Consider the following 72,089-nt stretch of genomic DNA (forward strand, 5'->3'; position numbering starts at 1 on the left):
TCAATTTTTTTCGTTTCGATTCCTTCTTTAAGTGGTGGCGTCATGTAAACAAAATCAAGAACAGCACATAGAACTATAGCTTGCAAGAAACCCATAATGTACATTTTAGTTTTTTTCAAGTTTCGTAAGTTTTTTTTTGAATCATGGATTCTGTTTCAATTTTTGCTCGCGTTTTTCATTTAAATAAAAACTGCTGTTAGTTGGTAATTACTTCTATGACATTTAATTATAACCGGGAAAGTTGTAGAAGTCAAAAATTTGATCTCTACCGCTAGTTTTTGAATTCCAAAAATCCAAATTTTTTGAAATAGCAAAAAATCAAACCCCTATCCACAAAATCAAACCCCTACGGAAGAATTGAAAAATTGCCCTAATTGTAAAGCTCGGTCGGAAATGTCTGAACACTTGTAAAGCTCGGAAATGTCTCAAAATGCAAAAAAAAACAATTCTAGAAGGTTCAAAGCAGTTTAGTAACACACTAGGATAATTACAATCTATACGTAACATACTCCGCCGTCTACCTGTTCTTGGGAGTCCATCTCTGGCGCCATCTCTGGAACCAGGCACGGCCAGGAAGAAAACCATATTAATCTGTTGCAAGGAATGTCCCGGACTTCCTGGAGCAGTAATAGTCCTGGAGCAGTAAGAGTCCAGTCTAGGAAGGTGCTAGTATTAGAGAAATTTTGCCAGGAACCAGAACTAGATTTTCATGTTGTTGAATCTTTTTGAAAGTTGCAAAAATTTTCGAACACTTGCGAAATCAAAATCACCAATGATAGCTCATATTCAAAAACCGAAATGTTAATTGACAATCATCTAGCAGTTAAACTGCATTTGTAGTTTCACCATTGAAAGTAAAAGTTGAGCCTTGCTCAGATTTATGATAACAAAACATAATTTTTCTATTGGCTAGATAGTTTCTACTTCAAAAAAGTGTGTTTGCTTTTTTGGGAGGATTTACTGTCGGTATTCGCACATTTCTTCCCCACACATTTCGCCCCTCAAATTTTACATTAAGAAAACGGCGGTTAATTAAATGAGCAATACGTTAGGGGCGAAACGTGCGCGGACAATTGTGTGAAATTATTCTCGCTATGTGAGCCGGTTACTTAACTAACACTCTACGGTCAAGGAGAAACAATAGAGAAATAACTACATGGCCAACAGTTTTGATTGAAGTTATCGGATAAAGCGATGACGACAATTCTTGCTTAGATATTCAGGAAAACTTTTATGGTACTGACGTGATTCCACTTTTATATCTAATCTAGTTTAGCTAATGCTCTGTCTTTTTATAATGTTTTAAGTTTCAGATTAATTCACTTTTACTCTTTTATCCTTTTATCCTTTTAACTGTTTAAAGTAGAGTTAGCTGTAACAAAGTAAAATTTTATCATGGCGCATTCAAACAACGAATCTAACGTGAGAGGAACACCTCCATTTTGACAGAACCATACGGTGGACCCACCTATCCCTTGGGAAGATTGGACTGATCTTTTGCACTTAGTAATTATTGCAAAAGAAAATGTAGATATCGAGAATCTACTAAATCCATCGGAAAGACACCATCCTCTTCCACTAACACTAGTCAATCCGACGGAAAGCGAATCGGATAACCAAAGAAAAACACTGATAGAGAGAAAAATTCATGAACAAAAACGATACGACGACGAGGAAACGACATCTATCAATCCGAAACAAAGAAAGTTAGTGGAATGAAAAAAGACAAAGTCGATTAGAAAAATCATTCAATCCTCTAACTAGCCCTAGAAAACAATGGAAAATAGAACTTCGGCTAGAAACTCACATAAGTAAAAATACTTCGAATTTCCTTCAAAGAGTTTAGGGAAAATTTAACAACTGCCTTCGTCAGGAAAACAAACGTCACATTTGATAGGCGCAAACTGTTAAAACGGAAGCAAAACGACAGAGATTCATTGGAACAATTTTGGGGAGCCTCAGCTGAAATGGCCAAAAAGTGTGACATATCCGCCGGAGAGGACTAATGCATAAGGAATTCCCAAACATCCAAGTGGACTCTGCTAGCCCGGTCAGTTTTCTCAAGAGAAACGTTCTGCGTCTCCAAGGACTTATATTGCGGGTTCAAGGACAATGCCATCAACATCACCGGCAAATTGATATTTCCGATTTTCTCAAATGGATGATTACACGAAGATTGATATTTTTTGTCATCAACATCACCGGCAAACTGATACTTCCGATTTTCTCAAATGAATGATCACACAAAGATTGTCATCCTCAAAATGACAACCTGCCCAAATGGGGGATAGACAACACACAGAAGTATTTCCCGCACTTCCAGTCGAACAAAATGTGTAAGTCAATAAACTTTATTTCCACCTCAGAAAAAGACAAGGAAATCGTTCAAAATCTCAAAGACCTTTAAAAGTTTATTTCTTCGGATTGGAAAAAAAATCAGATAAAAATTACCCATTCTCACGAGCCACTAAAGCCCATTCAATTAAAAGGTAAATTCGTTTATCTCCATTTACTCGATTCAGTTACAACCAAATTGAACCGGCTAAAAAACGAAGGAAATAATAATAGTGTGGAAAATTGCAACGAAGATCGTTTCAATAGCCCGATCGTCATTACTTGCAAAAACACAAATCGATCAAGTTGGCATTAGATTCAAAACTTATCAACAAGCAAATCTACAAAAATAAATATCAAATGCCAAACATTAACGATCTTGTAGATAACGTACCAGCTCAAATTTCAAATGATTCGCTTGGAGAGGTATGGTTCACAAACCTTGATTTAAAAAATGCCTGTAGTCAACTCGCCTTAGACATGTTTACTAGTTATTAGTGCAACTTTACTACTTTACTATAGTTGGCGGCAATACTATTGTCATTTGTCAGTTTTTAACTGGTTTTCATGGATCAGGCGATATGCCTAACAAATTTCAAAGAGTCATGAACCCAACATTAGAAACGACCACTTTTTCAAATTGTTACTTTCACGACCTTTTAATTGCATCCAAAGGAAGCTTTTTAGACCACAAAATCATGGTTTTTGAAATCTTATCAATTTTAGACAATTAAAATTTTGACATCAAGTAGCCAAAATGTAAATTCTTTTGAAAAAAAATCGAGGTGCTGGGATTTAAATTTTGAAGTTCAGGATTTTCCCCGTTGACCATCAAAACGAAGGCAATAAAGGACCTTAAGGAAATAAGATCGTTTTTCGGTTCCACGAATCAATATATCAATTTTGTTCCTAATTTAGCATCTCTGAAAAGCCCGCTCCGCCCCATGCTAAATAAGAAATCTATTTTTATGGGAATCATGATCATACAGAAGCTTTCGAGAAAATCAAACAAGAAACTGTTAATCAGACAGAAAATACGCACTCCGACGTAAACTGTAATACTAGAACAATAACCGATGAATCACAAATAGGAATTAGGGACATCCCTAGATCAACTCCATGGGAACGATCTGAAGACGTTTTTTTTGCCTCTCGGTTCTTAAATCCACACGAACCTAAATACTCTACTAACGAATTAGAACTTTTAGGAGTCATTTGGGCGGTGGAACATTATAAGAACTAACTCTATGGATCAGACTTTGAAGTAATTACAGATCATAAGGCCTTACTTTCCACCCTTTCAACAAACCACGGGAATAGAACATATCACAGAAGACTAACAAGATGGGTCGATAGGTTGCTACCTTTTCATTTACAATTAAGCACCTGGCAGGAAAAGATATGGGATTCACCGATTCAATTTCAAGAATTCGATCTGAAAACGCCTTCCCTCATCACATAATGACGAAGAATTTTTAGTCGCGAACATTGATAAAATTAAGAAAGCAATTTATCTTTCGGATAATTAAAGACAGTCAAGCAATGCTATTGGTTCAAGTATGGAATATTCCGATAACGCAAAATTACGTAATTGCCTCGTAGAATCATGTCTAAAACTTATTAACTCAACCTTTTCAATTCGCAACTCAAATCATAATCGAACAGAAATCTGTACCTCAAAATGTATAACTACTTTTTATTCAAAAAATAACCCTTTAAAATTTTCTACTTCTAACTCCGCGTTTTTTTAATTTTTATTTCCAAATTGGAGCATACTCAATTCCGCTTTAGATAAAAAAAATTGTAAATAGTGTAAGTATGGAAAATAACTTCCGATAATCAAGTTTCTCTAGAATTCCCATTTCTACATGAACAAGAAAAACGTGTAATTAAATACCGTGAAAACTTGAAGTTGCCCGATCGTCCTTAGGATTTAAATACTTTATTTAGTGCCAAAGTAGTCACTTTCTTAACCGAAGTTGACCCAATGTTGAGCCTCATCGTGAAAGCACTTCAAACAAAGCCGAGACGATAAATGCAATTTCTCCATATTTTCACCATTTCGTACCGGGCCTACACGAATCTGACGGGTGGTTACACATGGACGGTAAGTTAGTTATCTCCCGTACCCTGAGAAATGCTATGATGGAGACATTACAGGGTACACATCCCGGTCAGTTCGGAATGCAATACTTAACTCAATACATCTGGTGGCCTCATAATAACAGACAGATTTATTTCCATGGCATATATTATTCAGAATGTACAAAGACGGATAAGAATTTAAAAAGCGTAATTCCAAATTCTCAAACTAGTAAACTTCCCTCTCACTTGAACCCAACAAAGAACTCAACTTAGACTTCGCTGGCCCTTTAGATTCTCACTGGGGCATAAATAAATATATTTTACTTTTCATCGATCGATTTTAAAAACTTCCATTGGCAAAAACTACTACATTTGCATCTTCAAAAACAGTTAACAATTTTTTTCATGATTATATCTTCCTCAATGGCATACCCTACCCCATTAGAGTAGACCATGCATCCTGTTTTACAAGCCAGAATTTCAATTTTTTTTGTGACTCGAATAACCTTAAATTAACCTTTTGTACAGTAGGAGACCATCGCTCCAACGTATAAGTTGAAAAACTTGCACATACTGTAAAAATCAAACTGTTGGCAATGGTTCAAGAATTTCAAAAGTTTACACTACAAGATGCTATCTCAAACATGATCTGGAATCTTTGGTCCTCTTCTCAATCAAAATTCAAATGCTCTCGAATCGAAAACAATTTAATGGAAAACCAAATACTATTTGGAAACAACTGTCATCTGATAAACCTTCCAATGGAATTTTAGACAAAGGGAAATTGATACTTTGCAAGGAAAGAGCTAAGGACTGGAATGCGGACGACAGAATGGAGGATGGATATAAATACACTGTGATCCCTAAGAAGAATCAGACATCTCTGGAGAAGGGATATGAATCAGACAACCCATCTACCTCAAAACCTTCCCCGTCTAGACTGCCCCTTCAAAATCCATTTGAAGGTAAAATCATTTGGAAAACCAACCCGTTTTACAAAGAATTGAAACAAAAAATTCTAAATACATCTAGCACTACTGTAAAATTATCCGATTGAAAAATAATCAAACAATTAGACATCGCTCTTCCAAAATCAAATTCCTCTAAAATCCGATACTTTAAAGGCAACATATTGCTCCTATATTTTCCTAAACCCGATTTGGAATAAGGTCGGAGGCGTGCGAAACCAAACCAATTTAAAAAACAGGACAAGAAGACCAGAAAACAAGTAGAATTGGAAACCTCAGAAAACAGTACCAGGCCGAGGGTGTCGAAATTGTCAACGAGCTCTTCACGAAGACAGCCATCCCAATCTAAGAAGTCCACCACGGTTCCAAGTTTTTTAGCTTCTGACGAACCGATGTTTCTTCCCGCGGATACTTCCGATATTAGCGATTGGGAATGGATAGCAGGAGGCTTTCCTTGTAGAGACGTGATTAGGGACCGAATTATTTCCGATGGGCCTAAATCATATAAAACCCGATGTCATCACTGTTAAACCTCGTAGTCAGAAAGATAACGTAAAGGTTGAAAGTTTAGGCGACAACCCCAAGACAAGTTAACAACTTCACAATGCCCAACTAACATCATTCCGGCGGAACCAATTGACACCTCAGAAGGAACAGATCCAACGGACAAGACAATAGCAACACACGGTGAAGATTCTCCTGTAAGCTTTCCAATGAGGTTACCTCCAACCATCAGCCTTCTCTTAATTCCGATGTTAAAGATCAATTAGAAGAAACATCTGGCTCAGCCTCGAATCCGATTGTCCTAGATAACAACTGTAACAAACCTCAAACTTCATCCCACCACAAAACTCTTTTAGATGAGCTGACTATACCTTCGGACTCTTCATTTTTGGTCGTTTACTTTCCTCTTTGGACCGATGAGTCCCTAAAAATCGCTACCGACAACTATGATCGAAATACCGACTTAGACAGCAAACTATTTAGTACCCAGCTTGAAAACTTTATATACTGCTACAAAAACTGCTAAACTGCTTTTTCTTTTTTCGCTATACTCGGTGCTTTTCCTTTCATTAACTGTAACTACAACAAAAACTCATAATTTTCGCTAACCGATTGTTATTTTTTATATTTTCACGTTAACATTCCTTCGGATCAGTGTTCGTTATTCAACTTAATGCTCGACTATTCAAAAATCTAGCAGTAAATAATTTAAATTTTCGGAATTCATTTTTTTTAGCTAATGCATAATTTATTAGTCATTTTTTACAAGTACATCCGCCGGATGTCAGCTAGTTTTTTTTTTAAATTCAGTGCTGAATTGATTTTGTTTAACTGCATACATTATTATCAATTTATAATTCTAACATTAACTTAGTGCACGAATACGGTGCTTAAGTTTTCATTTTATCTCTTAAAGGGGAGAAAAGGATCAATTAGTTAGTTAATTAGTTAATTTTGCAATTTAAATTTTTCCTGCTTTGAGGAATGATGTGGCTCCTTTTTTTATATCGAACATAGTTTAGCTAACGACTTATCTAATTGATTTAACCAGTCATTTATGTTTGATCTTAACATTTTCATTCTCTCCGGCGGAGAGAATGCTCTGTCACTTTTTATTGTTTCAACTTTCAGATTAATTCACTTTTTATCCTTTCAATTTTACAATATTCAATCAGGTGCAATTTATGTTAAGAAAAACTTGGCTCAAACAGATAAAGTCGTCGAGCAAAAGTTATATCAAAACTACCGGGTAATTTGCTAAAAAAAACTATATCAAATGAATCTCTTATGTACCCAAAAAATTATATTTAAGAAAGGTAAAAACTTCTTAATTTTTTATACCAAAGTTATTGTCGATTGATAGCCAAAAAAATGTCTCCTTTCTACAAAATAAAAACAAGTTTGAAACATTTTGCGCAGGTTTTTGGAGATTATACTTCTTTAAATGTTAATGGGCTACACGAGAAGCTCACTGAGATTTAGTTTTGTCAGCAATTGAACCAATGGGTTTGTCGTATAACTTTGCTTGACAAAAAAGCCAAAACTGATCTGCTTTTTGGTTCAAATTTTGGACCAGAGTTTGCAATATGAGCTGCCATACAACTTACCATACTAATGATGCGTTAATTCTAAACAAGATTTGTCTTCTTCATTTTTTTTTCTAAAATCAACCAGTTTTTGAGAAAAATGGGTTTTAATTTTCAATTTTTCACTTCTTTGTCCGGAAAAAATAAATCTGCACTGTAACCAATCGCGCCATTTCTCAGACTGGGAAAAACGGTAAACTACAACAAGACTGCTCGTATTGAGACAAAGCCCTAAATATTCTGACTGCCTTTTAAAATCAGTGGAGCAGTAAAAACATGGAAACTTTAAATTTAATTAAATAAAATGATTTTTTTTCTACATTTGAGGTTTTTATAAAAATTTTTCCACAATGATCACACTTGAAAAATTTTTATCATTTAGGCTCAAAATTTTTGAAAAATATAAAAAAACTTATTATCATTAAAAAACTCAAAAAATCATTATTGAAAAATTGAAAATTGTCTGAAGAAGAAAAACCACCCTGAGCACAAATCTTGCGTTAGTTTTATAACGAAAATCGAAACAATACGATAGTTAGAAATAGAGTTTATTGTTCGATCATTGAAAATGGGGAGGAACTTTGTATTAGGGTGTGTTTTACTTTTTTTTGTTTTCCACCCAAAATCAGTCTACTTTTGTCTACTTCAATGAAAACTCCTAGGGGTTAAGATAGGTATCTATCATATTGAAAAATGTCTCAGTGTCGAGAAAAACTGGTCTGAACATCTTTAATTTTTCAGACTTAAATAGACAAACTTTAAAAGAGGAGGCTGACTTTTCAAATTTGATTCTGCTGAAAATTTCAACGAACTTTGCCGCTCTTTGTTGCATTTTTCAGCCGCAAACTACTCCAATTAAATTATTTTAAATAGGGAGCGTCTGTATTGAATTCCAACGTCGCCGAAAGATAATTATTTCGAGCCTTGAAAATGTGGAGGAACTTTGTATATAGGTGTAGTTTAGTTTTTTTTTGTTTTCCATGCAAAATCAGGTACCACAAAGAATCATCGGCGTGGGCCGAGTGATATATCATATTCAAGCCCTTTCAGTCCTGATTTGAACAAAATCTGAAAAGTCCCAAAAAATTTTCTAGTGTCGAGAAAAACCGGTTTGAAAATTTTGATTTAGTTGTCCTAGTTCGAGCAAGGAAAGCAAGCGAGCAGGCTTGCAACCGCTGAAACGCCTAATTCATGCAAGTAAAACTAGTTTTCGGAGTTTTTTAGCTTCTTTTTGGGTACCAGAAAATTCAAAAATTGTCTGCAGAAAATATTGATTTTTTTAGATTTTCTAATAATTTTTTATAAAAATCTTTGATCAATTTGCATATATTACTTGGATTATCAAAAAAAACTAATTTAAAAATGATAATTTTATGTCAGATCCCTTTATCACGAAGCAGTAAAAACTACAATCATTTGGAAAAAAATTATTTCTAAACCGTAGTTTTCTAAAGGCTATGGTTGGAATATTCTGTGCTACCTGCACAGTAACCCGGCTATCCTTGTTTGAAACGTGTGTTACTTCTAACTCAACGTAATAACACTGAAGTTGCTTACTCTAAAAAAGATCGCTATGAATACAATCAAGGTCACAGAAGATAGTTAAAATAGCATTTTCTTTTCTCTGGTAAAAACTCTTTGGTATTGGTAACTCAGTTCAAGACAAAATTTTATATCTCCAGATCAAATTGCACAGTGATGTGCTCTCGTGGTAACACTTGCATAAAAACGCGTGGAAACTAAGTGTTTTAATTGAAAACTCAAGGAGCTCCCGATTTCTTTTTCGCCTAAATTTAAAGTTTACCTAAAGTATTCTTTCAAGTGACAACACGCGCACTTTTTACAGAGTAGAAGTTCAAATTGATTTTTGTGTTTTTTCGGACTTCTGAAAGGTCTTAATAACCTGCATTCTGTTTACCTCGCGTGATTGTTATGAAAGTAGGCGTGATTACCAATTAGGTTATTCCAAATATACCCGAGAAGACAAAAAAAAACTTGTCATACTATTACATATTATACAAAAACTGCTTATCATACTATTTCAAACAACTTCATACATCAAAAAACTACCTTTAAAATAGCAAGTTAAAAATGTTTCTTACTAAGAAATACTATACTAAGCATTTTTGCCACATTCTGGAATTACATAACAAGAGTTTTGCCATACTTTTTAAAACAAAATTTTATGAACATAGCGAAAGCAATTTTTTGTTCTATAAATTTGAATGATAATCTTTTTTATTCCCTACTATGAAAATCTATGATAAGCATTTCTTGCATACTTTGAAATTATATGATAAGCATTTTTTCCATAAATGAAAGTACAAAAAACTTTTGTTTTGATTTTTTGTGTTGTATCCAAAACACTAACCAAGGAATTTTTGTCACAAGAAAACCCAGAATATAATTGGCAGTTACCACGCAGATAATCTCCATGTGGTGAATTTGACCAAGCAAATTAATTTTGAAATTTTCACATGGAATTAAACACCAAAAATTTAACTTTTTGTATGTGGCTAGATAGTTTTTGAAAATAAAGTTTGAAAGTTTTGGTGGTTGAGAAAAAGCCTGTTGTTTTTTTTACAAAATTGTTTTTACCTAAGCATATGAAACAAAAAACACTTTTTTGTGGTTATTTGGATTTTTTTTGGCAAAAAACTTATCCCGGATTGAGTTATGAACACAATAAGTCAAATTTTGCATGAGAAACCTTTTTTTTGTTAAAATATATAATAAAACACAAAAACAAGTTTCCAAGCAAAAATTTGCGTTTTTTCTTTAAAAAATGCATATCATAAAATTTTCATATGCAAAAACTATATGATAAGCATTTTTCTGACTAAAACCGAAATTATATCTTTGACAGTAACTTGATCTCAATCACTGAAAACCGTTACTAAACTAGTATTGCCCCAACAAATTTTCAAATGTTTTTTTTTTGAAATTTTTAATTATTCTCTTAGAAAATGCTTATCGTACAAATTCATAAATGAAAACTAAATGACAAGCTTTTTTTGAACAAAACTTAAATCAAAGTTTTACAATCAAATTGCTCTCTGTTATTGAAGCCTTCATTCAGGTAAAAAATTATTAAAACTTTTGGATGAAAAAGTGGTTATCATACAAGGTTCATGAATGAAAATTGTATGATAAGCATTTCGTTACAGAAATTTTTTTTTTTTAAAATCTCCCTAAAAACATGTTTCGGTGATTACACGAAACATATTTTTAGCAAGATTTTTGAACAAAAAATCTATAACAAAATGCCTATCATACAATTTTCATCCATGCAAATTGTATGATAAGCTTTTTTTCATCCAAATTGTTTCATCATTTTCTACCTGATCTAGAAGCTTCAAATGATCTAAAAGTGGTCAAATGAGTCTCTACATTACGCGGTCAAACTGTGTAATTTGTGAATTATAACGGGGGCTTCACAACAAACCTGGTCGAGGTGCTCATTTTATGTTTCGACTTTCAAAGTCGACCTATTGTCAGTGCTCTACCAAAAAATAAAAGTCGAGACAGGGGTTTGTGTCGAGCACCTAAACAATTCTCTGCATCCACTTGCATATCTCCCTGCTCCGATTTGGGGTGCTGCACCTTTTCGCACATGATTTTTCACATTCAGAGACCCATTGTTTTTGAGTCGCGCAATATCGCTCAGAAGGTTTTCAATCGCGCAAAGTGACCTCTGCCTAAATTTGCGGCTGATCATTTTGGGTCGCAAAATGTCGCCCCGAATTCGCGCCAAAATTATCAGTCGCTTTTCGATTTCTTTTGTGTTGCGCAAAGCCGCCCCATTTTTTGCGCCAAAATGCAACTTAGTTCTTTTGGGTCATCATAACGTCACTCTCAAGTTTTTCGTTGTTTCACAATGGTGACTTATCTTTTAAGGGCTAGGAAAATTCGCGCCGAAATCTTTTGATCGCGCAAAGTACCAACTTGTTTGTTTTGGGCCGTGCTAAGTAGGGGCAGATTTCGAGTTGAGGCGGTCGCAACTTGCTGATTTCTGGTCGCGATGTTCTTAAGTTCAACGCCCCCCTCCCCACCTCAGGAAATGGACCGATTGCTGACCGAAAGGCTCCCTTTTTGTACTATTTCGAGATTTCCATTTTATTTCTAAATAAATGCAAGGACGCTACATTCGCTCACTCCAAAAGTAAATCGAGGTCACAGAAGATCTGTTTCAAGAAAGTAATTAAATAAAAGCAATCACAACGCTCCCCTAGCTGTACAACTTTTTAAATGCTTCGTATCAATTACACTAATGACCTTATTTCCCTCTGCAGAAGAGCAAAGAACTAAAGACACATAAATGAATCACAACAAATTGGTTAGAATTTTGACACACTTTACACCAGGATGTTAAACGGAAAGAGCTTAATGCAATAAAAACTAAGAATAAAGTTTTATCCAACGGAGTTGACAGATAAAAGATTCTAAAATTTTGAACAAAAAAAAATGATTTAGGCGTGACAATTACTGGAAACTAACAATTGATAAACTTTCAGTTTTAAAAACTCAGCTATCATACTTTATAAATTTTAGTCAGTCAACTGTCAGTTGTTTACTCACTGCATGTGTGACTATCTTTTCAGAACAGTAAAAATTTAGTTTCAGTCACCATGGTGACTGAAAGTAAATTTTGAGAAACGAAAAGAGTTAAATAAGATCAGATTTTATGTTATGTAAAAATCAAAAAGCAATTCCAATTCAGGAGTTCAAGAAATAAAGTTGAATAAAATCCATTTCTTTTAATTAAATCAGACGGATAAATGAAAGCAGGAGGCATGCATGCGTCCTGCTTTCATTTATCCGTCTGATTTAGTTAAAAGAAATGGATTTTATTCAACTTTATTTCTTGAACTCCTGAATTGGAATTGCTTTTTGATTTTTACATAACATAAAATCTGATCTTATTTAACTCTTTTCATTTCTCAAACATCTCGGTGGAGCAGAAAAAGGAATATAGTGTTGTCTGTTTGGAATTAGTCAATTTTTCTCCTAGGAGGAGAAATTGTTGAATTTGTTATTTTATTGTTCCTAATCCATTACTTGAACTGGTCATTCCAATACCAACCATACCGACCTTCCTAGCAAACTCCATTAGAATAAGCAACTTTAGTGCTAATTCATTTGTTAGATGTAGCATACCTTTGAACTTAACTTTTTGATTTACCTTTCATTGATTTTAACTCAAATACAGATAGGTCAATAGCCTATTTTGTTAGGTATACTAAATTGACATTAACTAAATCTTGGCGCCTTCTTGACTAGCTGGTCCGTCCGTATTTGCGTTTCTCGATTTTCCCCGGTTGAGATAATTGGTAAGATAGCCAGCATTTAAATTAGTTTCTCGTTATCACTGTTTTATTTTTCTAATCAAAAAATTTTCTTTTCGTTAAAACAGTTAAATGAAAACTCGTAAAAATCAAAAAAAGTTTTAATTGAAGTATACTTGAATTTTCAATTAAAACCGTTGATTTTTACGAGTTTTCTTTCAACTGTTTCCTTACAACTGGAAACAGTTAAATGAAAACTCGTATAAACCAAAAAGTTTTAATTGAAGTATACTTGAATTTTCAGTTAAAACCTTTGGTTTTTACGAGTTTTCTTTCAACTGTTTCCTTTCAACTTGAAACAGTTAAATGAAAACTCGTAAAAACCAATAACGTTTTAATTGAAGTATACTTGAATTTTCAATTAAAACACTTGGTTTTTACGAGTTTTCTTTCAACTGTTTCAATGAAGAAAAGTTTTTGCTTAGAAAAATAAAACAATGACAAAAAACTAAACAAAAGAAACTATTCTTCTCGTTTCCCTTTTCCGAAACTTTGTCAAACAAAAACACGTAATTTTTCAAGTGAAAACACGTGCTCACTTTTCAGAGTGTAAGTGTCCAAATTACTATTCCTGTTTTTATCATGCTTCTGCAATGTCTTACTAGCCAGCGTTCTGTTTACCTTGCTTGATTGTTATGGAAGTTGGCGTGATGACCAATTAGGCTATTCCAAACATAGTTGGTCCGCAAATTTTATCTTGCAAATTACCTATCTTTACACCATAAAACTGATGCTTATGTGAAGCGGGAAAAAGGAAACAGGGTCATCACCTTACTCATAATGATGAGGAAATCTTCACTTAGTTTTCTTTTCATTTTAATCATTTTCATTGCCACTTTAACCGGTGTTAGTATATCAAACAAAAGAAGAGAAACACCATCTACTGAACGAGCTGAAGATATTAACAAAACAGCTGAGAAAAACAGTTACTCGGGAAAGCTAGTCGTTTGGCATTTCTACTTAACTGGTAGGCTCGGGTATTCTCTGCTAGTTGAATTTCGAAATGATTTTTTTTGATCGCACAATGAATTAAAATAGTGGAACCTGATCTAAACTACATTTTATGATTGGATAATTTAGATATTTTACCAATGTAAAGTATTTAATATTAACCAATCATGATCCATCTAACTAACAACCCACTTATTTGTAAGTGCTGAAGTTACTTGTAATTTCAGCACCAGAGAGATTTGAATTTAACTTAGAAATTAGTTGGACTCTCCCGAGCACTTCAGCAGCCGCAATAAACCAGTATACCCTAGATCTATTGAGCCTAGCAGAGACTAGTTAAACAACCTGAGACTAGATAGTATAAGAGTAAGATTAGGATCGGTATTAGACTAAGAAGTTGCACGAATCTATCCGGCCGAAAATAAGATAGCGTGACGAGCAGACGGTGTACCCTATCCGAAATTACTCTATGAGTTAAACAACTCGGTCCTAACTCATCTGGTGCGACCATAAGTCTCGAACAAGACCTTAATAGCTTAGAATTAACCAAAATAGATTAGAAATTAGACAAAAACATTTACAAAATGTTATACGACAATAATTTAATCGAAATGTCTCTACGACTCAATAGATCAGAGCCAATATTCCGAACCATAACAGAACTACCCGGAATTGGAAGAAGACCTCGAACCAGAGACGACATACGACAAAGTAGAAATTTGCCATATAGCTATATGATAGTTAGGCAAAAACCAGAACAAACTTTTATATTTAGAATACTACTGGCAATGAATTTAGATTTTCATTTGCAAACCTAAAATTTTGAAGTCAATCCTCAAAATCATTACAGGCGCTAAACAAAATTATTAATATACAATAACGATTGATAAAAAGATCTAAGATCGTTTTCCTAAAACTCTGCAGTAATATACAAAACATGTTTGAAAAATATTTATTGAAAAATAAAAAATAAAAATTAGTAGCATGACAATAAATGGTTAGTAATCATAAATCATCCTGTTGTTCCAGCTCCATCACCTAAAACATAACAGCAATCATAAACCCACTAATATCATCAAAACACTAAATCTTTCCTTTACACACATTAAAAATTTTATTAAAACTTAAATTCACTTAATTTTAAAACCAGATCATCAAGGCTTATCCTTGGATCTTAAATCATTTTCTACTTAATTAAATTTCAAATTTGATCATCAAGGCTTATCCTTGGATCAAACAGAACAACTTTGTTCTCCCCCACCCACTTAATTAGTGTCTAACGACCTCAAACGTCGATTCACTACCCAACCCTTTCTAAAGACCTAAGACTAATAGAAATTTTTAAACAAAACTAATCATTCAAATTAGGATAAATAGTGAAGAACTTCGGTTATTCATCCTTCACTTGACCCCCCCTCTTACCAGACCCAGGATAAATCTTAGACTTAGTAAGTTTAAAATAGTATCTAACGAACTACTCGCGTTCTAATTATACCTGAACCTTGTGGATCGATTTACTATTCTCCAACCCTTGAACACAATCACTACCCCTAAGTAAGATTAAGTAAGTTAACACCTTAACTTATACTAGCCACGAGAAAGTAAAAAATCATTCTTCGGAATCGATATACTTTTCTCTCCAACCCTGAACAAATAGACCCAGGTTAAGCTAACCAAAAAATCGTAAGAACTAACAGTTTAGGAAAATAGAAATCATTTAACAACCTTTTGCATCCGTCATCCTAAACCTTATGTCATTTAAAAACCTAGGAAATAAACAAACAATCGTTTTACACAATTGTGAAATAAATAACAAAAAATACGACCTTGTAATCACACCTCATACACAAACAGTTGGATACATTCGAACAAAACGACAAACACTAAAAAGAAAAATAATAACGAAACAAAGACAAATAACACGAAAAAGATTTTCAAAAAATCGAAACGCATTTTCAGAATCAGAAACCAACAGTTTAGACGAACTTTACAAACTAAAAGAATCAATAGATAAAAATTACCCACTTCACGATCAATTATATTTTTCTGACTCAGAAACAACTTCAAATTCATCAAAAAGAGGAAAAAGAAGAATAAAAAAGCAGTATAAACACAAACCAGTACATTTATACAATTGGAATCAACCAATTCGACACATTAATAATTACATATTAACAGTCATCGAACGAAAAAATGAGCTCAACGCACACCCCAGGTGAAGAAAGTCCAGATGATGATGAAATCTTTCCTTTTATAGTAGATGCAACCACTGATAGAGGACAGCATATATTTTGCAAAAATTTACTATTAAATTTATTTGAACCCGGAATTAGTCCATGTAAAACAGAGTTCCCAGATGTAAAAATCAAAAGACAAATCATAGACCACTACTTAAAAGATATATGCAACATAACACAACAGTATGGAATCTACTCCATAGAATTCACCTCACCAAACCATAATAATAGAAAATATACAATTCAAACAGACGATCTTGATTTAGAAATTTCAAAAGTTTTTTCAGAATATATAAAAAGCATCCAATATCATAACTCACAAAGAGCAAACTCCATATTCACCAATGAAGTTTTCGCAATAATATATAGTTATATTTCGATATTAGAAAACGAAATCCCAATAACAAATGTCTCACCGACAGAAACATCTAAACATTTAAGAGTACGACATGAAATCACACTACTCTCTAGTTATTTAAACATCATTAAAGAAAATTTCACGAAAGACGACGTTTCACAACATACAAAACACGATCTACAAAAAATTTTGGCATGGTTCATAATAGATTATTTCACACACAATATTGATTTAATTGCACAAGCAAGAAAAAATTTTAGACCCCAAAACTCGAACGATGATACCGCTATCACAGAACAATCAGATTATGTTTGGGACCCCGAATGGTCTCATCCCGCATTTATAAGCTTCCCACAAACAATCTCAAGTCAAGCAATAAGTACGATATCTTACATAAGAGATTATGTAAAAGTAATACCATTAACCATTGATGCGACACCATTAAACTATAATACATTTTTACCCGATACACAAAATAATAGTTTAAACTCTACAGTAATACACAATGAAAACCTCAATGGAACTAGGAATCTTACTCAACAAGATATCCAGACACCATCACACTTCATAAATGAAGAAATTGTGCACACAACAACTACACAACAAAGTATTTCACCAATACGCCCAAATTTAACAACACCAAGAAATACAAATCCTTCACAAACACAGGTAACCTTACAATCAACCGTTAAACCTTCGGTTGCCCCTAAATATTCACATATGGATTACCAAACATACAGACCCATGACAATACCATCAAAAACACGCAAAACATTCACTAGAAACAACTTTACAGACCATAATTATAATTATACACATCCATCAAAAACATATAACCAACCACAAAGAAATTTTAACCAATATACAAGATCTCGAAATTGGGATAACCCAATGACCCAACCTAATTCAATAAATTTCCAAACAAATCCTCCACAGGATCACAGTGAAAATTACCCATTTTTTCAACAAAATAAAAATAAAAAACAGACATCTTATCAAATGGATTATTTATCCTCAGATGATGATTTCTTACAACCAGATATATTTGCAACAAATACTCAAGAATATCGTAGACAAGGAATACAGAGAACGCGTACAAATCATAGAAATTTTTCTCCACAACCAATAGATGCACAACATCAACAACCAATTCAACAACAAAATCTAATTAATACACAATCTTTTCAACCAAACCAACAACAAAATCCAATGACTGCACACTCGTATCAAGCATCACAAATGCAAAATGAAATACCACTCCCATATTATCTCCAACAACATGAAATAACAAGAAACCAACTTTCGAATTTTTCTCAAATGCCAAATGCAGCAGAATCATTACAAATGACAATGAATCCATACCTTATGGGTGGATCATCAATAACATCAAACAAACCTTTAATGGTTTTCACAGGAACAGACCCTGAATATTCTGTAGAAGATTATTTAAATGCAGTAACAGCAAACCTGATTTTAAATATTGGACCTGAACCAATTAATACGCCACTACATCAAAATTGGATACATCGACGCACAGCGTTAATACAAACAACCTTAGATGGCGCAGCCCAAAAATGGTTTTCAGTACTACCTCTAGAAATAAAATCAAATTGGAAAAGATTTACACAAGAATTTTCAAAAATGTTTGACTCCGAAAGAAACAAACAACAACAAAGAGTTTTATGTAATGAAATTCGCAGATTACCAAACGAAACCATCAAGCAAATAGCAGTACGAATCAAAACACTAGTTCGAAAAGCATATTCATTAAATACACATGACTATAAAAACACAAAGATGACAGAAATCTTAATGATGACCTTAACACCACAATTAAGGAAAATAGCAATAAAAAAGAGAGCATCCCATCCTTCTTCAATTCGAGAACCCGATTTAGATTTTCGAAAACTAGTAGACAAATTAGAACAAGCAGAAATCACGATGAAACTAGAAGAAACGGAAAATCTGAAATTACAATACGTTAATAGAATTGAAACGACTCCCACTAATATTAATAATATACAGGAATCAGAGACAGACCTCGTTGAAAAAATCACTGAAATACTCAATATTTACGAAAAGAACCCGAACTTTAAAGGCAAACCATCTTTCAAAAAATGGTGTAATTATTGCCGACGATACGGACATAGTATTTCCGAATGTAGACAAAAACAGCAAGACAATCAAAATAAACCTCAAAAATATAAAGAACCAAATAAATCATTCTATCAATACATGAAAAAAGATCAAAATCTACCGAACAAAACAGTCCACAGCAACAACAGTTCAGGAAAACCACTCCCAAACAATACAAATTATACAAGAAATCAATCACCATATAACTCAAGTTATAGAGGAAGATCGCCAGAACGAAGAAATACACAAAATTCATCACAAAATCACTACAATAGACCAAATAGTAGAAGTAACTACTCCAGATCAAATTCAAATACACAACGATTTGTTTCTAGATCTAATTCCCAATCAAGAAATAACTACTATCCAAACAACCAATCACGAAATTCATCATACAATAGGAATAGAAACTACTCCTATAATCGAAATAGAAGTTATTCAAACAACCGAAACCAGAATTACCCGAACAATCGATCAAGGAATAACTCATATAATAGATCGAACTATAACAGACCAAACAACAATTATCAAAACAGATCGCGAAATAATTCACAAAATCGACACTCAAGTTATAATAATCGTTATAGAAATTATTCCCAATCACCACACCGGAATAATAATAACTATAATAATTCTAATAATCGCCACAGAAGTAGTACACCTAAACATCAAAGACAAATCAATCAAGTACAATCTAATCCAGAAACAACATCAGACCCTCCAGGTATTGATGACACAGTAACTGATACGTTACAACTCAATCAAATAAACTGTACATCATCAGATTCAGAAAGTGATACTGAAAACACTCTTTCTATCAATATGATAAAAGTCGAAAATGACTTTGAATCTGTCATATATGAACAACCCTTTCCATCACACATATATGAAAATCAATCAGAATTTCTTCAAAATTATTACACTACACCCATAAATTCCACACCAACGACACAAGAAACAAATGAGATTAACACTACAAATCAAACCAATAAAAATACCAAAACAAAATGCTTGAATACAAACCACATTTATCAAAATATACAAAAAGAACAACCCAAAGAAAAAATTTGGACAATACCATTTCTCTTAGAAAGCCCAAGAAATAAAGAATTTCAACCACCAGACCTTGAAATAGATTTTTTAATTGATTCAGGAGCAGAATCAAACATAATAAACATCCCCACATGGAATGAAATAAAAACCTTACACCCAAAGCTAACACCTCTTGAAACCTCCAGCAAACTAGCAACAGCACAAGGATCAACATTGATAAACTACGGAAAAATCCAATTATTTCTCCTCCCCACCAGAACAATGGAACAAAGCAAAATTTTAAATAAGCCATTTAAACAAATATTCCATATCACTGACATTAAATATAATATCATTGGAATACCATTTATTTCGAAGTATATACCAACAATTAACATACTAAATAGTAAAATATTAATCAAAGATAAATATACAAAAACAAAAGAAACATCCTTAACATTTTTTCAAAGATTAAATAAACAACCACCATTCTTTTCAAAATTCTACCCGATATTTAACCAACAAAGAAAACACCTAAAACCACTATCAGGAAATATCTATAATTTTTCAATCAAACAAGTTCACCAATATGATAAAGAACAAAACAAACAAAAATTTTATATGTCAGAATTTGAATTCAAACCTATTCACAAATTTTTCAAAATCACAATCTCATCCATAAAATATTTGAAAAATTCGAATTCCGATATCATCTCCTTACATGTCTATAACAACACACCTTACCAAGTAACATTACCTTTAGGACTTTTAGGATATTGTGAAACCAACGCTACAATATCACCAATACACGAAAAAGCCTATCGCGTAAATAATATACTCCAATTACTAGATATTTGCCAATCTACAATTCTTAATGAAGAATTATCTATAAATAATATAATAAGTAACGAAAACAGAAATACGGATTATTTCACAAAAACTCCATATTTCAAACCTACATTCAACATAAGTAACTACACAGAGGACCAACAAAAATTTTTAACAATGTTTAATTTCCAACATTCACAAATAACACAAGACGAATTCGAAAAATTAGCCAAACAACTAATTAAATATTCATCAGTCTATGCAACATCAAAATTCGATGTTGGAAAAATCAGTTCATCACTACATCTCCCGTTAAAACCAGACGCAGTTTTCAAAAAACAGAGAGCAAGTAAAGTACCAATTCACTTACATGATAAAGTGAACAGATTACTCGATATTTTAGAACAATACAACATTATATCACCAGTTAATAAAGAAGAACAACCAAAAGGCAACACATTTATCAACCCTGTTATCATTCTAGCTAAAGGAGAATCATTGAAAATCGTTCTCGATGCTAGATACCTCAATTCACTTATAGATGAATCAAAATGTAATTGGCCCATTGAACCAATACAAGTTATTTTAACAAAAATAAACGGCAAATACTTTACAACCGCCGATATGAATAGTGCATACAATCAAATGCCACTAGATGAACAATCACGACGTTTAACACAATTTGTTATCGGAAACCAACAATATGAATTCAACCGCTTATTCTATGGAATATCCATAGGACCAGCAGCATTTTCAGCTTTTATGAGCAAAATTTTTAGACCACTAATACTCAAGAAAAACGCAATCACCTATTTAGACGATGTTTTTATGCAATCACAAACAAAAGACGAAATGTTCAATGTTTTAGAAAAATATCACCAAATACTTCAGAACGAAAATCTGAAGGCCGCCCCCGATAAATCACACTTCTTTTTGACAAGAGTTAAATTCTTAGGACATAATATAGAAAGAAAAACAATCACTCCATTGAAATCACGCATTGACGCTATTCAAAAACTTCAACCACCAACAAATAAAAAGAAAATCCAAGAATTTCTTGGAATGTTAAACTTTTTAAGTAAATATGTTTATAAAATGCAATTATATCTACGACCATTTTATAACATCCTTAGACAACAAAATAATTTTGAATGGAACACAGAACATCAAACACGATTTGAAGAAATAAAGAAACTTTTAACTGAACAAATTTCAAACACAATTCCAGATTCAAATCAACCATTTTATGCAATGTGCGATGCTTCGAACTTTGGCATCGGTGCAGCACTATTACAATCACATAATGGTACAAATAAAATGAACCTCATATCAGCAAATTCTCGATTATTCACTCAAGCAGAGCTACGACTCTCAACTCTAATGAGAGAATGTACAGCCATAATATATACACTGACAGAATATGAATTTCTGATACTTGGATCAAAACATCCAACAGTTCTATTCACAGACCATAAACCAATCATCTTTCTCTTTACACAAAAATCTAACCCAAACCACCGAGTTTACAGATTTCAACTAATTCTAATGAAATTTCCAAACTTACATATAGTTTGGACTGCAGGAAAAAAACTTGCATTACCAGACACCTTAAGTCGAAATACACCACCTGAATTACTTACACGAAAAACAACAGTTGAAATACCCAAAAACATAAAATTCTACCTTGCAGAAAACGAAACATCACCCCGATTGGAATGCAAATATGCAGTAAAAACTGATATTGAACAATCACAAATAAATAGTTTACAACATTTCCCACTTTATTTAGATTGTCAAAATAATCATTATGAAGTTGATTTACTTGGAACATCAACTTTCAAACCAATCCCATATTCTCAATGGATAAAAAATAACACCCAACAAAAACGAACAAAACAACACCCGCCTAAAAAAGACCATTTTCCACTAATTGAAAAAGAAGATTTAACTGATAAAATAAATTTATCAGGACCACACACAAATGATTCAAAATACACAATAAATCAAGTTTTTGACCTTCACGACCCACTTGATACAATACCCTTATCTAAATTCGAAATTGAAAACATTTTTCTCCCTCCAACAGAAACAATTACAATTTCAACACTGAAACAATATCAAAATCTTGACCCGATAATTAGACAACTAAAATCATGGCACAAATATAAAACTAAACCTGTCAAGGCAGATTCAACCATTCTAGGAAACAAAACACTCCTCCGATATTTTCGAAAATTCAATAATACAACAATTAACGAAAACACAGACCTTCTAGAATACAAATTAAATGAATCTACAGTTCCATGTCTCCCTTTAAGTATGATTCTTATAGCTTTTAATATTTCACATACACAAAATATTAAAGGACACTCTGGATCAGAGAAAACATATTCAAATTTTATACAAAACTTTTATTTCCCAAATGCACCAATTTGGATAAAAGTACTATGCAATGACTGTATAGTATGTCAACTAAATAAACCTTACCCAAATCAAAAACAAATAGCACAAAAACAAGATTTTAAAGGACAAAGCTTGTACTTTAACCATCGTATCTCATTTGATACCAAAGGACCAATTTCACCCTCATCCGAAGGAAACTCCTACATTATGGTAATTGTTGACGCATTTACACATTATGTAGCACTTAACCCAGTACCACATTGTAACGCTTATTACGCTTACACAACACTCTATGAACACTGGATAGCAAAATTCGGACTACCAGAAATTTTAGTTACAGACAACGGTACAGAATTCATAAATAATGAAATTATCACACTATGTCATTTATATAACATTAAACACAAACCACGTACATCTCATGCACCTTGGACAAACGGCTTAGTCGAAGGTATGAACCGTTCATTACAAGAATATCTTAGATGTATCATCAACGGAAATGATACAAAATATACCGAATGGTCAGCAGATGTAAAATTATTTCCCTTAGCATATAATTCACAAATTACGACAACTTTAGGAATATCACCATACGAAATGGTTTTTAACCAAAAGCCACGCAAACCAATAATGTTTACAGCAAATTCTCATAAAAACGCACAAGGTTATTGTCAACCAAATAAAGACTCAACTTGTTATAACCTACCTTTACATACACACGATGAAGATCATTTTCATCACCCACAAATTCTTAAACTAGCCTCCGGTACACACACCGAATGGATTCTAAATAGAGATAAAAAACACAATGAAATTTATCAAAAAATAACAAAAAAGTTATTACAAAGACAAAACATTAATGAACAAATCAATTCACGTTTTACACCAGCCTCCGATTTAAAAATTGGAACATTTGTTTTAATACCTAATTTTAATACTCAAAAGGGAATTTCTAAAAAATTACAACCCCTTCGAAAAGGACCATACCAAATAATTGCAAGACCCACTGAGGTCACATATAAAATTACCGACTCAAACAAAAAAGAAATCGTTCAACATCGAAACAACCTATTACCTTATTACCCAAAAGAATACGCACTCCGCGAATTAACTCAATTATATTCTTTCACAGGATTAAAAATCATTCAAAATGAACCACATCTGAAAAACACAGAACAAAATGATAACCCCACCGAAAATCAAAACACAAAACCAATCGCCACCAAAAACAATACACAAAACCATAAAGAATCCCCAAAACAAAGAAAAAATAGAAAAATGACCGAACAAATAATACCCCAAGAACAAATCGACAAATCAGAAAATAGAAAAACAACAAGACTCCGAAATCAACCACGTAAAAACTATAAAATATTCATCCCCCAATCTAAAATTTTAAAGAAAGTGGAATTTCAAAAGTAATTTTAAAATTATACTTCACTATCTTGAAACCTTCAAAACATTTTTCATTTACATTTTTCAAAATAACATGCTGACAAGTACGTAATAATTCTAGTTCAAAATAAACCAATAGGATTCATCCAATCCGTCATTTTCTCTAACTCAAACTAAGACCAATTAGACGAATCATATAGAACTCCAGGCACATCTATAACTATAACTTTACGACCTCCAGGTCAAAAATAAGCAAACCACTCCAACTTGACAACTAAAATAAATATCACCATAATACCGTACCCCTCCCTTATCTAATAACCCAAAGATCAACAATATTTCCCCAACTCAGACCACGAATACCCCCAAAGCAAATTTGTTAACTTAGCCTAAAGTAACAAAATGAACATTTTAATTAGCCTAAAGTATAAAAATCTCACCATACCCCGGATCATTTGACAAACAAAAATAAAGAAAAAGACGACCTCCCAGTCACCATGAAAATTGCCCCCAACAATTTTTTACAAAACTCAACCCACTTGTCAAAAAACTAATAAATAATCCGACCACACTAGAAAATCGCCTCGAACAGAAAAAAAATATTCGACCAAGAGATCATTTCTTAAATGCTCTTCTCTCAATCAGTTACTCAAATACTCATAAATCTTAAACATTTTTTTACAATACTTGAAACCTTTATAATATTTCTTTTTGATATACTTGAATCTTTTCTAATAATCCTAATCATTTTTTGTAACATTTTTTTAATTTTCTACACTATACTCGAACTATTCCTCCAACTTTCCAAAACCCTTGATTATATCCACAGGTACGATTTATACAACTTGTCTAAATGATACGAACAATTTTCAGTAGAACCGATATTTTTTTATTGTTTGTAATTTTCATAACATTCTTATCATCCCTCATTTTGACAATATGTAAATGTATAAAGAAAGCAATCTTCACATTTGCCCTAGCAACAATCCTTCTAATTCTTTTTTTGGAAGAATACTATAATAAACATAAACCTTCCCACTAAAGTAACAATTCAAAAATCCATCAAAAATTGCTACCCAACAGTCACAGAATCAGTCTTCACCGACATCATCCCAAGATAACCAAACACCACCTTCAACTACTCAAAATCCTCAAACATCTACACGAATTTCTTTTCAAGACAATCCATATACTTTTGAAGAACGACATGCTCGTTTGTCAGAACCACTAGAACCAGTTCAACGACAAGCACCTTTAAGCGAACCAACATATAACCTATACCCAACACTACCACAAGAACTAAGTAGAATAAGAAATTCTAGTCAAAACCAAAATACAGTCGAAATAAATAGACAAATTATACATCCTCGACGAAACAGAAATCTTCAAACTCCCCGAGTTCATTTTGATATACCTCAATCCCCATCACAAAACACTCCAGAAAATCCCATTGGTATATTACCAGAAACCCCTACACTTCTTTCACAACGTAGCACCTCAAGCCTACCATCAGATTACTTAGGTTCAACACCAACATCTGAGCAAATACGTGAAAATCCTTTCAACCCCACAAACCAAACATCACGATTTCCATATTGGACTACACATTCATTTACACAAGGTGAACCAAATTTAGTCAATGACCCCATAGATATTTCTACGGATACAACAACATCCTCATCACTACCAGAAACATTATCACTACCATCAACACCATCAATAAGCCAGATTTCACCACCACCTTTTAACTTAAATTTTCCAAATAATCTCGACGCCAGATATCGAGAACAATCATCAATAAATATTCCTTTAAGATTAGATTGGAATACATTTACAGCACCTCCACCATTATTTGGACAACATCAAGAAAGTAACCGCCTTCATAACTGGGCACTTAATAGATTACAATATCGCCAAGATATTCACAACGATATCCGTGATCACAATATTCAAATACTCCAACAAAACAGTTTACAATTAAAATTTGAAATCACAGTTAAGTTAAATAATATTACCCAACATCCCTACCCATTAAATCCACCTAACATAACAGCTCAATCACTACCACCACCGTTTATAACTACTGAAGTAATATACAAATACGACAGATATACCAAAAACACAATTGGCTACATTACATTTTATAATCCGTACTCAGGATTATCATACACATGTATATTCTAAAATTATTAATTTTTCTCCAACTCCTTTTTCTAGTAATCTCAAATCAAAACATAAACCCTTCTCCTCGTACAGGACCACAAGATTTATTAGTAACACATTACGATTGTGAAGAAAATGAACAAAAAACACTACATAAATATGCAATAAATCAAGTATCACAATGTGAAACAGAACCACAAGCTATAGAAACCACAGATGTAATAGCAACACTCTATTCAAAAGCCCGAGCAACAACAGTTACAGGTTATAAATTCACAGCAACATTTTCCGAAAAGAAAGTACATTGTTCACAAGTCTCGAACGGAAACAAAAACCGACTTGACCATGAATCATTCTATCAAAGTAATATAGAACGTCTTTTACATCTCAATCCCGACGAATGTAAAAATGAATTACTTAGACTAAACATCACACAAAATAAAAACTCCCAAAGAAAGTTAGTTAATTTTCAAGTTTTTCCAGACTCTGTACATCAATCACAACTTGAAAGACACCAAGGACATATAAAACTAGACGAAAAATACCCGTATAACGGCGCACACGGACGATTAACCTATGACCTACACGATAAACATTGGATACCACACATTGGTATAAATAACCCATCAAACTGCAAAGCAGACACAAAAAATAAAGGATACCAAGAAATAATGTTTTTCGATTGGAAAATACAACTCGAAAAAATACAACTAACACGAGATTTATCAGATAATACAATGATCTATCAAGGAATCCGATTACCTTGTAAAAATGATCAAGGTTATTGCGACCCTACAACGAGAACACAAGCAACCATTGTTTGGTTCCCCGAAGATACATGTACAACATTTCAAGTAGCAAAAATACACGCTCGTATGATAAAATTTCACGAAAAATATTTTATACAATCAATTCCATATGAACAAGTCCATCCATCACGAAAACTAAGTTCTAATTTTAGAAACATAGACAATATAGAAAATAAATTGACACGTTTTCAAATATATCAAGAAACAGAACTTGCATGTAAATACAGGAATCCACTTCACAGAACACAATACTCTGAAATATTAGTTGAATACGAAAAAGGATTCGACATGACCACTGGAAAAGTAAAAATCGACCCATATGCCACAGGTCATCCTCTAAACGAAGGAACATCCTATATACCAGTTAATTTTGAAAAAAGCAACGGACAACCTGGTGGACATCTAAAACCCCATGACACCAGAAGCACACGCTTACAAGAATTATCACTAATGAATACTACATATTTCGGTAATATCCACTATGATATTCATTTAGATATGAAACTAGATTATACAATTAGCCGAATTTTTCAAGAAATGTCACTCTCCGAATTAGAAACACTACACCAACTATGCGAATTAGAACGAACACAAATATTACAATCACTTGCACTAGCAGTATTAAAAATACCCTATGCAGGATACTTATTATCTGGAAATAGATCAAATTTTTTAGACTATGAAGGAAACATCTTATGGTTTTATACTTGTACTAAAAAAATATCACCACTATACGTTTTTGAAGATAAAAGATGTTATAAAAGAATCCCTATCTTTTATAAGAATAAAGTACATTTCGTGGATACACTTTCACGAAGAACCTATTTCTGGGATACCGCAGTCCCATGTGGATCAGAAAACAGCCACAATGTAGTACAACTAAACCCTGATGAAAATAAATATTATCTTCTCACTCCATATCCCACATTAATGCAATCACTCAAAAAAATTTTCACCAGAAAGCATTCGCGCTATTGCTCGAAACCCAAATATAGACTTACAATCAATAGGAATCTATTCAAAATCAGATATTCAACATCATATTAGAACACAACAATTCCAAGAATTATTAACACAAATGGACACTATACAAAGACAATCAATAGACCAAAATTTACGCAAACTTGCAGAAACCGCAGGATTTGCCGATATCTACACGCAAGACTATAGCGGATATTTTAAAGACATTAAAGATTATATATATCTAAACGGTGAAAAATACCGTCCCCAAGATATATCACCAATTAACATTTTTAGCTTTGTTACACTCAAAAATGAGATCCTCGATTTTCTAGGATGGCCCTACTACATCTTAGAAAAATTGACTATTTTATACGCAATGTTTAACTTTATTGGATTTCTTTTCTCACTTTTAAAAGGAATCTACAACACACGTGCTATACACACACAAGTAAACAGACAAGCAAGCGTAGCACGCATACTCTTTGCAGGATTTTTTGGAATCTTTTCTACATCTATAAACAAAATTCTTTTAGACGCACAAATAAAAGAATATAACACAAAAATAGCAACACGACAAAATACATACGACGAAGAACATAACAATGTAGACATAACGCCAACGGCACCACAATTACCAGCCCTACCAAATAACCATCCACTATCCCTAGTCCCACGAAATTTTCGAAATTTAGCCATCACACATAATCCAAATTTTCGACTCACCACATCACAAAGTCCCATCCAACATATAATGACACACCAGTCACAAGATGATAATACTTATGAACAAATTATTGAACAACCCCATACCACCGCTTTTCAGTCTCAAAATAATCATTTTTTTAGCCCACGATGAGCCGCCAACTTGGATCACTACACCGATCAAATTCCCACCCAACCAATCTTACCTCTCCAATCCCAATAATACCACTTTTTGCTTTTCCGCCACCCGATTTTTCATCTAGTAATGTAACATCAGGCATGAATTCCGACACTAATACACACATCTCAGTTTTATATTCCATCTCACAACTCAATAACCCAAATATTGAAACCCCCGATGAATTTGCCGACTCAGAACCATCCCCATCCAATAATTTTCATAACTCTTCTAATTTTTCTCAACCCCCTTTTCAACCCATATTATCCAATAACCCTGACCCAATCACTCCCACACCCTCTTATGCTTCCCAAGTTACCCCAACCTACTCCTCATACCATTCTGACCAATCATCTCATTCTCCAGACACCCCCCGAATCTCCCCAGAGCTAGATAATTTTATTACCCTTCAACAACAACCCTACCACCTTAATACCCCAACCATAAACCAAATCTCCTCCACAATAAATTCATCCAACCCCCCTACCCCTACACCCTCTTCAAATTATACTGAATCATTAGCACCATCATCCACATCAACTGAATCTTCACTCAACACTAATAGAGCTTACCGCACTTTTAAAAGAAAGTTCCCCAACCATCCTTTCCCAGCAAAACCAGGAACAGCCCGTGAATACATCAACCACCCCAAGCATACTAACACAAAAGAATTTTTAGCCATCACCTTACCCTCATTCCCACAATACACCTTAAACACCCCCCACGACACTAACGAAACACGCAACTTTGTAGATGAATACGTTTTAATGCCCACTCTCTCTTGGACCTCATATTATCATTTTACTAACCCTCTTTGCTTACCTTTATCTAACACTCACATCGATATAGAGCGAAATACGGACATGCTATATCGACTCACTACACCACTAACCGCTAGACAATTTACTTACGTTGGATATAAAAAATCACTAAAAACACACACTGCACCTAGAGCTAACGAATATACACTCGAATACTATGATCACAACATCATCAGAGCTAACCAAGATCAATTCTTAGACGACGATCGCTTCGCTAATCCACAAATTACCGAGAAATTTTTCATCAAGACACCATATATATTTACACTAAACATCTTCGACCGAAAGTTTGATCACATTATTTCAGAAGCACTAACAGACACACAAGCATACGAAAGTTTTAAAGAACGCACTAAACAAACCCACACATATAGTTATTATCGCTTCATCCAAAATCACTTTGACCTACACACACCCTCTAGACAACCACACCATCGTTTTCAATTCCTTAATTCCAAATACACTTCACCATTTTTCCTAAATTTCACATATTGCATTAAAGATACTAACCTTCATGGTATTCTTCGCAATTATGATCCCATAACCCAAATGTACATCTTCTGTCCCATCACCAAGACCTTCAACGCCAAAGAATCCCGACCCTTCCTTATCCCGCACGAGTTTGTACAACCCATAGAAATCCCAATTTTAGAATTCATCCACAACACTAAATTCAATCACAAATTATATAATCTAATCCAAAACACACCTTATGAGTTTGCAGTTGGCACTGAAGAACTAACCACTATCAAGGCACTCCAATTGCTTTGGCCACTGCTTCAGACTAAAAATATCATCCGCATCTTAGCTAAACTACTAACAACTTCAGAACTAATTCACGACATCTTCCCCCACGGTTTTTTCCCCGACGACTAACAGGTAAGTATGAATTAAATGAATATAACTAACTAATTGAAATATTAAAAAACTCACCATACTTTATTCATGTTTTCTTTAGATTTTTAGCCTTCATCCGACGATCACCTACAAAAACCACAAAAGACAAATAAAAATCGCAAATTTCATCAAATAGATTTCAAAAATTCTATTAATCTCTTACACTTATAGATTTATAAATTTAATACCAATGCAATAAATTCATTTCTAAAATTTTCCCCACAAGCAGTAAATCTAATTATGATGAAAATTTGTAACTTAAAATTCCCCCATAACTAGCAGTAAATTTCCAAATCCTATGCAGTAAATTAATAAAATGCAAATGCAGTACTAACCTTTTGATATTCTCATTTATTCGCACAGAAATTCTATCCACACTCGCACAGCTCGCCCACGAAGAATTGTTTAAAATAATGAATTTCAATTTCAAGTTTTCACACTCAACAACTCTAACATATAATAACATGTTTCAAACTTTCCTTTAACCCGGTTGGAAAGGAATCATATACTAAACAAAACTAACCAACGCAGCTTACTAAATACCACAAATCATAGAATAACAGCATGACTAAGAAAAGGAAACCAACGGTACCCAAACCGGATTAACCCAGTTTAAAACTGGATAATTTATTCTTTTGAAGACTATTATAAAGTCTAAGAAAGAAATAATAAAACACAAAAAAGTCGAAAGACAAACCCATACCACGAACAATTTGCTTTTTGGAAAAAGGACATAACCAACAAGACATAAGAAAAACCACAACAAACCCAACATAAAACGTTGTCACATAACAGGACCCCTCACAAAAACCGCATGAAATCATACTCCCACTCCTGGCCTAACCCACCAGGAAGGACGTCCTGAGCATGCTCTATAGCCGGCCTAACCCACCGTGCTACATCCACGCTTTGTGACCACACCTCTATTTTTAATAAGAGCTACTCAAGTGTGAGTAACTCTTCAAAATAACCGAACTAAAACAAAAAGCTTTTGTGAAAACAACTAACTAAAATCATAATTAAAAAATATTAAACTAATAAATGTTTTATAAAATGTAAATTACATTATGCAATACATAGATCAGAATACAACACCAAGGACGAACATCTAAAGACAAAACGACCCCACTACACTCGAGAGAGAATGACCAACCACAATCGATATGCCACTCACAATCACAACTCAAAGGATTTAGAGTACGACTTGACTTCGCAGAAAAGGACTTCATTGAACTAGACCAATGACCACCTCGATGTTCAAGTATACGTACAGATCCGAGTAACCAGGCATCCCCTCCACGCACAATCTCCACGCCATTCCCAAACTAGATCAGACACAAAAGAAGTTCTCCACGCAGAACAGAAAAACCTGACATAGCCAACCATTCTGAAATCAGATTTGAGTTTGTTGCGAAGACTTAGTCGTTGTCACTAGAAGACACAACGTCTTATGTCTCTAACTCCAGCTTCCTGGAACTTCTTTAACAAAAAGGAAACAGAAGAAGTAAGATGTTCGCCAAACACCAACGTCCATCATCCATCCTTCGAATTGCAGAAGAACTATTCTAAAAAACTCTGTAAAACCCGGATGGGTGGAACCTGATCTAAACTACATTTTATGATTGGATAATTTAGATATTTTACCAATGTAAAGTATTTAATATTAACCAATCATGATCCATCTAACTAACAACCCACTTATTTGTAAGTGCTGAAGTTACTTGTAATTTCAGCACCAGAGAGATTTGAATTTAACTTAGAAATTAGTTGGACTCTCCCGAGCACTTCAGCAGCCGCAATAAACCAGTATACCCTAGATCTATTGAGCCTAGCAGAGACTAGTTAAACAACCTGAGACTAGATAGTATAAGAGTAAGATTAGGATCGGTATTAGACTAAGAAGTTGCACGAATCTATCCGGCCGAAAATAAGATAGCGTGACGAGCAGACGGTGTACCCTATCCGAAATTACTCTATGAGTTAAACAACTCGGTCATAACTCAATAGCCTCAATATCTCAATACTGCTGCAACGACCTTAGAAAGCATAAGAGCATGAGCATGAGTAGAATAACGCAAAATTAAGCTACTAGCTTATATTCTTTTTTTATTTTCTGGTGACTAAAAAGCAATTTTTTAGCCATGTTAATTTTCGCTGATTGTTGACTTCAACAAGTTTCTGTGACAAAAAAACATGGTTTAATAAGCTCTTTTTCTTTCCCTTCTCACTACAATTAAAATTATTTGGGGAAGGAGGAAAAAGAACCGTTTGATGCAATGTTGAAACAAACCTTTCCGACGATTTACTTAAAACACTGCCCGTAGTTTTTAATGCGGAATTTTTAAGAGCAGCCGAAGTTTTTTTCTCATATTTTCATACCCCCCTCCCCCGAGCACACGTTTTAAAGTTTCGATTTTCAGTGTAACTAAGTTCGTTTTTATTTGCGAAAGTATGAAGAAAAATGTGTTCAGAATATTTCATTCTAATTAATTAGAGTGAAATAATACTTAATGAGGATCAATTGAGCAATCTACCCTCCTCCCCCCCCCTACCCCCCCCCCCCATTCTCGAATGGGGATAGGGATGAGATAACTCAATAGGTACTTGAGACATGTTTATAACCAGGGGCGGATCTAGGATTTTCTCGAGGGGGGCGGATTTTCAAAAAAAATTCGAAAATTTTGACGACCTTTTTTTTTTAGGTCGACCAAATAGATTTTTTGAGCTCTCCCAAAGCACTGTGTTTGCCCCTATTTTGGCAAAACTTTCTGCGCCGCAGGCGAATTTTTGAAAAACAGTCAAAAAAGCCGTTTTTGGGCACTTTTTGAAAAATGTTGACAAAAAAAATCGCTTTTTTTTGGCGCGCGCTCCCCCTCAAAGTTAGTATACCTTGGCGCCAAAGGTGCCTTTAGAAAAATTTTAGGGTCGGTTGGCCAAAAATGGATTTCTGAAAAAAGTATCAAAGGGGGGACCCTTTGGGTCGGCAGGGGGTCGAATCCCTGAGGGGGGGGGGGGCGTCCGCATACCCCCCCCCCCGCCCCCCCCTAAATCCGCCCCTGTTTATAACCGCTTGAAAGTAGTTTGAATGATATGATATCATTTACTAGATTTTCCAGCGAACAATCATATCAAAGCTCAAAAATTACTTATAGATTGAAAAAAAGCAATAAAACTGGGGCACATGAAGCGACTTTTTTGTCCTAGATGAAAAAAAAACTAACGCGTAAAGAAATGAAGTGGCTGCGAAGAAACGTTTTTGATATTCAAATACAAGGCTAAAGCACTAGGTAAGTTCTTTCCTCGATGAAGAAATGGCCGCTCCAATGAAAATTTGCAAAAACTTTATTTTATGTCTATTTTTTATTTTTCGAAAACTTTCTCGCTACTCATGTAAAATAAACTTCAGTCGGTCAATTGATTGCGTGCTTCGAACACACAACCAGTTATTGCGTCTGCTGACGTCTTTTTCATGCGTTTTATTGTTGCTTGGGGGAGGGGGAAGATATCTCAATTGGCCTTTACGGGGGAGGGGCTGTAATTGTTACTCAAATGTGAGCGGGAGGGGGAATGAAAGAAGCGGGATAGGAGAGCAGGGGTGAAGCAAAATATTCGTCCCCCTTTTGACTCTATAATTACCTTCGTCCCCATCTTAACCAATTCCTTGCCTCCACTTGCCTATCTCCCTGCTCCGATTTGAGATGCTGCACACTTTCCCACATGAATTTGCACAATCAGTGACTCAATGTTTTTGAATTGCGCATTATCGCTCCGAAATTTTCCAATCAAGCAAATTGACCCCTGTCCAAAACTACGGCTGATCAATATGGGTCGCAAAATGTCGCCCGAAGTCGCGCCAAAACTATTATTCGCGTTTCATTTTTTTGTGTTGCGCAAAGCCTCCCCATTTTTTGCGGAAAAAAAGCAACTAATTTATTTTGGTTCGTGAACCAAGTTTTTTGCTCATTCAAAGTCGCAATTTATCTCTTATGGGCTAGCCAATTATGAGCCAAAATTACTCGATCGTGCAAAGTTTGTTTTTGCTTGTACTAAGTAGGGCCAGATTTTGAGTTAGCATGGTCGCAACTTGCCGATTTGTGGTCACTATGTTCTTGAGTCCATCGCCCCCGTCCCCACCTCAGAAATTTTGACAACCTGCTGACCCAAGGGCTCTCCCCCTTGTACTATTTCAGAGGAAGTGTAGATTGCTCAACTGATCCCTTTATGATAACACAACAAAACTGTAATTGTTATTCATTTGTGAGCGGGAGGGGGAATGCAAGAAGCGGGATAGGAGAGCAGGGGTGATGCAAATTACTTGTCACCCGCTTGTCTGTTTTATTTCTTTCGTACTCGCGTTAACCAATTGCCTGCCTCACTTGCCTATCTCCCTGCTCCCATTTGAGATGTTGCACATTTTCGCACATTAGTTTTTGACTTGCGCAATATCGCTCCGAATTTTTTCAATCGCGTAAAGTGACCCCTGTCTAAGTTTGCGGCTGATCAATTTAGGCCGTGAAATGTCGCCCCGAAGTCGCTTTAAAACTATCAGTGGCGTTTTAAGTTTTTTGTGTTTTGCAAAGCCTCCCCATTTTTTGCGCAAAAAATGCAACTAATTTCTTTTGGGTCCTAAACACGTCAATGCGACGTTTTTCGTTCATTCAAAGCAGCGGCTTATCTCTTATGGTGTAGGCAAAATTGCGCCCAACCTCTCGCGCACGCAAAGTTTGTTTTGGGCCGTGCTAAGTAGGGCCAGCGTTAAGACGGTCGCAACTTGCTGATTTCTGGTCGCGACGTTCTTGAGTTCATTGCCCCCTCTCCACTTAAGGAATTTGACCGCTTGCTGACCCAAGTGCTTCCCCTTTTGTACTTATTTGTAGGAAATGTAGATTGCTCAATTGATCCCTTTGTAACAACCTCCAAAAAGTGTAATTGTTATTCAATTGGAGCGGGAGGGGAAATGAAAGAAGCAATATCTCAAAAAAAAATTTCAATCGCACAAAGTGACGCCTGTCTAAACTTGCGGCCAATCAATTTGGGCCGTGAAATGTCGCCCCGAAGTCGCTTTAAAACTATCAGTGGCGTTTTAAGTTTTTTGTGTTTTGCAAAGCCTCCCCATTTTTTGCGCAAAAAATGCAACTAATTTCTTTTGGGTCCTGAACACGTCAATGCGAAGTTTTTAGTTCATTCAAAGCAGCGGCTTATCTCTTATGGTGTAGGCAAAATTGCGCCCAACCTCTCGCACACGCAAAGTTTGTTTTGGGCCGTGCTAAGTAGGGCCAGCGTTAAGACGGTCGCAACTTGCTGATTTCTGGTCGCGACGTTCTTGAGTTCATTGCCCCCTCTCCACTTAAGGAATTTGACCGCTTGCTGACCCAAGTGCTTCCCCTTTTGTACTTATTCGTAGGAAATGTAGATTGCTCAATTGATCCCTTTGTAACAACCTCCAAAAAGTGTAATTGTTATTCAATTGGAGCGGGAGGGGAAATGAAAGAAGCAATATCTCAAAACAAAAATTTCAATCGCACAAAGTGACGCCTGTCTAAACTTGCGGCCAATCAATTTGGGCCGTGAAATGTCGCCCCGAAGTCACGCCAAAACCATCAGTCGTTTTAAATTTTTTTTTGTTGCGCAAAGCCTTCCCAATTTTTTCGCAAAAAATGCAACTAATTCTTTTAAGGTAGTGATACTGTCACTCCCAAGTTTTTCATTCATTCAAAGTGATTTCTATTCGCGATGTTCTTGAGTTCATCGCCCCCCTCACCACCTCAGGATTTCGACCGCCGGCTGATCCAAGGGTTCCTCATTTTGTACTATTTCGAGATATCCATTTTAGCTGACCATGCTTAAAAATTTTCCATTCTTAAAAAGTTTTTTTTTAAATCCCCCCTCCAGAAAATACTAGATCCGCTCCTGGAGCAAGAATGAAGGAACAGTAAAACAATCAAGAGATGGGCCCAAAAAACAAGTCAAAGAAAAATCCCAAAAAATTGAAGCAACTATATTTTTTAGATTTTTTTTGAAGTTGACCTTACGCATATTTTAAAAAGATATCATCAAAAATTGAGAACTGGTACAAAAAAAAGATTAAAATTATTTACGTTTCCAGCAAAACAATAATGATAATTTATCTACAGGAAATAAAACTGCCCGTACCAGGGACTGGCAGTACATGATCGATCCAACATCGACTTGTTTTTTCTATTTTTTACTTGTACGGATGAACAAAGCAGCAAGTTTTTGTATTTTTTATGCTTACATATAAAACTATGAACCAATAACTGTAACCAATCATGATTTAGAACTAAGACATTAATATATAACTATAATCAGATCTCTTTAACTACCCCCTCCCCCGTTTACAAAGGGGGTGAGGAGATTCGTTACTTGGTACAAAAATTACATATGCTTAACCATTGAATTATTTCTTTCTAGGGGTTCTGATAAAATTTCGTTCTGATAAAAAAGCATCATTAGATAAATTCAAAAGCATCAGAATCTTAAATTTTAGCGTTTAATTTTGGATAACTCAATTTGTTTCCAAGTAGAAACATACCCGATTTTGGTTGAGCACGGTGGAAACATATTTGAAAAAAAAACAGGCCAAGAAAAAGCATTTATAGGCACTTTTTGGAAAATTTTGACTAAAAAATTGTGATTTTTCGGCGCGGGCTCCCCTCATTCCCCTCAAAATTAGTATATATTCGCGCCCAAGGCGCCATTAAAAATTTTTAGGGTCCATCACCAAATATGGATTTCTCAAAATAGTACAAAGGGGGACCCTTTGGGTCGGGAGGGGGTCGAATCCCTGAGGGAAGGAGCGTCCGCCCCCTCACCCCCTCCCCTAAATCCGCCACTGGTGTGAGGTATGAATACAATTTAATCCATTTATTTTTGCGGCAATTTTGTAGTATTTAAAGCCGATGAATATTTTTCGCGAGTCTCAAAAACAACCAAGAACTTGCAAATGCCAAATGAAACAAACGCCGGTAGTTTCTCCAATTCTATTGATGTTGCAGCAAAAGAAGTTGAAAATGTCGATGATATCCCCCCTTGCCAGAGAAAGGACCGATTTATAACTTTCAAAGGGCTCTTTTCCATTTACCTTAACTTTGATTCATAGAATAAAAATAAATAACTTTTTGAGCGATATCCATTAATTTTAATGCAGGGCGCTGGTTCTTTACGCTGAAAAACGCTTAGAAATTTGACCCCTTACCAAAAAAAACGAGATCCGCGCCAGCTTTTACCCTTCTTGGCTTTCTGCTTAGGACCTAATTGTTAGGTGATAAAGTGGCTGCATCTGCCTCTCGCTCGAATGGTCGTTGGGTCAAGGACCAACAATTTTGCTTGAGGGTGAGAGAACATGCCCATCCCAGAATAAATAACCAAAAATATTGCAGGACACGTCTACGGGGCCTTAAATCTGCCATTTTCAAATAAAGTTTAGCTCCCAAAAGCGCTATCTTTGTCGTGTCCCTTAGCAGCCATCTCTATATCCGTAAAGAGCTGAACAACTCGTATTTTGGTCCGATCTCTCTTGAATAAACCGTCTGAACTGAACTTAAATTAATTTTAAAACTTTTTGAGGCAAATTAAGTTAAAGTTTCTCATTGAACTTCTCCATAATACAAATGTTCTATTCAATAGCGCGATATTTTTGATTTCTAGGCAGAAATAGGGACAATGATGCAAAAAAGTAAAAAAAAAAACAGTTCGCTCAGTTTCAAAAATATTCGCACAGTTTATTTGAGTTCCCCCTTCTTACGATATTCCTAGATCCGCCGCTCGCTAAAATGTGTTCATTATCAAACAAAAATATAGTTTACTTTACATGAGTTGAGAAAAATTTCTCATTGTCAATTTTAACGAAATTCGTAAAATCACTTAAGCAATTCGCTGAAAAGAAACGGGTGTGTCAAATAAGTTTGATGAGCATTGCTCTCAGAATTCACTTGAAAAAGTTACATGCGCTTGAATCATTTGTTTATTTGCAAAATTATTCGCAAAATTATTTGTAGAGGAATTGACGACAAAGGTTGTAATGACACGGTATTGTTGTAATGTTTTGAGACGATTTAACCACAAGGTAGAGGACCAACATACGAGCTGCTCAAATCTTCGTGAGAACCGGTTAGATGCAATTTTTTGGTTATTTTTCTGGGCTGGGTAATGTTGCTTCACCCTCAAGTAACGAGCACGGATCATAGTGGGGCCTTGAACATAAGAACATTCGATTGAGAGCCTGAGACGTAACACTTTTACCGTCGCTCCACAAAATGACAAAATACTTTGGAAAAGAGCCTATTAATTTTCTAAGATATTAACGAACAAGGGGCTGGCCTTCAGCACAAACTTGACGATTCCCTCAAAGCTTTTGAATTGGCACTGAAACTGAACAGAACTCTGGTGGATTACGCGCCTAGACTTCTGGGTTGGGTGGCATTCGTCTTCTGAATGAGAAGCATCTATAACGGCAGTAAGATTGTAAGCATGTATCATTGATAAGCCTCATACAAAATATCGACAAACGGGTCATTAAGGGAAGTTTTTCAAAAAAATAACATAGGCTTTTCGTGCTTATAACGTAGTCCAGGATGAGTTTTCACCCAAAAAATCCAAAAATCACAAAGTGTTTTCTTGTAAACACGATTATTATTATTTTCGTTTCATTTGCCAAAATAAAAACAAATTTGTAAAAACAACTGGCCTTTTTTCGCGACCACCAAAGTTTTCAAACGAAAACCAAATTACGTTTTTGGTATACAATTCCATGTGAAAATGGAAATTCTCTTAAATGGCTAAAATCACCAAATGCAGTTCATCTGCGTGGTAACTGTCATTTACACTCTGGAATTTCTGATTACAAAAAATCTGTGGTTGTTGTTTCGGATGAAACACAAAATTTCAAAACAAAAATTTTTTATTTTTTCATTTATGGAAAAAATGCTTATCATATAATTTCATAGTATGCAAAAAATGCTTGTCATGCAATTTCATAGCATGGAAAAAATGCTTATCATGCTATTTCCATACAATTTTGGGGTAAAAAGACTGATGAAAAAGCTCAAACTTTAATTCCAGAGTATGGAAAAAAATGCTTGTTTCAAAATTTCATAGTATGGAAAAAATGTTTATTGTATGAAAGAGTATGATAAGCATTTTTTCATAAATGAAAATTGTATGGCAATCCATTTTTGCCAACCAAGGAACACTCAAACTTAATAACCTCCAAGGTCATATTTGGAGTGACCCCTTTTTGCTACAATTTTCTCAAAAAATTGGCTGCGGCTCTAAAATACTGTGTTTTTTAATAAAATATTGGCTCTAAAATATTGGGACTGAATTAGCTCTCTTTTTTGGCTGAAAAGAACTTGGAGCTTCAATTTGGCAAACTAAATTAACTTAGACAAAAACTTTAAGCAATTTTGAAACCACCTGCTCCCCTCGCTATACTCTCAGATTCGCACCAGAAAGTCTCCTTTTTGAGCCAAACGTTACTTTTGCCAACAGTTTGAACCAAACTATGACAATTTTAGCATTTCAGCAGTAATACAGTTTTTAACAAATTTATCGGACAGCATTTTAGGTTTTTTTTTTAAATCTGACCTTCAAACTTTACCTAAATTGAAATAAATTTTTGAAGTTTTGCGTTTGCCATTCTATCGGAGTTTTATGTGTTTTTTTCTCTGAAAAAATATCAAGGCAGATCGTTGTTGAATGACAAGTTTTTCAGATGGTGTCTTCAAATTAGCTAAAAATAGACTTCTAAGGAAAAAACGCAGTCCTGTGATATTGATCTTATTTGACATTTCAATACAATTTTGACAATTCAATTGCTATTTCAACACCCTTTCACTGTCTCAAGGTCAGATCTATGTCAGAAATTTGAAACGTGGTCCGATAATTTATTTTAAAACTACGCGCCACATTTCTGAAGAAAAAAAAACGTTCAATTACTTTTTAACTGTATGAGTGCTTGCGGTTATTTTTGTAATGAAAAAATATTCAAACAAAAAAGAATGCCACCCACCTGGAAGGAAGACACGCTGGTTCTCAGTTCAAACAGACATCATTTTTTCCTGGCTGGAGAGTTGGAGACTTTTTCGACTTTAACAGAATGACGTATACGATAACTAACAGCGATGTAAGTACTACTTTTGATGCGCAAAATGTTGCAACTTTTTTCTGTTCAATTGTTTTTTTCTTTAACCTTAGAATGTTGAGCGGTTTTTTTGTTCATTTTTTAAATGTTCCGAAAGGCTTTGGACATTTTTGAGCTGTTTGAGCATAATCACGTTAAAAAACAGTTCAAATTGCTCAAATCTTGAAGGTTTTTTGACTGTAAGCTCGGCCCCGACAGGCCGTTTTGTGATAACTTGGCTCACCTTACCGTAATTTTTATACAAATCGTTGGACAAAAATCAACTTGCATAGGTTTGGCGAAAGCTCATTATAAGTTATACTACCACCCCCTTTGGAACCAGTTCAAAACAAGTATTTATTATATACAATTATATTCTTGATAAGTATCACTGACATATGCTTAAATTTAACCTTAATCATGATCCATGACTAAAACTCACAAAATATTGTAAGGTTGAAACTATGTATAGTTTCAGCCAGAGAAGAATAATTTTAACTTAGCAAAGAGCTGCTCTTTATTGCTTCGAACCCCGCAACAATACCAGTATATACTAGATCTAGTGAGAATAAGAAATATACGAGTAAAATAAGAATCGGTATTAGACTAAGAAGTTGCACGAAACTATCCGGCCGAAAAAAATATAGCGTGACCAACAAACGGTATGCCCTATCCGAAACTATTCTATGAGAAAACCATCCCGGACTTAAATTCATCTGGTGCGCAAAACGAGTCTCAAACAGACCATAGCAAAAACCAAAATTAAGTCGACAAATTAGATCAAAAACACTCAACAAATTGATAAACCAAATCAACGATAACATTAGCTTATTTCCACGTCTCATTAAGTTTTATCGATTCAAACGAACAATAAGACTGACGCCAGGTCACAACCAGGACGACAGGACGAATTTCTACATCGTGAAACAAAAAAGCAGCCTACAACGACTATTCCTCTACAAGACTATTTATGCAGTACCTTTTTACTCAAAAAGCGAATTGCAAAATAGAGCAGTAAGATTCTTTCAAAGACGTATCTTTCACAACGAAAGATAGTGAGTTAGTAAGATGATTAATTTTATAGAAATATAAAGTTCTTTGCTTCTCGAGGACTTTTTCTGTTTTTGTTCTTCATCAACTAAAACAAACAAATTGATTTAAAACAAATAACCTTATTTGAAAATTAAATTTGGAATTATTTTTTAATTCATTACACCTTTAATTAAATTTCATATCAAGGCTTATCCTTGTTTAACTTATACCCTAAGTTAATTCATCTAAAATTTGATCATCAAGTTTTTCTTGGATCAATTAAAATGTTTTTTTTTACCCCCACCTCCTAAAACTAGTATCTAACATCCTCAAGTGTCGATTCAATTTCCTATGCTTATCTGCGACCCAGGATTAACTGAAGATTTTCCAAATACTAACTATTTCAATTAGGCTAAACATTGAAGAACTTCAGTTTTTGATTAATCATCGTTCACTTGAACTCTACCTTTTACTTGACCCAGGGTAAGAGTAAATCCTAGAACTAGTGAAAACTAAAATAGTATCTAACGATCTTTTTGAGTTCTGATTATATCTGAACCTTGTGGGTTAATTTACTATTCTCCAACCTTGATCACAAATCAATCTCCAACTAAGTAAGATTAAGTTACAACATTACACATGAGAACAACAAAATTCATTCTAAGGAATTATTATACTCTCTACCCAACCCGTCCTACCACAAAAAACTACCCCGAGGATTAGGATAACCTGACAAAAAAACTTACACTTTAAGAAATAGAAACTGACACTCAGTCATTCTTACACTTATGCGTCAATCACTCTTACACTTATTGTTAAGAGGAAGTTTAGAAGCAAACAAACAATCATTCTTCAAAATGATTTAATTACAGAAGCAAGATATCATCTCGTAAATACTCACACAATCAAAATGTAGGATATATCAGATCAAAAAGCAAAAAAAAAGTTATAATTTCAAAAACCAAAGCAGAAAAAAAAATAGTTTCCAGAACGCGATACGTTGTTTCGGAATCTGACCCAACAACAATACAAAAACTTGAAAACCTTAGAGACCTTTTACATGACAAAACAAACCAGCGATTAATCAAAAATATTTTTCCTAATCAGAATCCAAAACAGCATCATCCATAAAAGGCAAACGCGGAATAAAAAGTACTTGTATTCAAAACAATACATATACAATTGAAATCAACCGATAAGACATAATGAAGGTTACAACACCACACGAAAACAGATTCAAAACGACGATACTGTTGACGATGACACTATCCACCCATTTGTCATCAACCCCGAAATCGACTGGTCAAGAGGACGAGTATAATTTTGTCAAAACTCAATCGTAAGCTTGTTCCAAAAAATCCATGTGAACGAGAATTCCCAGAAGTAAAAACAAGACGAGAAATTCTAGTTCACCACCAACCAGGAATAAGTAATATAATCTCCCACTCTGGCATATTTACTATCGGAATTCGACCACAGTAATTATCAAATTAACCACCACATTGAATACGAACAGATCAAATAGAACTAAATTTCTTAAAAGTTTTCTCGGAATACTTTAAAATTGTTCAACATCAAAAATCTCAAAGAGCAAAATCAATTTTCACAAATGTTGTTTTTCCAACCTTTCTAGTTATGTTTCGATATGCTAAGAATCTCCACCACAATAATCTCGACCTGCAATGGTACGACGAGAAATTAATCTTTTCTCCTAATTTTTAGACTACATTCACAAAACAATCTAACTTTTAAATTTCACAAAAAATTTAAATCGATCTGCAAGGAATTCTACTATAGTTTTTTATAGATTTCATTGCTCAAGCCAGAAAAATTTTTGACTACAAACTGACAAAGAAACAATACTTGCAGACAAAACAGATTATGCATGTCACCAAGAATGGTGCCACATTTTTGTATATACTTAACGATATCGCAGTTCCAGCAATTGCAACTGTCTCAATACAGAACGATTAGTTACAAGCAGCCCCATTAACAACCAATACCACACTTTAAAATTACAACACAAAACTTAATGATAGAGTGCTCAAAAAAAATTAAATTGACACTAAACAATACTTGCAGATAAGAACTACACAAAAAAAAACTTAAACGAAACTACGAATCTATCTCAAAAAGAGGTTGAAACGCAAAAACATTTGCAAGCAAAAAAACTGTTGAAACAATACCCAAAACAACACAACAAAGTATTTCGGCTATACATCCCACGCTCACGAGACCATACAACAAAAGTAACACTCCGTTTTCACCAACAGCATTACAATCAACAGTTCAACCATCAGTTGCTCCAAAATATTCTCATATGGAAAATCAAACAAATAGACAAGTGCCAATGACTAAAAAACGTACATTCAACAAACTAAAATATACAAATGGAAACAATTTCGCAAACCATGATAATTTTTTTTTTCACCAATAAGAACATCAGCAATCCAATAGCGTGACCACTTGTTAAAACACAAAATCAAATAACCTAATTATACTCAAAAAATACCAAAAATCCATCAACTCAACCCATAAAATTTTCCGATAAGTGAAAACATCTGACAGATTGCAATGAGAACTACTCAATTTTTTCAAACAAATTAAAAAAAAACTCAAATAAAAAAAAGTTCAATAGAAATCAACCACAATATTCAGAAGATGAAGAACACCTTCACCAAAGTTAACAAAAGTACAATACCAATCACCGAAAAACAAATAGAACGACATAGATCAACCAGATAATTTTTTTTTTCAACCAGATAATTTTATAGCCTAATTCAGAAAGACCACGACAAATACAACAACAATACTCTACACAAAAAATATTTGTACAACCAGACAAAAACATAGTATCAAAATATCAAATGAATACTTAAGGTTACCAACCCGATTCAACGGGAAATGAAAATCCTGTTCTTTGTTTTTAACACAACTTGATATTACCAAAAAACAACTCAAAAATTTCACACAAATACCCAATACAGCAGATCTATCTGAATGAAGATGAATCCAAACCTCATGGGTGGATCATCCATAACATCAAACAAATCACCTGTGGTTTTCACAGGAACAGACACTGAAAATTCAGTAGAAGTTTTTCTAAACGCTGTCACAGTAAATCTAATATTAAATATAGGCCCAGAACCTATAAATACAATACTTCACAAAAATTGAATAATTTATAGACTGTACAGCACTGATACAAACCACACTCGACGGTGAAGCTCAAAAGTGGTTTCAGTTTTACCCATAAAAATTGAATCTGATCGGAAACGACTTACAAAATAATTTTCAAAATTGTTTGACTTCGAAAGAAACAAACAACATCAAAGAGTATGCAATGAAGTTGGCAGACTCGCAAATATAGAAACTCTGGTACAGAAAGCCTTCTCTCTAATTACATACCTATAAAAAATCAAAAAATTGACCGAAATTCTAAAGATGACCTTAACAACACAATTAAGAAAAACAGCATTAAAAAGAGAGCATCAGATTATTCATCAATTCGCGAACCAGACATATATTCACGCAAACTAGTTGACAAATTAGAACAAGCAGAAATCGCAATAAAACTAGAAGAAAGAGAAAAATTAAAATTACAATATGTCAATAAAATTCAGACAACTAAGTCACACATAAGTAACATCCAAGACTCCGATAAAAATTTAGCAGAAAAAATCACTTAAATCCAAAACATATACCAAAAAGAACCCAATTTTAAAACCACTCAATCAAAAAGTTGTGTAATTTTTGCCGCAGGTACGGACATTGTCTTGCCGAATGCAGACAAAAACAACAAGATAAATCAAACCGACCACAAGAACAGTAAGAACTAAAATTTCATTTACCAATACATGCAGAAAAACAAAACTTACCAAACAAAAACATGCAGAGTAATAACAGTTCAGGAAAGCCACTCCCACCTAGTTATACCAATACCAGACCACAATCACACAATCACCAAATTTCAACCAATTTTGGGGACAGTTTCCAGATAGACAAAACTCACGTTAATATTCATGAAATAGATATATTAGATCAAACAGTCGAAATAATCAAAATATTAACAATTTTTTAAGATATAACTCTAATAGAATTATTTATTCGAAATATCATAGAAATCGATCATATTCAAATAGCGGAAACCAATAATTTTCAAAGGATCGATCAAGAAACTCTTCAAAAAACCGTAATTGAAGTTATTCAATTAATCGCAAAAGAAAATATTCAAATAAGAGACACCGAACCATTCAAATAACAAACCAGATAATAGAAACTCTAGCAACATATCTCGAAAATTCCAATAATTCTAGACCTAGAGATAAAAGCTACCAAATAAAATCACGAAAATATGCTCAATTACCAAATCGTAATAGTTCACATTTTTCAGATAGACAGAACCATAAATAAAGAAATAGTACACCTAAATAACAACGACAAACATAAATCAAGTACAAACCGTGAACGAAATGACTTCAGATCCACCAGGATTAGATAAAATAGAAACATTGGAAATGCAACTAAATCATTTACACTGTGAAAGCACAGATGGTGAAAGTGAAACGGAAGCCCATTAGTTATTAATATAATAAGAATAGAACAAGAATAGGAAACTCCAATAATTTCTGACCATTATCAAAATGAAAATCCTTACTCCTATCTAAACAAATCTAGAATCGATCAAACAACCAAATGATTTACTTTCCACACATGGTTGACCAAATAAAAACAAATATGAACAATATATACCAAAATACAACACAAAAAAACACCCCCACATAGAGAAAAAACTTGGACAACTCAACTTCTTCTAGAAAAACCAAAAAATAAAACTTTTCAATCACCAGATCTTGAAATTCACGAGCAGAATCAAATATTATTAACGGTATTACTGGGAAGGAAATCTATTCAATACATCCTAAACTTTCACCTTTCGAAACTTCAGGCAAACTAGCCACGGCACAGGGCACAAGCTTAACGATCTAGTGCAAAGTTCAATTATCAATAATTTCAACAAGAACGATGAAACAAAACAAACTTTCAAGGAAACCCTTTAAGCAAATATTTCAATTTACAGACATTGAGCAAAACATAGTGGGAAAACTATGTGTAAATAAATTATTATCAGCATTTAATATTCTAAATTGTAAAGTACAAATCAAATAAAACTACACAAAAAAAATGAAATGTTTTAAAAAATTTCCAAAGACTTGAACTACAGCCCCAATTTTTTCAAAATTTTGCCCTACAACCAGCAACAAAAATATTTGAAGCCTAAAAATGGACCAGCATATGATTTTACAATCAACAAAGTCCATCATTATTTTAATCATGATCAAAACACACAACAGTTATACATGTCTGACCTTGAAGTCACATCAATTCATATGATTTAAGTTAACAATTTCCACCATTAAATATGCAAAAAACACAAATTTAGACGTAATTGAACTACAAATAAACAACAATTCATGATACAAAATTACACTTCTTTTAGAACTATTAGGATATTGCGAAACCAACACAACAATATACCTTACTTACGAAAAGCATATGGAGTAACAAAAGTTTTAAAATTGTTAGATATTTGTCTATATCCACTAGTGAACGAAGAATCATCTATTAACAATATCACAAGTGACTCAAAACGAAACGGAAACACTAACTATTTAACGAAAACCCTTTATTTCAAACCTGCATTCGAAAAACACAAATGAACAACAACAATTTTTCACAATGTTTAACTTCCAACACTAAAAAAAATCAACAACATTTTTAACAACTAGCAAGATTATTATTAAAACAACCCATGGTATATGCAACGTCAAAATGTGAGGTCAAAAAGGTTCATTCACTATTACATCTTCCAGTCAAACCAGACGCAATTTTCAAAAAACAACTCGCAAGTAAAGTTTCAATATTTTTGCAAGACTAAAAAAAACAGACTACTCTATGTTCTCGAATCGTATGAAATCCTTTCGCCAGTCAATAACGAATAACAGCATAAAGAAAATAGACTCATGAACCCAGTCATTTATCTCACAAAAGGCGAATATCCTAAGATTGTATTAGACGCACGATATCTTACTCTCTAATGAAAAACCAATTAGAAATTCGCCTATAGAATTATTACAAAACAAGTAACGCTCACTGAAATCAATAAACAATACTATAAGACAGCAAATAGGATTAGTGCATATATTCAAACGCCATTAGATGAACAATCACGCCGCTTAACACAATTTGTAATCGGAAAACATTATTATGAATTTATTAGACTATTCTTTGGCATCTCGATAGGACCAGCAGCTTTTTCTGCCTTCATGAGTAAACTTTTCAATCCAGTTATCTTAAATAAAAACGTTATCACATTTTTAGAGGGTGTTTTTGCACAATCACAAACAAAACAAGAAATGTTCAAAGCAGCCCCAGATAAATTTCATTTTTGTCTCAACCGTGTAAAATGTCTTGGACATATCGTTGTAAGAAAAACCCTTAAATTCAAGAATGGATGCAATTTTAAAATTTCAAACAACATCAAAAAAAAAGAAAATAGAAAGAATTCTTCGGAATGTTAAGTTTTTTCAGCAAAATGTTTATGAAACGCAATCAAATCTTAGATCAATTTTCAATATACTACAACAACAAAACCATTTTTTTAAATGAACCATGGAACATCAAAAAAGTTTTAATGATTTAAAAACACTTCTAACCGATCAAATATCAAACTCCATTACAGATCCAAACTAACCTTTACATTCAAGGTGCGACGCATCAAATTTTGGAATTGGCGCAGCACTTTTACGATCACATCAAGTCACCAACAAAAAAAATTTGATGTCAGCCAACTCAAAATTTTTTAAACAGGCAGAACTCAGACCTTCTACATTTATAAGACAATGTACAGCTATAATTTATTCATTAACAGTTATGAATTTTCAGTTCTTGGTTCGAAACATCCAAAAATTATATTTACGGATTATAAACCAATAATTATACTTTTTACTCAAAAGTTTTATCCTAGTCATAGAGAACCATATATTTCAACTAATTCAACCAAAATTTCCAAACCTACTTACGGTTTGGAAAGCAGGCAAAACCTTGTTTTACCAGACACACGTAGTAGAAATACACCACCAGAACTACTTACACCAAAAAACAACTGTAGAAATAACACAAAATTTAAAATTTTCCTCGGTAAAGGTAAAAAGTCACCACAAATAGAGGGTAAAAGTGAAGTAAAATTTGAATCTGATTGACATTAAATAAATCACCTAGAAATTTTTACAGTTTAGTTAGATTGCAAATACAATCATTATGAAGTTGAGTCATTAGGAAACAACACATTTAAACCTTCACCATATTCATCATGGTTAAAAAAAAATACACAATAAAAACACATATACAAACGCCACAACGAAATGAATCATTTTCATTAAAAAAAGAAGACCTAATAGATTCCATGAAATTAGCAGGACCCTTAAACACAAACAAAAAATATACCACAAGCAAGTTAACTGATTTAGAAGACCCAGTGAAAAAAATCCCTTTATCATGTCAAGAAATTCAAAATATCTTCCTGCTATGCACTGTCAACTTAACAATTGACCTTTTCAAGAAGTATCAAAATTTTGAATAGGCCATATTGATTCTTGGCATTAAAACAAAATTAAAGCCGCAAAAGCCGACATCACCATTTTGGGAAACAAAACACTACTACTTGATTTTTTCGCAAACTTAATAGCACCACAATAAACGAAAACACCACTATACTAGAATATCATTACACAGATACAAAAATACCCTGTCTACCACTAAGCTTAATTTTAATAGCATTTCTTACATCACACTCCTTGAATACAATAAGACATATAGGATCAGAAAAAAAACATGTCATAATTTTACACAAAAGTTATACTTCCCTACATCACCATTTTGAATTAAAATACTTTGCAATGACTATTTTACCTGTCATAAAAATAAACCCTTCCCACCTCCCAGACAAATTGCTGTAAAACAAGACAAAGCTTATATTTCAATCACAGAATCTTATTCGATACGCAAGCCCTATACCACCATCTTCAGAAGGAAGTTCATTCAAAATAGTTATTGTAGACGCAATCAGACATTTCTTAGCACTAAATCCTGATTCACTCTGCAATGCTTATTACGCATACACAACGCTTCATGGACATTAGTTAGCAAATTTTGGATTACCCGAAATCCTTGTTACAGAAAATGGAAAAGAATTTATTAATAATGAAACAATCACATTGTGTCATTTAAAAAATATTAAACAAAAGCCGATAAACCTCACATGCTCCATGGAAATGGAAAAACGGGTTAGTTGAAGGTATGGACCGTTCATTTACAAAAATATCTCCGAAGTATAATTAATAAACATGATAAAAATTATACTGATTGGTCAACAGATGTTAAATTATTACCACTAGCATACAACACTCAAATTACAACAACACTTAGATCATCACCTTATGAACTGGCTTCCAACCAAAAACCACGAAAACAATAGTTGTCAAAACAAATTTTTCAAAAAGAGGAACAAGGACCTTGTAACCAACGAAAGAGTGAAATTGCTATAATTTGCCACTCCATACCCATGGTGAAGATCATTTTTATCAAACACTAATTTTAAAATTAACTTTAGGCACACATACGGATTGGATTTTATTCAAAGATCAAAAAACACTATGAAATTTATCAAAAAAATTGCTAAGAAACTACTACAGAGACAAATCAGTCAATTCCAAATAAGTTAACGCTTTACACCAGCATCAGACCTCAAACAAAAAACATTTGATTTATTTCCAGATTTTATAAGACAGCAAGGAAACTTAAAAAAGCTACAACTTGTTAGAAAAAGACAATATCAAAGTATAGAAAGACCCAACGATGTATTATACAAATTAATTGATCAAAACAAAGGAGAAATAACGCAACATAGAAATAAGATTTTACCAAGCTACTCAAAAGAACAGGCTATTCGCGAGCTAATTTATTTATCCTCCTTCACAGGACTAGACATTGTTGATACACCGCCAAACAATTTGGTCGTATTAATTTTGTACGACTCAAAACTCCACACTTTGATATTGTTCAAAATTTATAAGTTTTCAATATTTTCGTTCGCAAAAACTTGTCGTTGTGAAATGAAACAAGGGACAGTCGGAACATTCAGAGTTTTGCCCTGACATACGAGTAGTCTTGTTGTTACGACTTACGACTTTAGAAGAAAACGAAATATTTCTGCTCGATGCGGTTTTTTTTATTCAGTCAATTTTCACAAATCAAAATAATTATTTTCAACAAAAATTTTTTATACTCTTTTGAAGATATTTACTTCTTTTGAGTTCAAATGTAAAAAAATGTTTGAGATATTTTTTGTAAAGTTCTGAGGGTTTGAAAATTGCCAAATTTACCATGTTCTCGACTAAATTATGCGCTCTTTAAATTATGCGCGAGTTTATTCATAATGCTGAGATCATAACGCGAAATAATTATGCGTGGCGGATTAGCCCGCACAACAAAATGGTTCCACATTGAATTGAGGCTAGCTAATTTGTCTAGGTATAGGTTTTCAGTATAGGTATAGGTTTTCAAAATGTATAGGTTTTCAGTATTTTCTTTTCCCAAAAATTATTCGATATAAATTAAGGGACAATCGGAACATTCAAGGCTTTGCCGTGATATACGAGCAGTCTGGTTAATCAATTATAATTGATTTTTGAATTCGAATTTCGTAACGAAAATAACGGAATATTTGTGCTCGGGGTGGGTTATTTTTTCTTCAGACAAATTTCGACTTTTTAACTAGCCTTGTTTGAAGGAATTTTTTATCATTCAAAAGGTATTGTTGTCCTGAGCTTAAACTTGAAAAGATATTTCATCTGTGATTATTTTTCGTAAAGTTATGGGGGTTTAAAAATTGCCATTTTGGCCAATTTGGTATAATTAACGTGCGATTTATTTCGAGCTATCAACGCTTCAGCGAAGATATAATCCGCCTTAGAAAACGCTCCAAATTGGTTGAAAGAAGCTTATTTGCCATAAATGATTTGCTATTAGGAGCAAAATTGTCCATTTTGTTTTTATATAGCCTGTGGTGGGGGGGGGGTGTGATTTTCGCAAAAATCTCAAGTTTAAAAAAACTTATTCTTTTCTTACATTTAATTTTTCATGTTTTTACTCCTCCATAGACCTTAAAAGGCAGTAGGAACATTCAGGGCCTCGCCTTGATACAAGCAATTTTGTTTAATTTAGTGTTATAGTCTAACTCAGAAAAAATTTAGTGAGAATTTTCCACCTAATTCAGCCACTCATAGATTCAAAATTTTGCATAAAAAAATCATGACCGTTTTTCAGAGTTTTGTGAATTGTTTCTTTTTTTATTATTTTTTTTGTGCTCGGAATTTTATGTGCTACTTGCACAGCAGCCGGCTATCGTTGTTGTACTTTCAAGATCTTTTGAAATAATTAGTATCACACAGTTTAAACAGAGAGACAGTATTAAATGAAAAGAGCAGTTTTCTTATTTGAAACAAAAACTGCATGCAAATTTAAGCTTTCAAACAACCTTGCTGCAAAAGAAATTTCCGAAACATTAACTGTGCATGCCAAAAACGTTTCCCATTTTTTGTTGCTCTTTATGCTGACTAGGGGCTAAATCTATCATTGGGAACTTTATATGGTGTGGGGATGATTTTCACAAAAAATCTCAAATTTTAATTTTTTCTTTCGTTTTATTTTATTAAATTTAATTCATTGTTCTTGTTATTACTGCTCAATAGACCTTAGATGTCCGTCGGAAAATTCAGGGCTTCGCTCTGATATGGACGGTCTTGTTTCACTTTTATAGACACTGACAATTAATCGATGTTTGGGGGTTGGATCTTGTTGGATCGATGGAAACTAGGCATGGTCGGATCTAGGATTCGGGTCTAGGATTTTAGTGTTGGTTGGCCACAATGAATGCTGTAGAAAATACTAAAGGAGATCAGTGGGTCAAATTTTTGGTTGGGCGACCCACTCAAATCAACCCTAAAATTAGGACCAACCTTTTGTGCTTTTAGAACTCAACATATAAGTGTAGATTGAACACTGTATCGTCAAATGATCTGCAAAAGATAGAGACAAACAACCTTCTGACATTTGAATATGCCCACACTTCAATCACATGTCGGACCTGCTTCTATAGAATCATGCAAGTTGATTACCAGAAATCGATTACGTACCGGAACGAAATGTCAATTGACAGCATTCCACGGTTTAAGTCAAGGCCATTTTCAGAATTTATCCGAACAGCTGCTGAGCGAATTAAAACCAAAATTTTAAAGAACTTAAAATTTAATTTAGTTAAAAGTGAAAACAAATCAAGATTCATAGTAGTACATTTGCGAGCATTTGATCGTCCGTGTGCGCTAAGTGAGTATTCGGGGCATGAAGTTATTAAAAAGCTGGAGCGATATGGAGTGAACAGGAAACAAGATTTCGTTTACATCATGACAAACTTACCCGCAAAAAGTGATCATTTGAGAGCATTGAGGAATTATTTCGGCCAATTTCATATGTCTGAAAAGAAGGATATTTATTTATTCAGAAAAAAGTATTTCGAGAGCATGGGTTCATATTTAGTCTACGCGGTGGAGTTGGAACTGCAAAACATGGCAGATGCTGTTGTGCTGACGTATCCGCCTCATATACAATTAATGAATAGTCCCAATACGATAGGAATTTTAGCATCTGCTGAATGCTTGCCCCGACAAAAAAAATAAACATTTACCAGGATAATGTTTTCGATTACCCGACAAAAAGGCATTGTCTGAAGTTATCTGTCATGTATTTGCTGTCTACTTTAATTAAAACAGTTTTCGTTATTGTTTATGGAAGTTTGATAATTGTGAGTTGACACAACTTATCTATCCCCTCCCCCTCCCCCACCTGCAATTTATCAGAAACTTTTCCCTTGGTTCACCTTTAGCATAGCATGTGAGTTGATTACCCGATTGCAAACACATTTGGTCCACATGAACAACTTCTTAAAATCAATGGTTACTGAGTAAAAATTAATTTTAATTTGCTTATCATTTGAGGGGACAGAAGAGCGGATAGATTTTCTTTTGAAGCTGTCTCATCAAAAGACTCAATTGAAAAACAAACGCCAAAAACCCATCAAGCTCTGATGTACTCCTTTTTTGAAAGTTTTTAGACTATCAAATACCAGCTTAAACCTTCCTTTGAAATGCCTACACTTGAGTTCAGAGCCAAGCAAATTGAATACTCGCGATACTCGCGATTTGCATATTTGTACTTTTGCACACACTTTCTGATAACAAAGTCCTGATGTGATCTTGTTTCCTCGTTTTAACAACGCTGTGCGAAAGGAATGATGAAAATGGATAGAAAATGTTCAAAGGTCTCAAAAAATGAAATTGTCGTTTTTATTTTTCAATCGACTTCACCTTTCTGTTGTTTTATGAAACCATTAAAGACTCTAGGCTGAGTCTTTAACATTTGGTAGATGAAACTTTTTATGCGAATCTAGCCGAATCAAAATTAAATAAAACTTCTTCCAGGCATTGTTTGTCCATGTAACAGAAGCTTTCAGAGAGCGGCCAAAAATATCACTGACTGATTTTAAAACAAAATTTAATTTTTGACTCCAAAACGTTTCTTGCAAAGTAAAGATCTTAGCAAAGAGCTCATATGAGTTTTCTAATGAAGATGATAATCGGAAAAAAATTGAATAACGTTAAAATGAAATTTGTTCGACCTATTTATTTATATTCACTTTCTCAACTCATTCTCCAACATTCACTACCTCCTCTCAATCCTCAATTCAAACCCTCAGATTCTATCTCAGTCTATATCTCTAGTCCTTAATTCTGGTTGCTCCAACTCAACAGGTTATGAGCTCAGAATACTAATTTTTCTGGCATTAGTTTTTAGCTTTTGGCTAGCAGCCTTTAACAACTGAACTGCAAACTGGAGGCTTTTAGTGGAAAGTCTTAAAACTTTCCGGCTTGGTCGAGGAAGTTTGTGGCACTGATGCCCACTAACGGCCTGATGAACACCAAGGTCCATGCACACCACGGCCAGCTGAGCCTACTCTCCCCGAGTGTCCGAACGCTGATCAGCAGGCAGCTTGCGTTACCAAGATGCAGGAGCGACAAGTGTTGGTCTACAGAAGAAAGAAAGTAGAAACACAGTGAGGTCCCACATGGCTCTTTTGCTGAGAAACATCCCTTTGATGTACATAAAGGACGACTGCGTGGGAAAATATGGCTAGGGCGATGGTACGAAGGCCTGGAAAATGCTTCAAGAGAAGTTTTACCCTGTAGAGAGGCCGTAGGTAGTCAGTTTAGTTTTTGAGCGAAGCTGGAGAAAAAATCACGGACACACTGTTAAATGCTCTGGTGATTAATGGGCTACTTGACAGCTATAAACATTTTGTGGTGCAAGAGAGCTTTCAACCAGCCAAGACGTTTCCAGAGCTGAGTATGAGATGGCTCTAATGACAGATATAAAGAGGGATATCAGTGGTTCAAAATGTTGTGGTACCGACGACTGGGGCAACTCAACCAACAGGGTCTTTCATCTCTTGTCAATATGGGCAATCTAAAAGTCTGCGAAGTGTGCACAGCTTCCAATATGCATGAAGTAGCAGTGCCCAAGATGACTGACAGCTGAGCTTTGATTTGTGCTCTGTTTTGGATATATGACATCATCATTGGGTGCAGATGTCAAGATGAGGAGCCTTTTCTCCGAACGATTCGAGATGGATGACAGAAGCGCATTGTCCTGGTCCCTGGGAAGGCAATGGTCCCTGAGAACGCTGTACATGGGAGTGCAAACCAGTGAGCCCACCAGCGGACATCAGTGCACAGCTGTCGAAGAAGGATTGCCCTGATGCTGGGTAAGCAGAGGCAGTGTCCATGAAGATTGAGGGCTACAGAGGCCTTGTGCGCTTTTCATTATACTTAGCTAAGCAAACAAGACCTGATCTCTTAGCTAATATGACGCAATTCTCCCTCTTACTGGAGAATCATGGAAGGATGCCCTGGGGGCAGCAAAAAGGGTTCTTCGTTATCTGAAGGGTAGCGAAAGATCGGGAGCTGTGCTACAACACCAAGGATGCTGATGGTGTAACGCTCTATGGATCCGCAGATACTGACTTCAATTGAGATCTGGATGATAGAACATCAACTAACGACTACAGCTTTCATTTGCAGAAAAACGGCAGGGGTAGCAATTATTTGAAGCACCAAGAAGCAATCACCTGTAGCCATATGAGTACCAAGCAATGGCAGCAGCGCTTTAAGAGGCCCTATACCTGCAATCACTTCTCGATGAAAGGGGCGTGGTTAATGACGGACCAACAGTCATCAAGGAGGAAAACCAGGGCTAAATCAGGATGTAACAAATCCTGTGATGCAGAAGCGAACGAAGCTCATCGATGTGAAAGACCTTTTTGTTCAAAAATGGGTGGAAAATGAGACCACTGATCTCCAATATTGCCCTACTGAGATCACGAAAGCTGACTTGTAGACAAAGGCGCTGAGCAAGGCTAAGGTGGACCAACATCGTCGAAACTTGTTGGGTTGCAGCCTGACATTTGACAAAGCCAATTCAGTCTTAGTAGGAGTGTTGAGGTCAGAACATTCAAGGTCAGGCAGATTGATTGAAGCGATTCCTTTGAAGGTAAAAACTAATTAAAACAGTCAAAAGTGATCAAACTTAGACAAAGTCAAATAGTGATCCCAAAATAAGTATTTAGTCAGTATTTAATTAACTGGTACTTTTGGGATGCTTCGTTTGTCGTTTTGTTTATATTCATTTTTTCAATTCGTTGCTCAACAATCGCTACCTTTTCGCAATCCTCAATTCAAATCTGAGATTCAATGTCAGTCTCTAACCCTAACCCAAGATCGTAATTGCTCTAACTCTGAATCTTAACACATCATAGTTGATTTAAATTGGGTTTCGATTGACAAATAAAAAAGTAGCAATCTTATCCATCTTTAGTTGTATGCACTCAACTATTATAGATATTTTTTAAATCTGACTAAAGATATAGAATGACTTTTTATTTCTGATTTTTAACGAAGTAGAAATGACTACTTAGATATAATTTTAGCTCTTCTTTGAAAAATTTTGAATCCGAAATTTCAACTTGCCAGCGTTTGTTACAAAAAACTTTTGGCCATGAAACACCCCTCTAATCTTTACTTTCCCGTTTTTTTTACCCAAACCCAACAATTATTCACTTGAATATTCGCCGAATTTTTCATGTAGATAATGATTCTTTTTTTACTACTTAACAAGACTGCTCGTATCAAGGCAAAGCCCTGATTGTTCCGAATGCCTCTTAAGGTCTATGGAGCAGCAATGACATGAGAAAACTAAATGTAGTTAAGTCGAATCAACATTTTTTCATAATTTGAGACTTTTTGTAAAAATCATCCACCAAACGCCATATAAGGTACGATGTGATAGATTTCGCTCCTAGTAGCAAATCAATTATGGCAAATAAGCTCCATTCAACCAATTTGGAACAATTTCTAGGACGGATCAAATCTCGAGTTAATAGCGCGAAATATAACGCGAGTTAATTGTCCCAACTTGGCCAAAATGGCAATCTTTAAACCCCTCTAAAATTACGAATAACCATCACAGGTGAAAAACATGTTTACATTTTTTCAGCTTTTATAGCTATTTTAGAGAAAAAAAACACCCACGGCACAAATAATCTATTACTTTTGTAACGAAAGGCGAATTAACCAGACTACTATACGAGCAGACTTTTAAGGCCAGGTAAAAAAGAAAAAACTTTTTTGGAGAATTCTATATTTTCCGGCTGCCCTTTTACTGATCCCTGTAGACGCTAAGTAAAGGGATATATTTAGAGCCTCGTATCCTAAAAGTATGACAATTGACTTTTTTTGGACGTTTACTTGCCCTCGACACTGGCTTCGACGCTTATGATTTGTATGGTGTATTCCTTTGACAATAAAACGGTCGTTTCAACGGTCGGGAAAAACTCGAAAAACATTTAAATTTAGAGTTTCCAGAAAAACTGCTAATGTTTTCCCCATAATTTTCTTTTTTTTTCAGTTTGTTTTTATCTATTACATTTTTTTTAATCATAAGTTTTTATGAAATTTTAGCAACTGTGGAATATGGGCAATTGAACAACTCTCATCAACCTGAACATTTTTGTGAACAATTCAAAATATCATTACTTACTGCAATAAGTTGAAGCTGAACAGTAAGAAAATTCATCAACAGCGGCCAACAAAGAAATTTAAGCAAAAACCGAAAAAAGACTTAATTTAGTTCAAGTTTCAGTTCCTAAGGTTAAAGGGTTTTCGTATTTTTAAGTAACAGTTTTGCTAAATACTGAACCAAAAACTCCATATGAAATAACTAAATTTAAAAACATACGCATAGTTAGCCGCGCTAATTTTCTCCGCCCCCAATGGAGCAAGAACGGGTGCGAGTTTCACGATCGTACGTGTGTATTTGCCGGTTGCCTATCTGAGTGCGGCGGACCGCTCTATGCCGTCGTTGCCGTAGTTCGTTGACTTGCCTTGCGCTAACGGGTAATGGCCACTTGGACTTTTGTCCTCAATCATCAAAACGGGATCTCCAGTTTTCAAGCGGGATTCTGGAGAAAATCATCATTTCGCTCGTTTGTTAAGCGTTGGGACGTACTCACAGAGCCCAGATGGCTTTTTCATAGGATTGCTCTCAGGCGTAGCGCTATCGATGATTGAAACTCTGGTCGAAAAATAGTGGCGCAAAGCTACTTGCGCGGTGTCCAATTTGGAAGTGATTCGGCATTAAGGCTTTGAGATCGTTCGAATCAGAGGATACGGGTGTGATCGGAAGGTTGTTTAGAAACTGCGCAAGTAAACAAAACGTGTTTATGAGGGTTTCCTCAGTGAGTTTTCGTGTTTCATGAAAATCATATAAAACTCTTTTGGTGCTCCAGACGAGCCTTTTGTTCGAGAATGAGTAGAAAATGAGACGACTGACCTCCAAAATTGTCCTACTGAGATCAAGAAAGCTGACTTGTAGACGAAGGCGCTGAGCAAGGCTAAGGTAGACCAACATCGTCGACGTTTACTTGCCCTCGACACTGGCTTCGACGCTTATGACTTGTATGGTATATTCCTATGACAATAAAACGGTCGTTTCAACGGTCGGGAAAAACTCCAAAAACATTTAAATTTAGAGTTTCCAGAAAAACTGCCAATGTTTTCCCCATAATTTTCTTTTTGTTTCAGTTTTTTTTTATCTATAACAATTTTTTTTAATCATAAGTTTTTACGACATTTTAGCAACTGTGGAATCTGGGCCATTGAACAACTCTCATCAACCTGAACATTTTTGTGAACAATTCAAAATATCATTACTTACTGCAATAAGTTGAAGCTGAACAGTAAGAAAATTCATCAACAGCGGCCAACAAAGAAATTTAAGCAAAAACCGAAAAAAGACTTAATTTAGTTCAAGTTTCAGTTCCTAAGGTTAAAGGGTTTTCATATTTTTAAGTAACAGTTTTGCTAAATACTGAACCAAAAACCCCATATGAAATAACTAAATTTAAAAACATACGCATAGTTAGCCGCGCTAACCTTCTCCGCCCCCAATGGAGCAAGAACGGGTGCGAGTTTCACGATCGTACGTGTGTATTTGCCGGTTGCCTATCTGAGTGCGGCGGACCGCTCTATGCCGTCGTTGCCGTAGTTCGTTGACTTGCCTTGCGCTAACGGGTAATGTCCACTTCATCATTTCGCTCGTTTGTTAAGCGTTGGTACGTACTCACAGAGCCCAGATGGCTTTTTCCTAGGATTGCTCTCAGGCGTAGCGCTATCGATGATTGAAACTCTGCTCGAAACATAGTGGCATTAAAGCTTTGAGATCGTTCGAATCAGAGAATACGGGTGTGAGCGGACGGTTGTTTAGAAACTGCGCAAGTAAACAAAACGTGTTTATGAGGGCTTCCTCAGTGAGTTTTCGTGTTTCATGAAAATCATATAAAACTCTTTTGGTGCTCCAGACGAGCCTTTTGTTCGAGAATGAGTAGAAAATGAGACGACTGACCTCCAAAATTGTCCTACTGAGATCAAGAAAGCTGACTTGTAGACGAAGGCGCTGAGCAAGGCTAAAGTAGACCAACATCGTCGAACCTTCTTGGGCTGCAGCCTGACATTTGACAAAGCCAATTCAGCCTTAGTGGGAGTGTTGAGGTCAGACCGTTTCAAGGTCAGACAGATTGATTGAAGCGATTCCTTTGAAGGTAAAAACTAAAAAAAAAAGTGAAAAGTGATCAATTTTAGACAAGGCCAAATAGTGATCCCAAACTAATTATTTAGTCAGTATTTAATTAGGTGGTACTTTTGTGATGCTTCGTTTGTCATTTCGTTTATATTCATTTTCTCAATTCATTGTTCAACAATCCTAACCTTTTCTCAATCCTCTCTTCAAATCTCAGTTTCTATGTCAGTCTCTAACCCTTATCCAAGATCATAGTAGCTCTAACTCTGAATCTTAACACATTATAGTTGATTTAAAACGGGTTTCATCGTTCAAATAAAAAAGTAGTACTCTTATCTATCTTTAGTTATATGCACTCATTTATTTTAGATTTTTTTTTCAATCTGACTAAAGATAAAATGACGTTTATTCAATATTTTTTTTTCTCTGGTTTTTAACGAAGTGGATATGACTACTTAAGTAAAAATTTTTGCTTTCCTTTGAAAAATTTAAAATCCGAAAATTCAATTTGCCAGCATTTTTTACGAAAAACTTATGGCCTTGAAACAATTCTCTGTTGCCTCGGAATCAATTTGTTCTGTTTGGCTAGATCCTTTTTGAAATGATTGGCACAAATTTAATCTTAGCTTTACCGTTTTTGTTTTTTCCCCAAACACATTGAGTATTCACTTGAATATTCGCCAAAGTGTCCATGAAGGTGATGATTCATTTTTTATTACTTAAAAAGACTGCTCGTATCGGGGTGAAGCCCTGCATATTGCGACTAGCTTCTAAGGTCTATGGAGCAGCAATGACATAAAAAAACTAAATTTAGTTGAGTCGGATAAACATTTTCAACCACATGCCATATAAGGTACAATGTGATAGACTTTGCTCCATGTAGCAAATCAATTATGGCAAATAAGTTCCCTTTAAGCAATTTGGAACGATTTCTAGGACGGATCAAATCTCTGCTTACGCGTTAATAGCGCGAAATATATCGCGCGTTAATTGTCCCAACTTGGCCAAAATGGCAATTTTTAAACCCCTATAATTTTACGAATAATGATCACAAGTGAAATACCCCATTAAGTTTTGTAGCTTTTATAGCTACTGTATAGAAGAAAAAAAAACACCCACGCCACAAATAACCCATTACTTAGCGAATTAACAAGACTGCTATACGAGCAGTGCTTTAAGGTCAGCTTAAAATTTGTATTGGAGGTTTTTATATTTTCAGGCTGCTCTTCGTTTTATGCCTCTAGACGCTAAGTAAAGGGATGTATTTAGAGCCTCGTATCCTGAAGTTTGACAGTTGACTTGCCTGGAACAAGTACGTGCCCTCGACACTCGCTTCGACGCTTACGATTTGTATGGTGTATTCCTATGACAAAAAACGGTTGTTTCAACGGTCGGGAAGAACTTTTAAATTTAGGTTTTCAAGGAAAACTGCCAACATTTTTCCAATATTTTTCTTTTTATTCGATTTGTTTTTATCTATAACAATTTATTTAATCATAAGCTTTTACGACATTGCAGCAACTGTGGATTTTGAGCATTTGAACAACTCTCATCAACCTGAAAATTTTTGTGAACAATTCAATATATCATAACTTACTGCAATAAGTTGAGGCTGAACAGTAAGAAAATTATTCAACTAACAAGACTTAGTTTAGTTCAAGTTTCAGTTCCTAATGTTAAAGCAAATTCATAGTTTTAAGTAACAGTTTTGCTAAATACTGAACCAAAAATTCTATATGAAATAACTAAATTTAAAAACATACGCATAGTTAGCCGCGCTAACCTTCTCCGTCCCCAAAGGAGCAAGAACGGGTGCGAGTTTCACGATCTTACTTGTGTGTTTGCCGGTTGCCTATCTAAGTGCGGCGGACCGCGCTATGCCGTCGTTGCCGTAGTTCGTTGACTTGCCTTGCGCTAACGGGTAATGGCCTCCTGGACTTTTGTCCTCGATCATCAAAACGGGATCTCCAGTTTTCAAGCGGGATTTTGGAGAAGATCATCATTTCGCTCGTTTGTTAAGCGTTGGTACGTACTCACAGAGTCACTGAGTCCAGATGGCTTTTTCATAGGATTGCTCCCAGGCGTAGCGCTATCGATGATTGAAACTCTGCTCGAAACATAGTGGCGCAAAGCTACTTGCGCGGTGTCCAATTAGGAATTGATTCGGCATTAAGGCTTTGAGATCGTTCGAATCAGAGGATACGGGTTTGAGCGGACGGTTGTTTAGAAACTGCGCAAATAAACAAAACGTGTTTTATGAGGGCTTCCTCAGTGAGTTTTCGTGTTCCATGAAAATCATATAAAACTCTTTTGGTGCTCCAGACGAGCCTTTTGTTCGGCAATGAGTAGAAAATGAGACGGCTGACCTCCAAAATTGTCCTACTGAGATCAAGAAAGCTTTCTTGTAGACGAAGGCGCTGAGCAAGGCTAAGGTGGACCAACATCGTCGAACTTCGTTGGGTTGCAGCCTGACATTTGACAAAGACAATTCAGCCTTAGTGGGAGTGTTGAGGTCAGAACATTCAAGGTCAGGCAGATTGATTGAAGCGATTCCTTTGAAGGTAAAAACTAAAAAAAAAAGTGAAAAGTGATCAATTTTAGACAAGGCCAAATAGTGATCCCAAACTAATTATTCAATCAGTATTTAATTAGGTGGTACTTTTGTGATGCTTCGTTTGTCATTTCGTTTATATTCATTTTCTCAATTCATTGTTCAACAATCCTAACCTTTTCTCAATCCTCTCTTCAAATCTCAGATTCTATGTCAGTCTCTAACCCTTATCCAAGATCATAGTAGCTCTAACTCTGAATCTTAACACATTATAGTTGATTTAAAACGGGTTTCATCGTTCAAATAAAAAAGTAGTACTCTTATCTATCTTTAGTTATATGCACTCATTTATTTTAGATTTTTTTTTCAATCTGACTAAAGATAAAATGACGTTTATTCAATATTTTTTTTTCTCTGGTTTTTAACGAAGTGGATATGACTACTTAAGTAAAAATTTTTGCTTTCCTTTGAAAAATTTAAAATCCGAAAATTCAATTTGCCAGCATTTTTTACGAAAAACTTTTGGCCTTGAAACAATTCTCTGTTGCCTCGGAATCAATTTGTTCTGTTTGGCTAGATCCTTTTTGAAATGATTGGCACAAATTTAATCTTAGCTTTACCGTTTTTGTTTTTTCCCCAAACACATTGAGTATTCACTTGAATATTCGCCAAAGTGTCCATGAAGGTGATGATTCATTTTTTATTACTTAAAAAGACTGCTCGTATCGGGGTGAAGCCCTGCATATTGCGACTAGCTTCTAAGGTCTATGGAGCAGCAATGACATAAAAAAACTAAATTTAGTTGAGTCGGATAAACATTTTCCACCACATGCCATATAAGGTACAATGTGATAGATTTTGCTCCATGTAGCAAATCAATTATGGCAAATAAGTTCCCTTTAAGCAATTTGGAACGATTTCTAGGACGGATCAAATCTCTGCTTACGCGTTAATAGCGCGAAATATATCGCGCGTTAATTGTCCCAACTTGGCCAAAATGGTAATTTTTAAACCCCTATAATTTTACGAATAATGATCAAAAGTGAAACACCCCATTAAGTTTTGTAGCTTTTATAGCTACTGTATAGAAAAAAAAACACCCACGCCACAAATAACCCATTACTTAGCGAATTAACAAGACTGCTATACGAGCAGTGCTTTAAGGTCAGCTTAAAATTTGTATTGGAGGTTTTTATATTTTCAGGCTGCTCTTCGTTTTATCCCTCTAGACGCTAAGTAAGGGGATGTATTTAGAGCCTCGTATCCTGAAGTTTGACAGTTGACTTGCCTGGAACAATTACGTGCCCTCGACACTCGCTTCGATGCTTACGATTTGTATGGTGTATTCCTATGACAAAAAACGGTTGTTTCAACGGTCGGGAAGAACTTTTAAATTTAGGTTTTCAAGGAAAACTGCCAACATTTTTCCAATAATTTTCTTTTTATTCGATTTGTTTTTATCTATAACAATTTTTTTAATCATAAGCTTTTACGACATTGCAGCAACTGTGGATTTTGAGCATTTGAACAACTCTCATCAACCTGAAAATTTTTGTGAACAATTCAATATATCATAACTTACTGCAATAAGTTGAGGCTGAACAGTAAGAAAATTATTCAACTAACAAGACTTAGTTTAGTTCAAGTTTCAGTTCCTAATGTTAAAGCAAATTCATAGTTTTAAGTAACAGTTTTGCTAAATACTGAACCAAAAATTCTATATGAAATAACTAAATTTAAAAACATACGCATGGTTAGCCGCGCTAACCTTCTCCGTCCCCAAAGGAGCAAGAACGGGTGCGAGTTTCACGATCTTACTTGTGTGTTTGCCGGTTGCCTATCTAAGTGCGGCGGACCGCGCTATGCCGTCGTTGCCGTAGTTCGTTGACTTGCCTTGCGCTAACGGGTAATGGCCTCCTGGACTTTTGTCCTCGATCATCAAAACGGGATCTCCAGTTTTCAAGCGGGATTTTGGAGAAGATCATCATTTCGCTCGTTTGTTAAGCGTTGGTACGTACTCACAGAGTCACTGAGTCCAGATGGCTTTTTCATAGGATTGCTCCCAGGCGTAGCGCTATCGATGATTGAAACTCTGCTCGAAACATAGTGGCGCAAGCTACTTGCGCGGTGTCCAATTAGGAATTGATTCGGCATTAAGGCTTTGAGATCGTTCGAATCAGAGGATACGGGTTTGAGCGGACGGTTGTTTAGAAACTGCGCAAATAAACAAAACGTGTTTTATGAGGGCTTCCTCAGTGAGTTTTCGTGTTCCATGAAAATCATATAAAACTCTTTTGGTGCTCCAGACGAGCCTTTTGTTCGGCAATGAGTAGAAAATGAGACGGCTGACCTCCAAAATTGTCCTACTGAGATCAAGAAAGCTTTCTTGTAGACGAAGGCGCTGAGCAAGGCTAAGGTGGACCAACATCGTCGAACTTCGTTGGGTTGCAGCCTGACATTTGACAAAGACAATTCAGCCTTAGTGGGAGTGTTGAGGTCAGAACATTCAAGGTCAGGCAGATTGTAAGTAACAGTTTTGCTTAATACTGAACCAAAAACTCCATATGAAATAACTAAATTTAAAAACATACGCATAGTTAGCCGCGCTAACCTTCTCCGTCCCCAGAGGAGCAAGAACGGGTGCGAGTTTCACGATCGTACTTGTGTGTTTGCCGGTTGCCTATCTAAGTGCGGCGGACCGCGCTATGCCATCGTTGCCGTAGTTCGTTGACTTGCCTTGCGCTAACGGGTAATGGCCTCTTGAACTTTTGTCCTCGATCATCAAAACGAGATCTCCAGTTTTCAAGCAGGATTCTGGAGAAGATCATCATTTTGCTCGTTTGGTAAGCGTTGGTACGTAATCACAGAGCCACTGAGTCCAGATGGCTTTTTCATAGGATTGCTCTCAGGCGTAGCGCTATCGATGATTGAAACTCTGCTCGAAACTTGCGCGGTGTCCAAGTAGGAAGTGATTCGGCATTAAGACTTTGAGATCGTTCGAATCAGAGGATACGGGTGTGAGCGGACGGTTGCTTAGAAACTGCGCAAGTAAACAAAACGTGTTTGTGAGGGCTTCGTCATTGAGTTTTTGTGTTCACAAATATCATAAAAAGAATATCATAAAAAACTCTTATGGTGCTCCAGACGAGCCTTTTCCACAAACCTCCATGATGAGGCGCACTGGGTGGATTTATTTTTCAGGCTAGGACTTAATGAGCGAGCAGAATGGGTGCATGGCAATTCTAGTTCTTGAAATGACGAAATCAGCTCTTGTACGAAATCAGCTCTTTGGGTGAGCCAACCCAATTTGTACCCTTGTCCGACCAGATTACGCAAGGCGTTCCCCACCGAGTAATGAAACGTTCTATTCCCATTACAAAGGAATTTGTATCCATTGACGGAACAACCACTAGATGAACGGCGCGTATCGTCATACACGTGAATAAGAAGCCTCAGCGTTTCTTTGAGCTTCGTCGAATGGTTATGTGGAGCAGGGCGATGTAATCTATGTGGAAGTATTTCTAACCTCCATGTAGACATAAGCTGTGTTTAACAGTACGATTGAGGAAGATAACTTTTTAAACTCTCTAGGACACGTTTGGCACTGGCTATACGCAGTATCAACATTCTCTGTGGCGTTGGCCTTGAACAGATACATAAATACTTTATCTAATAATGAATCCAACATAATTAACTAAATCAGTTTTATATTCTCCACTACACTCCTACTTCAACTAAATCAAGAACATAATAAAATCTAATAAATTACTGCACAAAGTATAATCAGTCCATAATCAGTTTACAGTTTGAAGAACTGCAGCTTAAAGTTTTAAACTCGATCATTTTTTACCCTCTCGGGTCGCCCCTTCTGTGGCAGCTTGTTTCGACAACAATAACCTCTGTAGCGCAAAGGTTCTTCAACTCTTCAACAATTTGCCGCTGGTCCTCCTCAGTCGTGCTGATGGCCGCGATTTCCTTCACTATATCCAAGTCGTCGGTGACAATTGCGCTGCTACAATCTCCATGTCGGCTTGTCCCAAGATCATTTGTTCACTGTCCCCAGTTTCAATTTGATCGGCGCTCAGATCTTATGATGCAGAAATGCTTATACTTATCGCCGGCTGTATAGCTGGCTGACCCATTACCGTCGATTCTCCGTGTTCTACTACTAGGCCTAAAGTTGCATTAAAGTTTTCCGACGGCGAAAGAAGTGGCGGTTGATGTCCCTGTGTGTCTACTGCAAGACTAGCTTTCGAAGGAACAATAGTGTACTGCTAATTCGGTGTGACTCAACAACAGCATTTCCCACCTTGGCCGCTGATTTATCTGAGAGTGAGTGGCCCGCTTTATCTAGAGCCTCCCTCATCCGCTGTATCTCCACTTGGGCAACGTCGACCAGATTTACCAGGGCCGGATTCTTCCGGTTATTTCGAATTGGGGCCTCCAAACCCTAAAACTTTCTTGGATGTGAACACCACTCACGTTATTGCCATAGGCATCCACCACCGACGGTAAACCGTTTGAGTCCTCAAAAATTTGACCGTCACAACCGCCTCTGGTTTAATCGCCTCCGGGGTCGTTGTCAACTCGCCTTCCTCTTTGCTCTGGACGAGCCCCTACTGTATTTCAATATCAATTGAGCCATTGGTTGTCGTGTTTTGCGCATCCTTCCCCTCTTCCGTCGAAGATAACATGATCAGTGTTAACTGTTTTCATATGGTATCGATCTCCATTCTTACAACACTATTTTCTTCTGAACTCGAAAACGGCACGATAAGAGCGGTCGTCGGAGTTGTAACTCTTTTGTTTTCAGCTGCCCGCGGCTGTTCCTGTGTTGATTCATCGGCACCAACCTTTGGCAATACGTTGATGGCATCGTGGTTAGCCGTCGGGCTATCCGTAGTCATCAAAACCCGGGATGAACTATCAACCCAGATGGGGTTGTTCGCTGAACTCGTGATATTGCCCAACGGTCATCGTGGTGGTGATTCTCTGGATAGTCCGGTGTCGCTTCCTTTCGGGAATCTGTTGGCCGTTGCGGCAAACATTTGTCCAGCGTTGTTAGTGTTTTTGAGTCGAAGCCACCTGAACTGATCGAAATATCAGATTTTTGTACCACCTTCCCCGAATATAACGTAACCCTATGATCTGATTCCAATATAATTCTTTCGTTTAAAAGCTCAAAAATTTTTTCCGAATTCAATGAAAACTTCTCTGTTGAGCGGTTAAGACGAAAGACTTATTCGTGGAACTGCTCGGTTCTCCACTCGGAAATGGTGTTCATTCCGCCAGCGGATGCTCTACTCGAAAACACATGCCCACTTTAGTTTTGTCATTGGGGCTTGCGTTTTCTTGCATAACTCGTGCCGGAAACATCTTTTGTTGCGATCTAGAGATTACAAAATATTTCTCCAAACTAGGTTACTCGACGAAGCACCATTTGCGACCGTATGACAAACATTATTTGGCTTACGAACAACATGTGCCTCAAATGGCGAACATCCCATTGAGTTGCGAAGTGCTGTTGGAATTGTAAACAAAATCTCATTCAGCGCCTTTTTGAGCGCCGGCCGCGGCTTCTGAAACGAGAACGCCAAAATACGTTCTCGCAGAGAACGTATGCATCGTTACATTAATCCCGTGGTGCGATGCTGCCCTACCGCGGCGAAAATTAATTGATTGTTCAAACTGGCACAAAATTTCCTTATTGATTTGGCAATGAAACCCGACCCCTGGTCCGCACGAATAAATCAGGAAACTGCGTGCAGTGCGTTATGGTTTTTGAAAAGTTCCCTAGTTACCGCAGCAGTATTTCTGGTTGTGGTTTGAATCGATGGAAATTTCGAAAGTCTGTCTATGCAACTAATCAAGTTTTTATAAGCACCCAAAAAATGCAACTGCAACTCTTGATTGGTTTCCTCTAATAGGTTCAATTTAGTAAAGTCCCCCTCCGGAAATATTGACTTCAAGTTCTCGCCGGATTTTATACATTCTTTACAAGTTGAGTTGGACTTGAGTTGGATTTGCCCATTCAAATGTGGCCACCAGAAATAGTTGTTGGCTACATCTAGCATCTTGAACATTTCCGTATGTCTCTGGTGCAACCGCATCATAACTGTTGCCCTCAGCTGAGGTAGCATTATTATCCGGTCCTCAAGGAAAAGAATTCTTTCAATGTCGTATGGATTTTGTTACATAATGATTGAAATAATGACCCATTTTTCGACTAACGTTTCAACAATGCAGTTAAGCATTTCATCGGCCTTCGTTAATATCGCAATAAACTCTGCATCAAAAAAATCTGGCCATTCAGATAAGTTGCTTGGAGACATAGGCGGTGGGATAACGCTAGATTCAGCTGTTGGCTGCCGTTTCGACGTAGTACCGTGAACATTGATCGACGGTAATGTTTTAGTTTTTTGGGTCTCCTGTTACTGTGTGTTTTTGATGATTAAATTACTCATCACTAGTGCAATGAATAACTTACAGGTTGAGCATTGCTCTGTTCTCGAGTGATTTGAAGCACAAATTTTGATAGAATGACAATTCTTAAACGCGGCGATGACTTTCTTTGCTGCGCAGTCTTTCCGATGATTTAATTCTCTTTCCATTTTTAAATCACACTTACGTCATTATTTCGGTTCCGCGTTTCAGTGTTACTGACTACGATGGTTGTAATAGCCTATTAACACTACTCATTTGCGCTAGAACAAAAGTGTTGTCCATTTCTGACACTAGTGGAGCGTCCCCAACGGGGTGCCTGGGTAAATAGTCAACGAGTCCCATATTTTTTCCAGGGATATGCTTTATTTGATAATCGGAAGGCAACAAACGATCGACCCAACAAACTAACCACTTTTGCGTTTTTTTTAGATTTCTTCTCTTCTGACAAGCAAGCCACTGAGTCACCGCACAAACAACCGTTATTTTGATTTTATCAATGCATTATTTTAGCTCAGCTTTATTTAAGAACCTAGAGGCATAAGAAATAGGTATCCAGCCATCGAAAAAAACTTGCTCTAAAACATACCCCACTCCTTGTTTTTATGGTTCGCATTTTGTTCTTGCTTTTTTTCGACATCAAAATGGTGGCTTTGGACGACAACCCCGGCCGTTTTTTTTTTTCATTTCGGTAAAGGCCTTTTCATGATTAGTCTCATTCAAAACTGGAATGTTTCTTCATCAATTTGCGAAATGGTTTCGTTGTCTCTGCGAGATTTGGAATAAATCTACTAAAATGGTTGATTGACACAATCAGTGAACGGATATCGATATTATTTTCCAAATTTTTCATATTAACGATAGATTCTACTTTTCTTTCTAAGGGCACTGTACCTTTATTGGAAAGTCGGAACCCCAGCCACTCTATTTCTTGTACAAAAAATGTACATTTGCTCCAGACTACTGCAGCGTTTTTAGTGTTTAGTACGTTCAGGACGGTTTGAAATTTATGCCAATGACATTCCTCAGGCACTCTGGTTGCAACTAAAATATCATCTAGGTATATTTGCACCCCAGTAAACGCCTCAACATGGAGTTCATCACCCGCTGAAACTCTTTTGGCATACCACCCGAATCGTGGAACCCCGTTTTGAAGCGCTAAGTACCCGTTATACTTTACCCAATTATACAAACATTGCATTGGCGACTCTTTTTTTATTTTAATTGCATCTGAGAATATGCGTATTTCAAATCAATATTCGAAAACCATATTGGTTCTTTCGTATCGCCTCTGATGGCCAAAGCCCCATTGTCAACCAACCCGTTCATGTTTGGAACTTGATCCCGGTTTTCATAAATATGTGTATTGATCAATTTCCAGTTTAAGGCCAATTTAACCGATCCATCGCTTTTGTCGTAGGAACCGTAGGCAAGATGAAACAGTCCTCTGTGCATTTTCCTAGCTTGAAAATATGTACATCCTTCAACAAACTCTCGATGGTCTTCTCGACTTTGGGTTAGACATGTATCGAAACTCGCTCGCCCTCCACTTGTATAGGTCGTAACGGCTGATGGAAATGTTTTCGTACTACACAATTTTCAAGCGAGCCCTTCCGTTCAAACAGTTCTTCTATTTTCCCAAAATATGTTTAATGTAATTACGTTGAATGGGCGAGTACTCGATTTGCCTCTAGTCTTGTGGCCCCCTGGCACTATCGCTCACAACCCGTGAAACTCGCTTTTGATGTTCTTCAGTTTTCAATGACGGCATTAAAATGTTTCCTAGGATGTCCCTCTGGCCGCCGTCGGTAATGAACAATTCCGCGCCCTCGGAAATCCAGCCCTCGGACTCAATACTGACTACTATTTTTCCAATGGTTTTGATGATGTCCTCCGCTGCGATGATCATTCCGGACTGCTTTTACTGCTAGATAGCGATCCTGAATTTTAATTCCGTGAAGCTTCTTCTGAGAAATGAACGAGACGGGGCTAGCACGATCAATCTGGAATTCTTTTTCCCAATGAGTTTTGCCTTTTCGACTCTTTTTACTGCCTGGTCCCACACAATCTTTAATGAAACTTCTCCGAATTCGTCCTCTTCTATCTGCTCTTCCAATTTATGGATCACGTTTGTTTCGAATTTGTTGATCTGATTTACCACAGCCTTCTTACCACACTTAACAAAATGACCCCTTCCACTGCAGTTGTTATAGATGTTGTTATTTGCTTGACAACTCTACCGATGAATCGGCATCAACCAGTTTCCACCTTTGTCTGATCTCTGCTCTTTAATATCGTTCACTGGTTCCCTTTTAATGTAGCCTTGTTGAGTTTTTCCGTTGGCGTTCTTTCGCCCCTGGTGAGACTTGTTTCGACCACATTGAAATACACTACCACTCACGCATTTGTACATAGTCTATCCTCTTTCTCTCATCACCGCAAACTGAAGGGCGCCGTTGTGAATCATTGTATTCATGCAAAGCTGCTTTCTTACCTCCTCGTGATTCATCTTAAAAAGAAAATGTCTCGCTTGGTCGACTCATTCTTGGGGCAAAAATTTCAGCCCTTGGCTAAATCACTAAGGGGTCGAAAGTTATCTCGCTGTTCACGATTAAACAGGATGAACTTACGATTCGTAACATTTGGTTCTCGATAGAACGCATCCCTTGCCAATTTCCTTAACTCGGCAAATGAAGTATTCTTAATTTTACATTTCGGATAACTTTTGAAGAAGTATGGTTGCACCTGCTTCACCAACAATAAGAACCTTTTCGACTTCAATCCCTGATCTGCCTCTCCTAAAGTGTTTCCGTGGAACAACCTTTTCTCTTCATTTGATCGGCGAGTTTCTTCTTCTCTTCAGATTTGTATCGCTTCTGCATTGCGAGCCTCCCTGTCCGCTCGCACTGGGCTTCTTTGGTATTCG

At 35.5% G+C, this 72,089-nt stretch overlaps 2 protein-coding genes across 3 annotated transcripts in view; one reads left to right on the forward strand and one right to left on the reverse strand.

The window, feature by feature from the left end:
• LOC134851980 (thrombin-like enzyme BjussuSP-1) overlaps positions 1-585 on the reverse strand; it is a 20,940-nt gene extending 20,355 nt beyond the window's left edge. The window contains exon 1 of the mRNA XM_063868256.1: positions 522-585. Coding sequence (XP_063724326.1) covers positions 522-585 — 64 coding nt within the window. The remainder of the gene's footprint in view (positions 1-521) is intronic.
• Positions 586-9,287: 8,702 nt separating this feature from the next.
• Positions 9,288-53,772, forward strand: LOC134851049 (uncharacterized). Of its 2 annotated transcripts, XM_063866940.1 has the most exons (6): positions 9,288-9,415; positions 13,369-13,760; positions 37,686-37,777; positions 39,010-39,126; positions 40,733-40,839; positions 52,962-53,772. In XM_063866940.1, exons 2-6 carry the CDS (start codon positions 13,603-13,605, stop codon positions 53,661-53,663), a joined length of 1,176 nt encoding a protein of 391 aa, XP_063723010.1. In that variant the 5' UTR covers positions 9,288-9,415; positions 13,369-13,602; the 3' UTR covers positions 53,664-53,772. The 2 variants fall into 2 exon arrangements, with proteins under 2 accessions (XP_063723010.1, XP_063723009.1); XM_063866939.1 differs by lacking the exon at positions 9,288-9,415 and having other exon boundaries at positions 13,217-13,760.
• Positions 53,773-72,089: the final 18,317 nt, after the last annotated feature.

Source organism: Symsagittifera roscoffensis, chromosome 7 (assembly GCF_963678635.1).
Source record: "Symsagittifera roscoffensis chromosome 7, txSymRosc1.1, whole genome shotgun sequence".
Taxonomy (NCBI): Eukaryota; Metazoa; Xenacoelomorpha; order Acoela; family Convolutidae; genus Symsagittifera; species Symsagittifera roscoffensis.

Excerpts from the sequence above, each read along its gene's own strand:
- LOC134851049 (XM_063866940.1), top strand. The coding sequence starts at position 13,603 with ATGATGAGGAAATCTTCACTTAGTTTTCTTTTCATTTTAATCATTTTC. Across the intron at positions 13,761-37,685 it reads AAAAACAGTTACTCGGGAAA|TTTCTCCAATTCTATTGATG; the intron begins GCTAGTCGTTTG and ends AAACGCCGGTAG. Across the intron at positions 39,127-40,732 it reads TTACGCGCCTAGACTTCTGG|GAAGACACGCTGGTTCTCAG; the intron begins GTTGGGTGGCAT and ends CCCACCTGGAAG.